Source organism: Hevea brasiliensis, chromosome 5 (assembly GCF_030052815.1).
Source record: "Hevea brasiliensis isolate MT/VB/25A 57/8 chromosome 5, ASM3005281v1, whole genome shotgun sequence".
In the NCBI taxonomy this organism is placed as follows: Eukaryota; Viridiplantae; Streptophyta; class Magnoliopsida; order Malpighiales; family Euphorbiaceae; genus Hevea; species Hevea brasiliensis.
This window is the reverse complement of record NC_079497.1, coordinates 69,078,043-69,150,131: the sequence shown is the minus strand read 5'-3', so window position 1 is coordinate 69,150,131 and position 72,089 is coordinate 69,078,043.

The window sequence follows — 72,089 nt, the reverse complement described above, 5'->3', positions numbered from 1 at the left end:
GGAATCACAGACTTCACCAAGTTAGTGGAAGCTGCAATAAAAGTTGAAAAAGTAAGAATAAGTGAGCAGACCAGAAGAGAGAGATAGCAAAAGAGGAGCCCGGGTCAGTCTAGTTCATTTCCTGCACCTGGGAAGAAGTTCAAAGGTCCACCTGCACTGAGTTCAGGTCAACCACAAAGTCAGGGTCAGACCCAAGGGCCCAGGCCACAGTTCACCCCTAAGAGAGGTCAGTCCACACCATCAGTGGGCAGCTCTCCAGGGACGGGGTTCAGGGGACCAGCCCCAGCATCTTCTGCATGTCCACGTTGTCTGAAGTCACATAAGGGGGAGTGTTGGAGAGTGACTGGTACCTGCTTAAGGTGTGGATCGGCAGAGCATCAGTTGAGGAACTGTCAACGCAGAACTACTACAGCTACTCCAACACAAGTAGAAAGACTTACTCCTACACCACAAAGGGGTAGGAAATCTGGAAAATCAGAGGCAGTGGGACCATCACAGAGGCCTGCATTTGAGCCAGCAGAGAGGCCTAAGGGCAGACCACCTACCAGAGCCTATGCCATTAGAGCTCAGGAGGCGCAAGATGCCTCGGATGTCATCAAGGGTACGTTCTCCCTCTACAATACATATGTACATGCATTGGTGGATCCAGGATCCACTCATTCATATATCTGCATCAACCTACCTATAGAAAGGGGGATACTAGTAGGGGAGAGTGACCAAGACATTCTAGTCACTAATCCATTGGGCGACAGTGTAGTGGTGAACAAAGTGTACAAGGGTTGCCCGTTAACGATTCAGGGGTATGAATTCTTGGTAGACCTGATTGAGTTACCTTTCCATGAGTTTGATGTGATTTTAGGAATGGACTGGTTGTCATGTCATCAGGCAATGGTTTATCATAAACTGAAGAGGATTTCTTTGAAAACTCCTAAGGGTAATGAGATCACAGATGTGGGGGAAAGGACAAATTTCTTGTCCAATATCATCTCAGCCACAGTTATAAGAAAACTGATGAGAAAAGGCTGTGAAGCCTACCTAGCACATGTGGTGGATACTAGGCAGGCTAAGCCAGATCTGTATGACATACCCACAGTAAAAGACTTCCCAGATGTGTTCCCTGAAGAATTGCCTAGCTTACCACCAAAAAGGGAAGTCGAATTTGCTATTGAGATACTGCCGGGTACAACACCAATCTCTATTGCTCCTTATAGGGTGGCACCCAGAGAATTGAAAGAACTGAAAATCCAGTTACAGGAGTTACTAGATAAGGGGTTCATACGCCCCAGTGTGTCACCATGGGGAGCTCCAGTACTGTTTGTGAAAAAGAAGGAAGGGACTTTGAGGTTGTGCAATGATTACCGGCAGTTAAATAAAGTGACTGTGAAGAATAAATATCCGTTGCCTAAAATTGATGATCTGTTTGATCAGTTGAAGGGAGCATGAGTATTTTCCAAAATTGATCTCAGATCAGGGTATCATTAGTTGAGGGTGAAGGATGCAAATGTGCCAAAGACTGCATTCAGGACCTGGTATGGGCATGATGAGTTTCTGGTGATGCCCTTTGGCCTAACAAATGTACCAGCAGCATTCATGGACCTTATGAATCGTATCTTTCATCCATACCTAGATCAGTTCATAGTGGTCTTTATTGATGATATTTTGGTGTATTCCAAGACCAATGAAAAACATGATGAGCATTTGAGGATTGTTCTACAAACCTTGAGAGAAAAGAAGCTGTATGCTAAGTTGTCCAAGTGTGACTTTTGGTTGAATGAGATTGCATTCCTTGGACACATAGTGTCAGCTGATGGGATTAGGATGGATCCTAAGAAAATAGAAGCGGTGATGGAATGGAAGCCTCCCAGAAATACAACTAAGGTCAAAAGTTTCTTGGGGCTAGCTGGGTATTAAAGAAGATTTATGAAGGGATTTTCGTTAATAGTTGCTCCGATGACCAAGTTGTTATGCAAGAATGTCAGATTTGACTGGAATGACAAGTGTCAGGCTAGTTTTGAGAAGTTGAAGGCTATGTTGATAGAGGCACCAATATTAACATAACCAGTATTAGGAAAGGACTTTGTGGTCTACAGTGATGCCTCTCATAATAGGTTAGGGTGTGTATTGATGCAAGAGGGGAAGGTGGTCGCTTATGCTTCCAGGCAGCTAAGGCCACATGAACAGAATTACCCTACCCATGATCTAGAACTTACAGCAATTATCTTCGCACTGAAGATATGGAGGCACTACTTGTATGGTGAAAAGTGCAATATTTACACAGACCACAAGAGTCTGAAATACTTGCCAACCCAGAGGAGCTCAACCTTAGACAGAGGCGATGGATTGAGTTCCTGAAGGACTATGATTGTGTAATTGACTACCATCTTGGGAAGGCAAATGTAGTTGCAGATGCTTTGAGCAGAAAATCCATCACAGCTTTGAGATCATTGAATGCCCGTCTATCCTTGGCTCGAGATGGAGCTATTTTGGTTGGGTTGCAAGTGAGGCCAAACCTACTACAGTAGATTTTAGATGGGCAAAAGGTAGATGAGAAATTAATGACTATTGTGAGTAAAATCTCAGAAGGGAAAGCAACTGACTATGAGATGAAAGCAGATGGGTGTATGTACTATAAAGGACGAGTATGTGTACCAGATGATGGGGAATTGAAAGCCAGTATTCGGAAAAGAAGCACACACCAGTGTTTATGCTATGCACCCAGGAAGTACAAAAATGTATCATGATCTGAAACTTCAGTATTGGTGGCCTGGTATGAAGAAGGACATAGTTGACTATATGACTAAATGCTTGACATGTCAGCAAGTCAAGGCAGAACATCAAGTTCCATCGGGTTTGCTATAGCCTATATGCATACCTGAATGGAAATGGGATCAGGTCACCATGGATTTTGTAAGTGGTCTACCTCTCACCCAGAAGAAGCATGATGCAGTATGGGTGATAGTAGATAGATTGATGAAGTCAGCACACTTTCTGCCAGTAAGGACTGACTACTCATTGGAGAAGTTAGCAGAATTGTATATCAGTGAGATAGTTAGACTGCATGGAATTCCACTTTCCATCATATCTAATCGAGACCCAAGGTTTACATCAAGATTTTAGAAGAAGTTGTGTAACACCCTCCCGGTAGCAACTCCGTACATTCTACTGTTCCGGTGACCAATGTCAGTCCGGACAGCTAGAACGTCCGGAAAAATATTTAAACTAAAGTGAGGAACCATAATTAACTCAAATATTAATAAGAAAAATTTAGTAAAAATTTTAGAAATAAAATACAACCAAGTTAAACGAGCCGGTGCCCTAGCGATGGGTAACCCAAAGGGAAGTTGCGGTTCTCGCAACTAGGAGCCCTAGACCAAGAGAAAATTCATAAAATAATTTTTGAGACTCCAGAGAAGGGTCATTGAGGTTCCTATGGCATTAGAATGCCAAGAAAATATTTAGAAAAATTTTTCAATCGGTACAGACAATTTTGACCTGTTAAGCCAAACGGAGGGTATTTTGGTCATTTCGCCTTCAGAGGTGATTTTTGGCCGACTTGTCCAATTGAGTAAATAATTATTATAACATAAAATATGAATTAAGGGTGATGAAAAATTAATGTAAAGCTATTAGAACAGAAAGGAAAAGGAAAATCCATAAAAAGGCTCATTTATGACATCATTATGATGTCATTTGAAGTCCCCACCAATTGTATTTAAACAACTATCTAATTAACAAATAAAAGAGACAAATAAAGACCAAAGAATTAAAAAAAAAAAGAAACAGCAGCCATCTTCTTCCTCCCATACCAGCCGAAACATGCCCTCGACCAACCTCCATTGAATTTTTAATCAAATTTCAATTTCCCTCTTTATTTCACTACTAAACCCTAAACACCTTTCATTAAAACTTGTCCATACCTCTTGAGGAAGTGTTTGGCAGCCAAGAAAAGTAAAGGAAGTGAAGTTCAAGCTTGGAAAAATATGCCCTACAAGAGGTTAGTGCACATATACAACTAAAGCTCTTTTTTTCTATGTTAGAGACTTGAAATAAGTAAGAATTTGTAACTAAAATGAATAAAAAAATATGTGTATGCATAAATTTCGGCAGCCCTAAGGAAGGAATGAGTTTGATTGTTTTAATGGACTTAGAATGAATTGGAGATTATGTTTAAGGTGTATATACACATATATAATGAATGAAAGTGTTTAACTAGGTGTATGGGTGAATTGAAATGGGAAATTAGGGTTTTGGGAGTGAAAAATTGGACTTGGCTTATGAAATGATTAATGGACATTCTAATGGTCAATTAGTGACCATTTGAGGCAAGTTAATCATAATTCGAAGTGAACTAAAGTGTTACAAACCCAATTGGTAGGCTACCTAGTGACAGTAGTAATGAGGCTGTGAGTCCAGCCTGTTTGGACTGCAATATCTTTGGCTGTGTAGGTCCAATTGGTGTTTGGCGAATTGCACATGAAACTAGACTTATAATAGCACAATTTTGCTGAAGAAACCATGTCCTAAAGACCAAAGCAAGTGGACCAAAAATTGGCCCCAATCCGGATACCCTGCAAACAGGTTCTGCAGAATGACCAAATGAACAGTACCATAACTCACTGTAGATATGGTAAATTGAAATGAAATTTTTACAGAAACAAGATGAGATATAGACAAACAACTTTCATGAAGAAACCTACCCCAAATTATGGCCATAACCCATCGAACAAGGCAGTGGCAGTCACTGTTCAGGGTACTGTAGATTTGGTAAATTCTGCAGAATTGGAAATCCGGCCAGCTGTGGTTTTTGGACCATATCTGGAGCTACAAAACTCCAAATGGAGTGATTCAAAAAAAGAAATTCAACTAGACAAAATAAGGAACAACTTTCATGTTTACCATTTCCTCAAATTCCCACTGTAGCAGTGCCCAATGGAACAGTAAAATTGGGCTACAAAAACTGAAAATTTTGCTTCCCTTGGTTTAAGCTTAGAAATGGTATTAATGCTTAATGCCAACAAGTTTTGAATGTAAAATGTGGTATGTTGGGAGTGCCAAAACCAATGTACCTATTTTTCTATCAAAAAGTCAACATTTTTGTTGACCAATGAGGTGAATAGTGACACCAAAACTTGAAATTCAAAATTTGAAGAATTCAAAAGTATCAAATGCCCTAGTATACCTAACAAGATTGGTTTGTATAGTTTGGCATGCCAATAGGGTTTAGTTAGCAGTACTGCACATGGCATTATGCCATTCTGTGATTTTATAACTTTTAGCCATTTTGACATTGTGTTGAGACTTGGCCTCGTGCCTAATATTATTCTGACTTGTTAGCTGTTACATTGCACACCGGAGATGCATATGTGACCGATGGTGTGGCGAGGTACTAGATACCCAGTGCGGTACCCGTTTATCGATCCGATCGTCTAGTGTAGGTTGCTTGGGCAACCAAATGAATGAAAATGGACAAAGTTAAAAGAAATAAATGAGTATGACAGATACAAAACAAATAAGACATATACATTAAATACATATTTACTTTCTGCTATTTTCTTTTATTTTATTATTGCACCACTAAGCATCATTGCTTAGCGCGTTGCTTTTGCCACGAGTAGGTTCTGGAGATACTGATCGTGAGCCCAGTAGATCGCAGATTGGGTGAGTCCATCCTGCAGCTCTGCACAGTGTCCGTGTCACCTCACCACCTACAGTGCATTGGTAGGACACTAGGCTTCATTTTGGTATTTTGTAATTGATCTTTATTTTCCTTTGTGTAAATGAAACTTATGTAATGTATTTTGATTTTCATGTAAATAATGAAAATTGTGTTTGTGAATGGAAAAGAGAATGTTTATCTGTGATTATACATGATATCACACGAGATGAATGATTGAGAAATGAAATTGAAAAATGTTGAGATTCTGATATTGGAGTTTGAGAGTGATGAGATGTGAATATTGGAAGTGTTTTTCATAGGTTCCGAAGAACTGTTTTCTCTATTTTTAGCCGGTACTCCGCCGGATTTTTTATAAAATTTTCAGAACCTCAAATAAATTATAATTTCAATAAATGACTTAAATAAATAATATTTCACAAGTTATATTCAAAACCATGATAAAAATTTATTAAGGTAAAATAGAGTGTCTTGATTACACCGTGTGACATTGCTTACTCGGATATACTGTACACGGGTATGGGGTGTCACATTTAGTGGTATCAGAGCACGGTTTAGGCGTTTCTGGGCCTAGATTGAGTCCATACCATGCATTGCATTTGTAAGAGTCGAGGTGACACTAATGGATATCTGTTTGTTTTTCTTATTTTGAATAGGATATGGACCCTACATCTCAGAGGGCAGTTGAGGAGGAAGTGGAGAGTCATGCTCCACCTGCAGCAGCTGAGACTGGGGGTATGGGAGAGCCTGCTCCACCTGCTTAGCCTCCACAGGCCATGTTTCAGCAAATGGCCGAATTCTTCAGATAAATGGCTAGAGTAATGCCAGCTCCACCACCACCACCACCTCCACAACCAAAATCACACCTGGAAAAATTGAGAAAATTTGGAGCAGTGGACTTATTCGGCAAGAGAGAAGATGATTCTGTTGCAGCCGAAAATTGGTTGAACAGAACAGGCAGAGTTCTAAAACAACTCCACTGCACCCCAGAGCAAAACTTAGAAGCTGCCATATCTCTATTGCAAGATGATGCATATGAGTGGTGGGATAAGGTGTCGATGAAGTCTGACGGAAGCTATAACTTACGACTTCTTCCTCTCCGAATTTAAGAAGAAATATGTGGGTACTGTATACCTAGAAGAGAGAAGAAGGGAATTCATTTACCTGAGACAGAGACAGCTGTCAGTGGCCGAATATGAGAAGGAATTTGTCCGATTGAGCCGCTATGGAAGGGAGATAGTCCCTAATGAAGTTGAAAGGTGCAAGAGATTTGAAGAGGGACTAAATGACAACATAAAGATCCAGCTCACTGCCCTGGGAATCACAGAATTTACCAAGTTAGTGGAAGCTGCAATAAAGGTTGAAAAAGTAAGAATCAGTGAGCAGACCAGAAGAGAGAGACAGCAGAAGAGGGGCCCGGGTCAGTCTAGTTCATCTCCAGCATTTGGGAAGAAGTTTAAGGGTCCACCTGCACAGAGTTCAGGTCAACCACAAGGTCAGGGTCAGTCTCAGGGGCCCAGGCCACAGTTTACCCCTAGGAAAGGTCAGTCCACACCATCAGTGGGCAGCTCTCCAGGGATGGGGTTCAGGGGACCAGCCCCAACATCTTCTGCATGTCCACACTATTTGAAATGGCATAAGGGGGAGTGTTGGAGAGTGACTGGTGCCTGCTTAAGGTGTGGGTCGACAGAGCATCAGCTGAGGAACTGTCCATGCAGAACTACTACAGCTGCTCCAACACAAGCAGACAAACCTACTCCTGCACCACAGAAGGGTAGAAAATCTGGCAAATCTGAGGCTGTGGGACCATCACAGAGGCCTGCGTCTGAGCTAGCAGAGAGGCCTGACAGCAGACCACCCGCAAGAGCTTATGCCATTAGAGCTCAGGAGGAGCAAGATGCCCCAGACGTCATCAGGGGTACGTTCTCCCTCTACAATACATCTGTGCATGCATTAGTGGATCTAGGATCCACTCATTCATACATCTGCATCAACCTACCCGTAGAAAGGGGGATACTAGTAGGGGAGAGTGACCAAGACATTCTGGTCACTAATCCATTGGGCCACAGTGTAGTGGTGAATAAAGTATACAAGGATTGCCCGTTAAGGATTCAGGGGTATGAATTTTTGGCAGACCTGATTGAGTTGCCCTTCCATGAGTTTGACGTGATTTTGGGAATGGACTGGTTGTCACGTCATCAGGCAATAGTTGATTGCAAATTGAAGAGAATTTCTCTGAAAACTTTTGAGGGTAATGAGATCACAGTTGTGAGGGAAAGGACAGATTTATTGTCCAATGTCATCTCAGCCACAGTTGCAAGGAAACTAATGAAAAAAGGCTGTGAAGCCTACCTAGACATGTGGTGGATACTAGGCAGGCTAAGCCAAACCTGAGTGATATACCCACAGTAAGAGACTTCCCAGAAGTATTTCCTGAAGAGTTGCCTGGTTTACCACCAGAAAGGGAAGTTGAATTTGCTATTGAGACACTGTCAGGTACAGCACCCATTTCCATTGCTCCTTATAGGATGGCACCCACTGAATTGAGGGAGTTGAAAATTCAGTTGCAAGAGTTGCTTGATAAGGGGTTCATATGCCCCAGTGTGTCACCATGGGGAGCTCCAGTGCTGTTTGTGAAAAAGAAGGATGGGACTTTGAGGCTATGCATCGATTACCGGCAATTGAATAAAGTGACTTTGAAGAACAAATATCCGTTGCCTAGAATTGATGATCTATTTGATCAGTTGAAGGGAGCAGGATTATTTTCTAAGATTGATCTCAGATCAGGGTATCATCAGTTGAGGGTGAAGGATGTAGATGTGCCCAAGACTGCATTCAGGACCCGATATGGGCATTATGAATTTCTAGTGATGCCCTTTGGCCTAACAAATGCACCAGCGGCATTTATGGACCTTATGAACCGTATCTTCCATCCATACCTAGATCGGTTCGTAGTGGTCTTTATTGATGATATTCTGGTGTATTCCAAGACCAGGGAAGAACATGATGAGCATTTGAGGATTATTTTGCAAACCCTAAGAGAAAAGAAGCTGTATGCTAAGTTGTCAAAGTGTGACTTCTGGTTGAATGAGATTGCATTCCTTGGACACATAGTGTCAACTGATGGGATTAGGGTGGATCCCAAGAAAATAGAAGCAGTGATGGAATGGAAGCCTCCCAGAAACACAACTGAGGTCAGAAGCTTCTTGGGGCTAGCTGGGTATTACAGAAGATTTGTGAAGGGATTTTCCTTAATAGCTGCTCCAATGACCAAGTTGTTACACAAGAATGTCAGATTTGACTGGAATTGTTAGTAGTATGCCCTAGAGCATATCATTTAGTATGTATCTTGTACATATTTTAATAATAAAAGGCATTTCCACTTTTCCGTTTACATAATATATTTATGTGTAATAGAAAAGGTCCATTGATATTTTGTTAGAAATATTATTCTTAAGTTGTTAAGAATATGAGTGACAATATTTCTAGCACAAAGTATCATAAATAGGTTCACAATCAAGGATACTTCATAATAAGGACATGACTTATCCAGAAAGATTGTATTCATGTTTGTTCCCAAGTTATTTATATGAGATATAAATAAGATGGAATGGTGAGTCTCATGCCATATAACAAACATGATAGGCACTTATACATGATAAGTAGGCAGAACCAGTGACACTTATGACAAGCACATGGAGTTTACTCTTGTCAATGTTTTGTCATAAATCATATCAGTGCATATAATCTTTAGACCTGAGATAGCACAGTTATCTTGTATATAGGTAGTTTGAGTTTGATACTGCTTTCATACTTGTACTATGTATGGGTATATGGGCATGTGTTGGCTCCTACTAGTTATATATGGAGGTAGGTGTTGATCAAGATGGAATCTGTTCCTCTAAGTAAATAGAGTTAAAATCCTATGTTCATTTAATTGTTCTTGATGTTTCAAGTTCTGGCCGGAGACAGATAGATTTATTGAGAAAAGAGTTTACGATGAGAAAAATCTTTTAATCAAGAACTGGAATTAAAAGAGAACATAATATTCATAGCAAATGGAGTTTGACATAAACCATGACTCGGCTTGAGTTGGGATTTTGTAACAGAGAGATTCTAGTGCATGGTAACATATGATTATAGGTTCATTTAAGGTAAACCTTATTACTAATTGGGTGGCCATGGTATGCTATGCTAGGTGTTAACCATGGTCTATGTGGTTCATAAAATGATTTAGAGAAATCATTTATGGTAAGAAAGAGTTCTGATGATATTAAGAGTTGATATCATGTCTCATTGCCAATTAGTGATGAGCCTAGTAAGTCACACACATACACAAGTTATCACCTAATTAGATATGATTTAATTAATTAATTAAAGAGTTTAATTGATTAATTAAATAGATTTGGTTTGCAATTAAATTGCAAAGTCCCTAGCATGACTTGAAACCAAATCTAGATTATTGGATGTGTAGTATAAATTAAATTTATATTTAAAGTGTTTAAATATGAATTTAATTGATGAGAAATTAATTAATAGAGATTAATTAATTAATTTATATTTGATATAAATTAATTAGAAGAAGAAAATAATTATTTTGGGTTAAGAACTCAAAATTAAGACACAGGGGGAATAACAAGTATCAGACCAGTTTTGAGAAGTTGAAAGCTATGTTGACAGAGGCACCAGTGTTAACACAGCCAGTGTCAGGAAAGGACTTCGTGGTCTACAGTGATGCCTCTCATAATGGGTTAGGGTGTGTATTGATGCAAGAGGGAAAGGTGGTCGCTTATGCTTCTAGGCAGCTAAGGCCATATGAACAGAACTACCCTACCCATGATCTAGAGCTTGCAGCAATTATCTTCGCACTGAAGATATGGAGGCATTACTTGTATGGTGAAAAGTGCTACATTTACACAGACCACAAGAGTCTGAAATACTTGCCAACTTAGAAGGAGCTCAACCTTAGACAGAGGCGATGGATTGAGTTCCTGAAAGACTATGATTGTGTAATTGACTATCATCCTGGGAAGGCAAATGTAGTTGCTGATGCTTTGAGCAGAAAATCCATGACAGCTTTGAGATCATTGAATGCCCGTTTAACTTTAATTCGAGATGGAGCTATTTTGGCTGAGTTGCAAGTGAGGCCAAACCTTCTACAGCAAATTTTAGATGGGTAGAAGGTAGATGAGAAGCTAATGGCTATTATGAGCAAAATCTCAGAGGGAAAAGCAACTGACTATGAGGTGAAAGCCGATGGGTGTCTGTATTACAAAAGAAGACTGTGTGTACCAGATGATGGGGAATTGAAGGCCAGTATTCTAAAAGATGCACACACCAGTGTATATGCTATGCACCCAGGAAGTACAAAGATGTATCATGATCTGAAGCTTCAGTGTTGGTGGCCTGGTATGAAGAAAGACATAGCTGACTACATGACTAAATGCTTGACATGTCAGCAAGTCAAGGCAGAACATCAAGTTCCATCGGGTTTGTTCTGACCTATCGCATACCTGAATGGAAATGGGATCGGGTCACCATGGATTTTGTAAGTGGTCTACCTCTCACCCAGAAGAAATATGATGCAGTATGGGTGATAGTTGATAGATTGACAAAGTCAGCACACTTTACGCGATTAGACCGACTACTAAGCGGAGAAGTTAGCGTAATTGTATATCGGTGAGATAGTTAGGCGCATGGAATTCCACTTTCCATCATATCTGATCGAGACCCAAGGTTTACATCGAGATTTTGGAAGAAGTTGCATGAGTCCTTGGGTACACAACTCCACTTCAGCACAGCTTTCCATCCTCAAACGGATGGGCAATCCGAAAGAATAATCCAGGTAAACAATTGAAACCAATGGAATTGATACAAATATTGAATTAAAATGATAATAATAACATGAAATATATGTCAGGTCCTTGAGGATATGCTGAAGAGTTGTGTCATTGAGTTTGACAGAAGTTGGGATAGATACCTCCCACTGGCAGAATTTGCATACAATAATAGCTAACAAGCTAGCATCCAAATGGCCCCGTATGAAGCATTATATGGGAGGAAATGTAGAACTCCAGTGTGCTGGACTGAATTGGGCGAAGACAAACTGGTGGGGCCAAACCTGGTGAAACAGACTGAGGAGAAAGTGAAACTAATCAAAGCTAACTTGAAGGTTGCCTCAGACAGACAGAAATCTTATGCCGACCTGAAGAGAAAAGAAATAGAATATGCGGTTGGCGACAAAGTGTTCCTCAAGGTGTCACCGTGGAAGAATGTATTGACGTTTGGAAGAAAAGGTAAGTTAAGCCCTAGGTTCATTGGCCCATATGAAGTCATTGAACGTGTGGGTCCAGTGGCCTATAGGCTAGCTTTACCACCAGAGCTGGATAAGATCCACAATGTGTTCCATGTGTCCATGCTCAAAAGATACCGCTCAGATCCTTCACATGTCATCTCCAGGGAAGAAATTGAAATACAGCCAGATTTGACATATGAAGAAGAACCTCTACGGATCCTGGCTCGGGAAGTAAAAGAATTGATGAACAAGCAGATTCCACTGGTGAAAGTGCTTTGGAGGCACCACAACACCGAGGAGGCAACTTGGGAAAGTGAAGAGACGATGAGGCAACAGTTCCTTCAACTGTTTGCATCAGGTAAATTTCGAGGACGGAATTTAAATTAGAGGGGAAGAGTTGTAACACCCTCCCGGTAGCAACTCCGTACATTCTACTGTTCCGGTGACCAGTGTCGGTCCGGATAGCTAGAACGTCTGGAAAAATATTTAAACTAAAGTGAGGAACCATAATTAACTCAAATATTAATAAGAAAAATTTAGTAAAAATTTTAGAAATAAAATACAACCAAGTTAAACGAGCCGGTGCCCTAGCAATGGGTAACCCAGAGGAAAGTTGCGGTTCTCGCAACTAGGAGCCCTAGACCCGAGAGGAAATTCATAAAATAATTTTTGGGACTCCAAAGAAGGGTCATTGAGGTTCCTATGGCATTAGAATGCTAAGAAAATATTTAGAAAAATTTTTCAATCTGTACAGACAATTTTGACCCGTTAAGCCAAACGGAGGGCATTTTGGTCATTTCGCCTTCAGAGGTGATTTTTAGCCGACTTGTCCAGTTGAGTAAATAATTATTATAACATAAAATATGAATTAAGGGTGATGAAAAATTAATGTAAAGCTATTAGAACAGAAAGGAAAAGGAAAATCCATAAAAAGGCTCATTTTTGACATCATTATGATGTCATTTGAAGTCCCCACCAATTGTATTTAAACAATTATCTAATTAACTAATAAAAGAGACAAATAAAGACCAAAGAATTAAAAAAAAAAAAAACAGCAGCCATCTTCTTCCTCCCATACCAGCCGAAACATGCCCTAGACCAACCTCCATTGATTTTTTAATCAAAGCTCAATTTCCCTCTTTATTTCACTACTAAACCCTAAACACCTTTCATTAAAACCTGTCCATACCTCTTGGGAAAGTGTTTAGCAGCCAAGAAAAGTAAAGGAAGTGAAGTTCAAGCTTGGAAAAATTTGCCCTACAAGAGGTTAGTGCACATATACACCTAAAGCTCTTTATTTCTATGTTTGAGACTTGAAATAAGTAAGAATTTGTAACTAAAATGAATAAAAACTATGTGTATGCATGCCATGAATTTTGGCAGCCCTAAGGAAGGAATGAGTTTGATTGTTTTAATGGACTTAGAATGAATTGGAGATTATGTTTAAGGTGTATATACACATATATAATGAATGAAAGTGTTTAACTAGGTGTATGGGTGAATTGAAATGGGATATTAGGGTTTTGGGAGTGAAAAATTGGACTTGGCTTATGAAATGATTAATGGACATTCTAATGGTCAATTAGTGACCATTTGAGGCAAGTTAATCATAATTTGAAGTGAACTAAAGTGTTACAAACCCAATTGGTAGGCTGCCTAGTGACAGCAGCAATGAGGCTGTGAGTCTAGCCTGTTTGGACTGCCATATCTTTGGCTGTGTAGGTCCAATTGGTGTTTGGCCAATTGGACATAAAACTAGACTTATAATGGCACAATTTTTCTGAAGAAACCATGTCCAAAAGAACAAAGCAAGTGGACCAAAAATTGGCCCCAATCCGGATACCCTCCAAACAGGTTCTGCAGAATGACAACTGTTCATTTGACCATAACTCACTGTAGATATGGTCAATTGACCTGAAATATTTACAGAAACAAGATGAGATATAGACCAACAACTTTCATGGAGAAACCTACCCCAAATTATGGCCAGAACCCATCCAACAATGCAGTGGCAATCACTGTTCATGGTACTGTAGATTTGGTAAATTCTGCAGAATTGGAAATCCGGCAAGCTGTGGTTTTTGGACCATATCTAGAGCTACAAAACTCCAAATGAAGTGATTCAAAAAACGAAATTCAACTAGACAAAATAAGGAGCAACTTTTATGTTTACCATTTCCTCAAATTCCCACTGTAACAGTGCCCAATGGAACAGTAAAATTGGGCTACAAAAACTGAAAATTTTGCTTCCCTTGGTTTAAGCTTAGAAATGGTATTAATGCTTAATGCCAACAAGTTTTGAATGTAAAATGTGGTATGTGTTAGTAGTATGCCCTAGAGCATATCATTTAGTATGTATCTTGTACATAATTTTATTAATAAAAGGCATTTCCACTTTTCCGTTTACATAATATATTTATATGTAATAGAAAAGGTCCATTGATATTTTGTTAGAAATATTATTCTTAAGTTGTTAAGAATATGAGTGACAATATTTCTAGCACAAAGTATCATAAATAGGTTCACAATCGAGGATACTTCATAATAAGGACATGACTTATCCAGAAAGATTGTATTCATGTTTGTTCCCAAGTTATTTATATGAGATATAAATAAGATGGAATGGTGAGTCTCATGCCATATAACAAACATGATAGGCACTTATAAATGATAAGTAGGCCGAACCAGTGACACTTATGACAAGCACATGGAGTTTGCTCTTGTCAATGTTTTGTCATAAATCATATCAGTGCATATAATCTTTAGACCTGAGATAGCACAGTTATCTTGTATATAGGTAGTTTGAGTTTGATACTGCTTTCATACTTGTACTGTGTATGGGTATATGGGCATGTGTTGGCTCCTACTAGTTATATATGGAGGTAGGTGTTGATCAAGATGGAATCTGTTCCTCTAAGTAAATAGAGATAAAATCCTATGTTCATTTAATTGTTCTTGATGTTTCAAGTTCCTGGCCAGGACAGATAGATTTATTCAGAAAAGAGTTTCTGATGAGAAAATCTTTTTAATCAAGAACTGGAATTAAAAGAGAATATAATATTCATAGCAAATGGAGTTTGACATAAACCATGACTCCAGCTTGAGTTGGGATTTTGTAATAGAGAGATTCTAGTGCATGGTAACATATGATTATAGGTTCATTTAAGGTAAATCTTATTACTAATTGGGTGGCCATGGCATGCTATGCTAGGTGTTAACCATGGTCTATGAGGTTCATAAAATGATTTAAAGAAATCATTTATGGTAAGAAAGAGTTCTGATGATATTAAGAGTTGATATCATGTCTCATTGCCAATTAGTGATGAGCCTAGTAAGTCACACACATACACAAGTTATCACCAATTTAAATATGAATTAATTAATTAATTAAAGAGTTTAATTGATTAATTAAATAGGTTTGGTTTGCAATTAAATTGCAAAGTCCTCAAAGATGACTTGAAACCAAATCTAGATTATTGGATGTGTAGTATAAATTAAATTTATATTTAAAGTGTTTAAATATGAATTTAATTGATGAGAAATTAATTAATAGAGATTAATTAATTAATTTATATTTGATATAAATTAATTAGAAGAAGAAAATAATTATTTTGGGTTAAGAACTCAAAATTAAGACACGAGGCATTTTGGTCATTTCATTGTGACACGTGGCACCATGAGATGGTGACACATGGGATTACACATAAGCTTGCCAAATGTTTTTTTAATCATGTAAGATGATTAAAATCAAGATTAAATATAGGTTTGACACTTGGCACAATGTGATTGGGTCACTTAAACCTAGAGCTAATCAAAAGGTGACATGTGGCTAGGGTTTAATGTGTTAACCTAGCTATTTAAGTGTGGTTATGAAAAGAAAAAATAACCAGCAGCCTCTCCTCTCATTTGTCACGCCACTTTGAGGCTCTCCAGCTATTCTTCTTCATCTCTCATCAATTCAAAGAGATTAGCCATCAATCTCTTGAATTAAGAACACTAGAAATTATTTCTAGTGTCCTGTTTACATCTCTAATCTCTTAAAAGGCAGAACTTGAATTTCTAATCAATAGAAAAAGCTTTAGAGGCTGTTCAAGGGCTACCATAGGTGTTCTTGGTGTGGACAAGCTAGAGGGACAACATTTGGTGTCCTGAAGACGAATCTCAAAGGCGCAGACACGCTGCAGTACATCAAGAGGTTAGTGTAATCGTTCTTCATTTAATCTAGGGTTCTAAAATTAATCTGATTAATTTTAAAATCTTAAATGGCAAATACAGATCCAAAAACATATTAAAAGAGTTTTAATATGTTGTTTATCATTGAAATCAAATAGATAAAAATAAATCTTGCATGGTGCATGTAACCCTAGGTGAAATTTTTTGAATTCAATGGTATAATCTTGTGTTTTTCACGCTTCCATTCCTTCAGTATGTTGGGAGTGCCAAAACCAATGTACCTATTTTCTATCAAAAAGTCAACATTTTTGTTGACCAATGAGGTGAATAGTGACACCAAAACTTGAAATTCAAAATTTGAAGAATTCAAAAGTATCAAATGCCCTAGTATACCTAACAAGATTGGTTTGGATAGTTTGGCATGCCAATAGGGTTCAGTTAGCAGTACTGCACATGGCATTATGCCATTCTGTGATTTTATGACTTTTAGCCATTTTCACATTGTGTTGAGACTTGGCCTCGTGCCTAATATTATTTACAGCTTGTTAGCTGTTCTGTTGCACACCGGGAGATGCATATGTGACCGATGGTGTGACGGCCCGAGGTACTAGATACCCAGTGCCAGTTTACCCGTTTATCCAGTCCAGTCGTCTAGTGTAGGTTACTTGGGCAACCAAATGAATGAAAATGGACAAAGTTAAAAGAAATAAATGAGTATGACAGATACAAAACAAATAAGACATATACATTAAATACATATTTACTTTCTGCTATTTTCTTTTATTTTATTATTGCACCACTAAGCATCATTGCTTAGCGCGTTGCTTTTGCCACGCGTAGGTTCTGGAGATACTGATCGTGAGCCCAGTAGACCACAGACTGGGTGAGTCCATCCCGCTGACTCAAGATGTCCGTGTCACCTCACCACCTACAGTGCATTGGTAGGACACTAGGCTTCATTTTGGTATTTTGTAATTGATCTTTATTTTCCTTTGTGTAAATGAAACTTATGTAATGTATTTTGATTTTCATGTAAATAATGAAAATTGTGTTTGTGAATGGAAAAGAGAATGTTTATCTGTGATTATACATGATATCACATGAGATGAATGATTGAGAAATGAAATTGAAAAATGTTGAGATTCTGATATTGGAGTTTGAGAGTGATGAGATATGAATATTGGAAGTGTTTTTCACAGGTTCCGAAGAACTATTTTCTCCATTTTTAGCCAGTACTCCGCCGGATTTTCTATAAAATTTTTGGAACCTCAAATAAATTATAATTTCAATAAATAACTTAAATAAATAACTTAAATAAATAATATTTCACAAGTTATATTCAAAACCATGATAAAAATTAATTAAGGTAAAATAGAGTGTGCCGGTACACCGTGTGACATTGCTTACTCGGATATACTATACACGGGTATGGGGTGTCACAAGTTGCATAAGTCCTTGGGTACACAACTTCACTTCAGCATAGCTTTTCATCCTCAGACGGATGGGTAATCAGAAAGAGTAATCCAGGTAAACAATTAAAACCAATTGAACTAATACACATATTGAACTGAAATGGTAATAATAATGTGAAATATATGTCAGGTCCTTGAGGATATGCTGAGGAGTTGTGTCATTGAATTTGAGGGAAGTTGGGATAGATACCTCCCACTGGCAAAATTTGCATACAACAATAGCTACCAAGCTAGCATCCAAATGGCCCCGTATGAAGTACTGTATGGGAGGAAATGTAGAACTCCATTGTGCTGAACTGAATTGGGCGAAGATAAATTGGTAGGGCCAGACCTAGTGAAACGGACGGAGGAGAAGGTAAAACTAATCAAAGCCAATCTGAAGGTTGCCTCATACAGACAAAAATCTTATGCCGACCTAAAGAGAGAAAAATAGAATATGCGGTTAGTGACAAAATGTTCCTCAAGATGTCACCATGGAAGTAGGTACTAAGGTTTGGAAGAAAAGTTAAGTTAAGCCCTAGGTTCATTGGTCCATATGAAGTCATTGAACGTGTGGGTCTAGTGGCCTACAGGCTAGCTTTACCACCAGAGCTGGATAAGATCCACAATGTGTTCCACGTATCTATGCTAAGAAGATACCACTCAGATCCTTCACATTTCATCTCCATGGAAGAAATTGAAGTACAACCGGATTTGACATATGAAGAAGAACCCATATGGATCCTGGCTCGAGAAGTGAAAGAGTTGAAAAATAAGCAGATTCCACTGGTGAAAGTGCTTTGGAGGCAGCACAACACCGAGGAGGCAACTTGGGATAGTGAAGAGACGATGATACAACAGTTCCCTCAACTATTTGCATCAGGTAAAATTCGAGGACGAAATTTAAATTAGAGGGAAGAGTTCCTGTAGCAACTCCGTACATTCTACTATTTTGGTAACCAGTGTCAGTCCGGACAGTTAAAACGTCTAGAAAAATATTTAAACTAATGTGAGGAACCATAATTAACTCAAATATTAATAAGAAAAATTTAGAAAAAAATTTTAGAAATAAAATACAACCAAGTTAAATGAGCCGGTGCCCAAGCCATGGGTAACCTAGTAGGAAGTTGCGGTTCTCACAACTAGGAGCATTAGGCCTGGGGGAAAATTCATAAAATAATTTTTGGGACTCCAAAGAAGGGTCATTGAGATTTCTATAGCATTAGAATACCAAGAAAATGCTTAGAAAAATTTTTCAATCGGTACAGACAATTTTAGTCTGTTAAGCCAAATGGAGGGCATTTTGGTCATTTCGTCTTCAGAGATGATTTTTGGCCAACTTGTCTAGTTAAGTAAATAATTATTATGACATAATATGTGAATAAATATTGCTAAAAATTAAATTAAAATTTAGTAGACAAGAAAAGGAAAGAAAATTAAAGGAATTATAATTATGACATCATTATGATGTCATTAAAAATCCTCCCACCCAATCAAACTTTGACACATGGCATTAACTTATTTAAAATGACATAATGGGCAGAAAAAAAGAAAGAAAAATCAGTTGCTTCTTCAACCTTTGGGCAGCCAAAAAACTTGGAGAGAGAGAGAGAGGAAGGAAAACTCCATTAAAGCTTTTCCAAGCTTTGGTTCACCCATCAAACTACCTCAAAACCCTAGCCTCCCTTCACAAGAACTCATCCTAGCACCTAGAGCAAGCTTTGGACAGCAAAAAGAAGGGAAGAAAGTGATGTTTTGAAGCCTTGGAAAGTGCCTAAGTCAAGGTTAGTGCCAATTTATTCTAAAAATTTTGTGTATGGCGGCCATTGAACATGATGTTGGTGTTGTAAACTATGGATTGTATGTGTACGAAAATTTTAGTTTTTGGAGTTAGGGTTTGAGGCATAAAACTTAAATTTTGTTCATGTGTTGGTGAATGAAAGTTTAAATGGTCAATTAGTGACCATTTGGCTGTGTATGATGAGGAAATGAAGAGAGTTGTGGCTTGGTATTTGAGTTTGGTAAGCTACCTTGGCTGACCTGCAGGACTGACCATGAATCCAACAGGTTTGGGCAGCCATAAATGGAGTTGTATAGGTTCAATTGGTACAAAGCCAATTGGGCATGAAACTAGACACATAATGGCACAACTTTGGTGAAGAAACCCTGGCCAGAAAACCAAACCAAGTTGTCTTAAAAATTGCCCTAATCCTAGTGACTTGCATTCTGCCTGGGCAAAATGACCAAATAAACAGTGTTTATTCATTTGGTGATAACTCTTTGTAGAAAGGTCCAATTAACCTAAAATTTTACCAGTAGAAACATGAGACATAGACCTACAACTTTCATGAAGAACACAAATCCAAATTCTGATCATAACCTAGTCAAATTGCCAACCAAACTTAGGTTACCAAATCTGGCAGAACCAGTTTTGCCCAGAATTTTAGATTCTGTCCAATCCGGCCAGTTATGGTGTTTAGGCCATAACTTGGGCTACAAAACTCCAAATGGAGTAATTCAAAAAAGGAAATGTAACTAGAAAAAATAAGGAACAACTTTCATGAAGACAACTTTACCAAATTTTTACTGTACAAATGACCAATGGAATAGTAAACATAAGGCTTGAAATCTGAAAATTGTGAATAATTAACACTAAGCTTAGAAATGGTATTGGCAACCAATACCAACAACTTTAGAATGCAAAATGTGATATGTTGAGAGTATTAGAATTAATGTACCTATTGTCTATGCAAAAGTCAACATTTTAGTTGACCAATGAATGAATAGTAACACCTAAACTTAAATTTCAGGAATTGTAAAGTTTAAAAGTGTAACATGCCCTAGTACACCTAGCAAGATTGGTTTGGATAGGTTGGCATACCAATAGGGTTCTGTTAGCAGTATTGCACATGGCATTATGCCATTATGTGATTTTATGGCTTTTAGCCATTCTGACAATGTGTTGAGACTTGGCCTTGTGCCTAATGTTATTACAGCTTAGTAGCTGTTCTGTTGCACACCGAGAGACACATATGTGACCGATGGTGTGACGGGCTGAGGTACTTGATGCCCAGTGCCAGTTTATCCATTTATCCGTTTATCCAGTCATGTCGTCTAGTATAGGTTACTTGGGCAACCAAAAATGAAAGTGGATAAATTTAATGAAATAATGAATATAACAAGAACAAAATAAGTAAGACTACAAATACTCATCGAAAATTTGTTTGAAATGAGACATCAATACATTCACTGCATATTTATTTTCTGTTATTTCTTTTTATTTTATTGTTGGCACCACTAAGCATTATTGCTTAGCACGTTGCTTTTGCCACGCGTAGGTTCTGGAGAGACCGACCGAGAGCCCAGTAGACCACAGACTGGGTGAGACCTTCTGCAGCTCTGCATAGTGTCTGTGTCACCTCACCGACGTCAGTGCATTGGTAGGACACTAGGTTTCATTTTGGGTATTTTGTAATTAACTTTTATTTTCTCATATGTAATTGAAACTTATGTAATGTATTTTGGTATTAATTTAAATAGTGGAAATTGTGTTTATGAATGAAAAAGTGAATATTTATTTATGACTTTTACATGATTATCATATGAGATGAATGATTGAGAAATGGAAATGTTGTTAAAAAAAATATTGAGATTTTGTTGATGAAATAGAATTTGGGATTGATCAAAAATATTGGAAGTATTTTTCACAGGTTCTGAAGAACTGTTTTCTCCATTTTTAGCAGGTACTCTGCCAGATTTTCTATAAAATTTGCGAAACCTCAAATAAATTTATGATTTCAATAAATGACTGAAATGAATTATATTTCACAAATTGTACTCCATAACTATGAAAGAAAAAATAAATTAGGAAGAATAAAAATGATTGAATTAAAATAGGGTGTTCCGGTACACTATGTGGCATATCTTGCTCGGCTACACTGTAGAGGGGTAAGGGGTGTCACAGTACTAGTTTTACCGGTAAAAATTACTGCACAAACGGCCAAACAAATGGCCACTTTCTTTCATCAAATGGCTAATAGTCTGTCCGCTCAAGCTCAAGCACAAACCCAACCCCCACAAGGGCAGTGTGAAATAGAGAAGAGGGAGAAACCTATGGGTCAGAGCTTGAACAGTAATTTGGGGAAGAGAAAAGAATTTGAGGAACCCCGAGCTCAGGGATATGACAGAGGCAGATCATCAGGGCAGAGAACACCATGATCTAGTCGTCGAGCAAACAGAAGTTCCTATTTTGCCCGTTTCTGCCATGTTTGTAGTAAGTTACATGGAGGTATTTGTTGTAAGGCCTCTGGAGCCTGCTACAATTATGGAAAGCTTGGACACTTTGTTAGAGATTATACTAGAGCACCTCGATCTGCTCTTCGGAGTTCACAGACAGTCAGTCAGAGTCGAGATAGAAATAGAGTTGGTACTTCTCACTACCATAACACAGTGAATCAACCCGAATATAGTAGCACACCAGTCAGAGCATCCACTATGCACCAAGGGGAAAGAACAGAAACTTCGGATGTAGTTGTTGGTAAGTTCTTAATTTTTCAAAGAAACAATTAGTTATTATTTTATCCCAGCACTACTTAGTTATGTGCTAGTGTTAGAATTATATGTTCTGTTGCTATTCCTTTATATGGGAATGAATTTTGATGTATTAATGACTAGTCCTTTAGGATAAAAACTATAATAACAAGTATGATTAACATTAATTTTCGAAGAATTGTTAGCTAAAAGTATTTTCTAACACACCATAAATTATAAAGCTAATTGGCGAGCCTACTTAATGTAAGGCAAGAGGACCTAAAAGTAAGTTACAGTAATAGAATTGCTCTAGAGGAGGGCAAAGATGTTACTGTTAGTAATTGTTAAGGAATATTGTAATCAGAATCAGTTTAGGATATTAGGGGATTCGAGAAAGATAAGATGTTAGAAAACCTAGTCCATGAGGTTATAACGTAGTGACTATGTAATGTTCTCGATGTTTGTATTGTAAGCTGCAGAATACAATACCGATACGAAATTATTGTGTAGAGCTACGTGCTTCCTCGTGGTACAATAAAATAAGAATATTTGTAGGTAATCTATAAATTGATATAGTTACGCCTGAATTGAGTGCTATTACTAGAAATCAATGTGAAAATTTTAGTCAGAACTTTAAAACTTCAGAACTAGCCTGTCGAAAGACTACACTTGTAAGGTAGATGGAGTCAGTAACTCGGTTACAATAATGTGAACTACCTGTACCACAATAATTGCTATAAGTTTAGAGATATCAGTATGACTTATCATCCTCAGACGGATGGACAGTCGAAACAAGTAATTCAGGTAAATTCTAAAACTCATTGAGTTTCTATAAATAATGAAATGAAATGATAATAATAACCTGTAAAATGTAATAAGCCCTCGAGAATATACTAAGAACCTGTAAGGGAATGGATAACTATGGATTTTGTGATGAGACTTCCGAGGACACAGAATAGTCATGATGCAGTATGGGTCATAGTTGATAAACTAACCAAGTCTGCTCACTTTTTGCTAGTCCGGATGGACTATAGTTGGAGAGATTGGCCAGATTGTACATAAATGAGATTGTAAAACTGCAAGGAGTGCCAGTATCGATTGTATCAGACAGAGATCCTAGGTTCACTACTAGATTCTGAGGTAATCTTCAGAGAGCCCTAGGAACAAGATTGAACTTCAGCACGGCATTCCACCCACAGACAGATGGCCAGTCAGAGAGGGTAATTTAGATATTGGATGGTATGCTACGGGCTTGTACGATTGAGTTTGAAGGTAGTTGGGATATACACTTGCCTTTGATTGAGCTGCTTATAACAATAGCTACCAATCAAGCATTGGGATGCCTCCATATGAAGCTTTATATGGCAGAAAGTGCAGAATTCCCCTATGTTGGGATGAAGTAGGTGAAAGGAAGATGATTGGGCTAGAAATTGTTCAGCAGACAGAGGAAAAGATCAGATTGATCACAGATCGACTCAAGGCTGCATCAGACCATTAGAAGTCCTATATTGATCTGAAAAAGGAGGGATATTGAATATGCAGTGGGTGATAAGGTATTCCTTAAAGTTTCTCCTTAGAAGAGGATAATGAGATTTGGTAGAAAGGGGAAACTGAGTCCTCGCTTTTTCAGACCATATGAGGTTCTGGAAAGAGTGGGTCCTTTGGCATATCAGTTAGCATTACCTCTAGAGATAGAAATGATACACAGTGTCTTCCATGTGTCCATATTAAGGAGGTACAGATATGACCCATCTCATATTCTATCAGTTGAAGAGATTGAGGTAAATCCAGACCTTTCATATGACAAAGAACCTATAGAAATTCTAGCATATGAGGTGAAGCAGTGAAGGAATAAACAGATACACCTGGTTAAAGTGCTGTGGAACCATCATTCAGGCCAGGAAGCTACTTGGGAACATGAAGAGGACATGAGGAGACAACACCCACAGGTATTCAGAAACTGATATCAGGTAAAATTTCGAGATAAAATTTATTTTTAAGGGGGGGAGAATTGTAACACCCCTATGTTCGGTAGTGCGTTCTACTGTTCCGGTGACCAGTGTTGTCCGAACAACTAGGATACCTAGAACTACATTTAGATATGGATGAGGAGACATAAAATAATGAAATACAAGAAAAGAAAATACAAGAAAAGCAAAGGAAAAATAATAGCAATGAAATATAACCAAGTTAAACGAGCCGAGAACCATACCGATGGGTGACCACACAGGGAAGTTGCGGCATGGACCGTCGACTAGCCCTGGACCACGGGAAAATATTTTTAAGACTTAAATAAACATCTGTTGAAGTATAAATTTCATTAGAAATATCAAAGAAAAATTAATTAATTAGTACAAAGAAAAATGAGAAATCGAGAAAACGATAAAACTCGGTGTTACCGAAAAATCGGGAATGCAACCTGAATAGGGGCATTGTGGTCATTTGACACCCCGAGTTGTCTTTTGACCTAAAGGTCCATTAAAAATAAATGATATTAAACTTTGAAAATACCATGAAAAATTAAAATGAGATACATTATGTAAATAGTGAAAGTGTGGTGGCCAAATTGCAAAAAATTGGAAAGTTTAACATTAAAATAGATTTTTAATCAATTAGTGCTCCACTAACATCACTTAAGCGGACCTTTAATCAACCTTTGGACAGAAAATTCTGTCATCCTCAATCTTTGGAAGAGTGGCCGAAATGAACTCCATGGGAGACTCCATGGCCAAACTCACATCCACACCTGTGCATCCATGATTCAAGCTTCCTTTCACCATAAATCCTTCATTAAACCTTGCATACTCAGCTTGGGGAAAACATTGGTAGCAAAAAGAAGAAGTTTGGGTGAGGTTTTGAAGAACTTCAAAAGTGGTAAGTGAGTGTTTTCAATTCTTGTTTCATTAAAAGTGTAACCAAGGTTGTGGGTAGTTGATTTATGGAAGAATTTTTGAAGTTTGATGTTTTAATGGAGATGTACATTTTGGCAGCCATGGAAATTCAGTATATGTAGCTTGTTTTTACTTGTTTATGGTTGTTTAAGATGCTGTTATTGATGGCAGCATGGATATGTGTATAATGGTTTGGAATTGGGTATGTAAATGGGGTATGTTCATGTGGTTAAATGATGTAAATGGACTTTGGAAAATTTTGTATTATAGTGTGCATATTGAGAATTGTTACAAGCTGTCCAAAATGACCAAAAATGTGTTGTTAAAGGTGTTAATGGTAAGGTACAAACCAGAATTGGCATGAAGGAAGTAATTGGGTAAGTGTTGAATATGTAATTGGTAAGTGATGAGAAGTGTGTAGTAGCGCTGTGTGTGTTTTGGCTTAGAACCTTAAGTGTGTGACTCCAATTGGTATGAGACCAATTGGAGGTGAAACTAGGCACAAAATGTGCCAACTTTCATTGAGGAAGCTTACATAAATTCTGCCTAGATGGTGACTTGAAAAATGACCAAATCTGGATTAGTGACTTGAAAGCCTGAAAATTAACCATTTGGGCAGTAGTTAGTGTTTTGACCATAACTCACTCAAAACAAGTCCAAATGACCTGAAATATTTACCATGAATAGGTTAGACATAGATCTACAATTCTTATGAAGACACCAAAGCCCAGAAATGGCCAAAACCAAGCCAAATAGCTTGCACAAGTTCAAGTACCAAAACTAGCCGAACCAAAAGTGACCTAAAAATGACCTAAAGTTAGCATTTTGATGCATTCTGTCCAGCATTGGTAAATTGACCATAACTTGGTCTACACAACTCAGAATGACCTGAAATTTTGCCCCGCGTGCAATAAGACATAGAGCTACAAGTTTGTAGTTTGGACCAAAACCCGAAAACCGAGGGAACTAGGTCGTCCGGCTAGGTCAAAATAGTACACTGAAATCCTATAAATTGCAATAAAATGCAATACACTTGGAAATGAAATTGGTAACATATACCAACACTAAAGGGCTATAAAATGTGACATATTGGTAACATTAGAATTGACTCACTTAGAGTGCATCAAGGGTCAACATTATAGGTTGACTAATGAAATGAATTGAAGGGAATAGTACCAAGAAAATTTAAATAGTGGATTTTATGATTGGAAACAAATTCATTGAGTTCTGAAACACTTTAAATTGTGTGTTTCAGTTGATAAGGATATTGAGAAGCATAAAAAACATTGACTCGACGCCTAGGAGCGACTCAAAAAAGGTTTGTGCATAATTAGTTTTTAACTGATTTTGTTCTGAATATTTCATAAGATTAAATGGCATATTTTTCTTATGTATTATGTTTAACAAGCATTAGATTTAATTGAATGATTATTGAAATTGTTATAGTATGTATGAATTTGGCTTTCTGAAATGATATTTCCACAAGTATTAAGCATTGTTATGGATTGAATAAATTATGTTTTGGAAAATTGTGATAGAACATGTTTTGAATTGTGATGGGCAATTTGCATGCAAAAATGCAAATTTATGATTTGAATTGTGATGAGCATAAAAATTATTGGATATTGGAATTGACTTTGAATCGAATTGTATTGTGATTTATACTCACTAAAAGGATTGTGATATTGTTTTATATCTCACTATAGAAGCTTGACTAGGTTATTACCCGTCTCTCTCATTTGTTGAGAAGACAATGGAGTTAGTTGTGTTTTGATTATAATGGTACGTGCACAGACTTAGATTCTCCTCTTATTAGAGGTTAGATCTAAGTTATTTATGTTATGGCCCTTTCGGAAGTTTCATTATTGTGATGTGTACTGTGTACGATGATTTGACCTCCCCGACCATAGGGAGTTAGAATCAGCCCGAAGATGGCCCTTTCGGATTAGTCTTGCATAGTCAGTGAGATAAAGAATGGTTTTTGAATAGTAAAGAATTGTGATTTCAATTATGATTTATGTATAATTGATTTTGTTGGAATTACCTTAAATGGTTAGTTATGATTTGATAAATTGAATTTCGTGATCAAAGTCATTTTATACAAATGATTTATATTATTGGCAATAAATATTTTGATTTTTGGAATTTGATGAGTATCCAGATTTCCAAATTATTTGCTGTAATTTTTGTTAAGGTATATTATACTATGTTTTAAATTATGGTAGTTGTAACACCGAAATTACAGTTCTGGTAGCAATTTCGTACATTCTACTGTTCCGGTGATCGGTGTCGATTCGGACAGCTAGAATGTCTGGAAAAATATTTAAACTAAAGTGAGGAACTATAATTAACTAAAATATTAATAAGAAAAATTTTAAAAAAAATTTTAGAAATAAAATACAACCAAGTTAAATGAGCCGGTGCCCTAGCGATGGGTAACCCAGTGGGAAGTTGCGGTTCTGGCAACTAGGAGCCCTAGACTCGGGAGAAAATTCATAAAATAATTTTTGAGACTCCAGAGAAGAGTCATTGAGGGTTCTATGGCATTAGAATGCCAAGAAAAGGTTTAGAAAATTTTTTCGATCAGTACAGACAATTTTAGTCTATTAAGCCAAACGAAGGGTATTTTGGTCATTTTGTCTTCAGAGATGATTTTTGACTGACTTGTCCAGTTAAGTAAATAATTATTATGATCTAAAATATGAATAAATATTGCTAAAAATTGAATTGGAAATGAGTAGAAAAGAAAAGAAAAGAAAAATGAAAGAAATTAGGAATTATGACATCATATGATGTCATTAAACACTCTCCACCCAATCACTATTTGACAAGCAAATTAAAAGGAATTAAAATGACATAAAATGAGATAAAGAATGGAACAATTCCAGCAGCCCCTTCTTCCTATTCCCGCACCAAAGAGAAAAAAAAAGGAAGACCACCATTAAAGCTCCAAATGAGCTTGATTCCCTAGCCAACTACACCATAAAACCTCACCCTCTCTTCATAAAAAATTTCCCTTACCACTAGAGCTAAATTTGAGCAGCCATTAGAAGAGGAGAAAGTGAAGGAAAGTGAAGGGTAAAAATTCATCCAAGAGGTTAGTGCTAATTTTCTTGCTTCCATTCTTTTCTAAGCATGAATTTAAGTTGAGTTAAGTTGAAAATTTAATGAAAAATGAATTAAAGATGCATGAACTTGCCTCATGAAATTTTGGCAGCCTTAGGGTACCTAGGGTTTCAACAATTTGATTGCATAATAGTTATGTATGGCTGCCATTAAACATGATTTTGGTGTTTGAATTCATGGATTGTATGTATATAGAGAATTGAAATTGATGGAGTTAGGGTAAGGGTTTGAGTATAAAATGAAGACTTTGAACATGTAATGATGAAAGTGAGTTTTAATGGTCAATTAGCGACCATTTGGTTATTGGTAAACAAGAAATGAAGTATGTTTAGTGATGGGATTTAGGTTTAGTGTGGCTGCCCTAGGTGACCTGCAGAATTGGACATGAGTCCAGCAGGTTTGGGCAGCCATAACATGAATTGTAGAGGTTCAATTGGTGTTTGGACAATTGGACATGAAACTAGACACATAATGTCACAACTTTGGTGAAGAAACCATGCCCATAAGACCAAACCAAGTGGACCAAAAGCTTGCCCCAATCCGGTCACCTGCAGTCTGTTTCTGCATAATGGCTAAATGAATAGTGATTGTTCATTTGGCCATAACTCAGTGTAGAATGATCCAATTGACCTGAATATTTACCCACAACAAGCTGAGATATAGACCAACAACTTTCATGAAGAAACCTAACCCAAATTATGACCAGAACCTATCCAACAAGTGAGTTGAAGTCACTGTTCACTGCACTGTAGATATGGTCAGTCCAGAAAAATTTTAATCCGGCCAGTTATGGTTTTTGGACCATAACTTGAGCTACAAAACTCCAAATGGAGTAATTAAAAAAAGGAAATTCAACCAGACAAAATAAGGAATAACTTTCATGTTGATCATTTTTCCAAATTCCCGCTGCAACAGCAACTAATAGAACAGTAAAACCAAAGCTTGAAAACTGAAAATTCTATCCAATTCACATTAAACTTAGAGATGGTATTAGCAACCAATACCAACAAGTTTAAAATGCAAAATGTGGTATGTTGATGATATTTAAACTAATTTACCTATTACCAATGCAAAATTCAACATTTTGGTTGACCAATGAAATGAATAATAATTCATAAAAATTCAATTTCAAAGAATTACATAAATAAAAAGTGTTAAATGCTCTAGTAGGCCTAATGTGATTGGTTTGGATAGGTTGGCATGCCAATAGGGTTCTATTAGCAGTACTACATATGGCTTCATGCCATTATGTATTTCATGGCTTCCCATGCCATTCTGTGACATAATAGCTTTTGGCTATGATATTGAGTTGTTATACTCGGGTTTAATCCCCAATAATTATCACAGCTTATTAGCTGTTCTGTTGCACACCGGTAGACACAATGTGACCGATGGTGTGATGGTCCGAGGTACTTAATACCTAGTACCAGTTTACCTGTTTATCCAGTCCAGTCAACTAGTATAGGTTACTCGGGCAGTATTAATAAATCTTACCAAACTTCAATTGAATAATATTGCAATAAACATTTGAGACTTAGTTCACCCAAAAATGTAAATATACATTATGTACACATGTTTTTTATTTTGTTTTATTTTATTTTATTTTATTTTATTTTATATTGTCACCACTAAGCAGAATTGCTTAGCGCGTCGTTTTTGCCACGTGCAGGTACTGGAGACATAGCTGGGGAGTCCAGCAGGCCTCATACAAGGTGAACCTTCATATCTGCACTCAGAGTTCAGAGTCACCTCACATTGCAGTGCATTTGGTAGGACATTAGGCCACTTTTGATATTTTGATATTTTGATATTTTGTATTTTGTAACATTCTGTAATGTATATTATAAATTCATGTAATTATGCTTTTGATGTAAGTATCTATGGAATATGTTCAGTAATAAATTGAGCATTTTTTTCATTGGGTTGATTATGTTTTGAATTGAATTGAATTTTTGAGATACTGAAGTGAATTGAGAAATTGTTGAGAATATATTGGAGGTTGATTGAGAATAATATGATGATATTATTGGAATTGTTTTTAACAAGTTCAGAAGAACTATTTTTCCAATTTATAGCCGGCACTCTGCCGTATTTTCTATAAAATTTGCGAAAAAATTTAGATTTATCAAAAATTATAAATAAATGAATTAAAAAGGATTAATTGAAATTGAAACATGAATAGGTGTTTCGACACACTGAGTGGCATAACTTGCTCGGCTACACTGTAGACGGGTAAGGGGTGTCACAGTTGTGCACCACTGAGTTTACCACTCAGTGGTAGCTTTGTATGCTGTCGCAGGTGAAAAGAGCATAGAGCAATTGAGTAAGCTTCTTTGAAGACACATTCAGATCAGCTCCAGGTTTACCCATTTACACAGGTTTTGATGTATGCATGTAATAATATGTATGTAAATTATTTGAGCAGTTGTATAAAAACTCATGTAAAATATTTTGGTATGTAATTAAATGTAAATTATTGTAAATGTAAATTTGAGGTTTCATTTACCTGAATAGTTTTGTAATATTAATTTTTGAGTCTTGTAATCAATGAAATGTTTCTTTTTATGATGAGGTTGGTTTGAAAATGAAATGATTGATTATTGAGATTGAATTGTGAGATGAAATGAAGTTTCTTGGAGTTGTATTTGAGAAAACATATTGGGAGTGTTTTTCCTTTTTAGGTTTGAAGAACTGTTTTCTCAAAACATAGCCGGCACTTTGCCGAAATTTTGAAAAAAAATTTGTAACAGCAGATTTTAATCGACGATTTAAATTTCACGAAAATTGTTTTAAAATCCCTTGTACCATATCTAATGGGTTATCAGTAGGCGAAGTACGGTAATTTATTAGGTGTACTATGGGATCATGTTACATCTTACAGGGGAGTAGGGTGTGACATGTTTTGTGGTATCATAGCAATGATTTTAAAGTAAATTTTGAACTTTGAATTTGAAATCTTTTTGTCGGTAACTATAACTGCTCAAATGTTTGATACATATAGTACATTTACATCATAAATATGAACTAATAGAGAGGAATCTCCTTGTGTTGGTTGTATAGAAATAGAAAATCCTGTGAAAAGATATGGAAGAGAAGAATGAGACAATAAGACAGTTTGTGATAGTAGAAGTACAAGTTGAGGCCCCAGCTCCGCAAAGTGTCGAAGGCCCAACTATACCAGTTTTACCGGCACAAATTACTGCACAAACGGCCAAACAAATGGCCACTTTCTTTCATCAAATGGCTAATACTCTGTTAGCTCAAGCTCAAGCACAAACCCAACCCCCACAAGGGCAGTGTGAAATAGAGAAGAGGGAGAAACCTATGGGTCAAAGCTCGAACAATAATTTGGGGAAGAGAAAAGAATTTGAGGAACCCCGAGCTTAGGGATATGACAGAGGTGGATCATCAGGGCAGAGAACACCAAGATCTAGTCGTCGAACAACCAGAAGTTCCTATTCTGCCCATTTCTGCCATGTTTGTGGTAAGTTACATGGAGGTATTTGTCATAAGGCCTCTGGAGCCTGCTACAATTGTGGAAAGCTTGGACACTTTGTTAGAGATTATACTAGAGCACCTCGATCTGATCTTCGGAGTTCACAAACAGTCAGCCAGATTCGAGATAGAAATAGAGTTGGTACTCCTCACCACCATAACACAGTGAATCAACCCGAATATAGTAGTGCACTAGTCAGAGCGTCCGCTATGCACCAAGGGGAAAGAACAAAAACTTCGGATGTAAATATTGGTAAGTTCTTAATTTTTGAAAGAACTAATTAGTTATTATTTTATCCCAGCACTACTTAGTTGTGTACTAGTGTTAGAATTATATGTTCTGTTGCTATTCCTGTACATGGGAATGAATTTTGATGTATTAGTGACTAGTCCTTTAGGATAAAAACTATAATAACAAGTATGATTGACATTAATGTTGGAAGAATTGTTAGTTAAAAGTATTTTCTAACACACCATAAATTATAAAGCTAATTGGCGAGCCTACTTAATGTAAGGCAAGAGGACCTAAAAGTAAGTTACAGTAATAGAATTGCTCTAGAGGAGGGCAAAGATGTTACTGTTAGTAATTGTTAAGGGATATTGTAATCAGAATCGGTTTAGGATATTAGTGGAATCGAGAAAGATAAGATGTTAGAAAACCTAGTCCATGAGGTTATAACGTAGTGACTATGTAATGTTCTCGATGTTTGTATTGTAAGCTGCAGATTATAGTACCGATATGAAATTATTGTGTAGAGCTACGTGCTTCCTCGTGGTACAATAAAATAAGAATATTTGTAAGTAATCTATAAATTGATAGAGTTAGGCCTGAATTGAGTGCTATTACTGGAAATAAATGTGAAAATTTTAGTCAAAAATTTAAAACTTCAGAACTAGCCTGTCGAAAGACTACACTTGTAAAGTATATGGAGTCAGTAACTCGGTTACAATAATGTGAACTACCTGTACCACAATAATTGCTATAAGTTTAGAGATATCAGTACGACTTATCATCCTCAGACGGATGGACAGTCGAAAGAAGTAATTCAGGTAAATTTTAAAACTCATTGAGTTTCTGTAAATAATGAAATGAAATGATAATAATAACCTGTAAAATGTAATAAGCCCTCGAGAATATACTGAGAACTTGTGTCTTTGAATCCGAGGGGAGATGGGACAGATACCTCCCACTAACAAAATTTGTATACAATAACAAGTTTCAAGCTAGCATACAAATGACACCCTATGAAACATTGTAAGGGAATGGATAACTATGGATTTTGTGATGAGACTTCCGAGGACACAAAATAGTCATGATGCAGTATGGGTCATAGTTGATAGACTAACCAAGTCTGCTCACTTTTTGCCAGTCCGTATGGACTATAGTTGGAGAGATTGGCCAGATTGTACATAAATGAGATTGTAAAACTGCATAGAGTGCCAGTATCGATTGTATCAGACAGAGATCCTAGGTTCACTATGATATTCTGGGGTAGTCTTCAGAGAGCCCTAGGAACAAGATTAAACTTCAGCATGGCATTCCACCCATAGACAGATGGCCAGTCTGAGAGGGTAATTCAGATATTGGAGGATATGCTACGGGATTGTATGATTGAGTTTGAAGGTAGTTGGGATATACACTTGCCTTTGATTGAGCTGCTTATAACAATAGTTACCAATCAAGCATTGGGATGCCTCCATATGAAGCTTTATATGGCAGAAAGTGCAGAATTCCCCTATTTTGGGATGAAGTAGGTGAAAGGAAGATGACTGGGCTAGAAATTATTCAACAGACAGAGGAAAAGATCAGATTGGTCAAAGATCGACTCAAGGCTGCATCAGACCGCCAGAAGTCCTATATTGATCTAAAAAAGGAGAGATTTTGAATATGCAGTAGGTGATAAGGTATTCCTTAAAGTTTCTCCTTGGAAGAGGATTATGAGATTTGGCAGAAAGGGGAAACTGAGTCCTCGCTTTATCGGACCATATGAGGTTCTGGAGAGAGTGGGTCCTTTGGCATATTGGTTGGCATTACCTCCAGAGCTAGAAAGGATACCCATCTAATTTGACCCATCTCATATTCTATCAGTTGAAGAGATTGAGGTAAATCTAGACCTTTCATATGACAAAGAACCCATAGAAATTCTGGCATATGAGGTGAAGCAGCAGAGAAATAAACAGATACACCTGGTTAAAGTGCTGTGGAACCATCATTCAGGCTAGGAAGCTACTTTGGAACGTGAAGAGGACATGAGGAGACAACACCCACAGTTGTTCAGAAACTAATGCCAGGTAAAATTTCGAGATGAAATTTATTTTAAGGGGGGGAGAATTGTAACACCCCTATGTTCGGTAGTGCATTCTACTGTTCTGTTGACCAGTGTTGTCCGAACAACTGGGATACCTAGAACTACACTTAGATATGGGTGAGGAGACATAAAATAATGAAATACAAGAAAAGAAAATATAAGAAAAACAAAGGAAAAATAATAGCAATGAAATATAACCAAGTTAAACGAGCCGAGAACCATACCGATGGGTGACCGCACCGGGAAGTTACGGCGTGGACTGTCGACTAGCCCTGGACCACGAGAAAATATTTTTAAGACTTAAATAAACATCTATTGAAGTATAGTTGTCATTAGAAATATCAAAGAAAAATTAATTAATTAGTACAAAGAAAAACGAGAAATCGAGAAAACGATAAAACTCGGTGTTATCGAAAAATTGGGAATGCAACCCGAATAGGGGCATTGTGGTCATTTAACTCCCCGAGTTGTCTTTTGACCTAAATTTCCATTAAAAATAAATGATATTAAACTTTGAAAATACCATGAAAAATTAAAATGAGATACATTATGTAAATAGTGAAAGTGTGGTGGCCAAATTGTAAAAATTGGAAAGTTTAACATTAAAATAGATTTTTAATCAATTAGTGCTCTACTAACATCACTTAAGTGGACCTTTAATCAACCTTTGGACAGAAAATTCTGTCATCTTCAATCTTTGGAAGAGTGGCCGAAATGAACTCCATGGGAGACTCCATGGCCAAACTCACATCCACACCCATGCATCCATGATTCAAGCTTCCTTTCACCATAAATCCTTCATTAAACCTTGCATACTCAGCTTGGGGAAAACATTGGCAGCAAAAAGAAGAAGTTTGGGTGAGTTTTTGAAGAACTTCAAAAGTGGTAAGTGAGTGTTTTCAATTCTTGTTTCATTAAAAGTGTAACCAAGGTTGTGGGTAGTTGATTTATGGAAGAATTTTTTAAGTTTGATGTTTTAATGGAGATGTACATTTTGGCAGCCATGGAAACTCAGTATATGTAGCTTGTTTTTACTTTTTTATGGTTGTTTAAGATGTTGTTATTGATGGCAGCATGGATATGTGTATAATGGTTTGGAATTGGGTATGTAAATGGGGTATGTTCATGTAGTTAAATGATGTAAATGGACTTTGGAAAATTCTGTATTATAGTGTGCATATTGAGAATGGTTACAATCTATCCAAAATGACCAAAAAAGTGTTGTTAAAGGTGTTAATGGTAAGGTACAAACCAGAATTGGCATGAAGGAAGTAATTTGGTAAGTGATGAATATGTAATTGGTAAGTAATGAGAAGTGTGTAGTAGGGCAGTGTGTGTTTTGGCTTAGAACCTTAAGTGTGTGACTCCAATTGGTATGAGACTAATTGGAGGTGAAACTAGGCACAAAATGTGCCAACTTTCATTGAGGAAGCTTACATAAATTCTGCCTAGATGGTGACTTGAAAAATGACCAAATCCGGATTAGTGACTTGAAAGCCTGAAAATTGACCATTTGGGCAGTAGTTAGTGTTTTGACCATAACTCACTCAAAACAGGTCCAAATGACCTGAAATTTTAACCATGAATAGTTTAGACATAAATCCAATCACATTGATCTTTTGTTGTCCATGATCATCCACCATGGATATTACCATTTAACAATTAAATAAAATATACATACTAAAATTAAATTGAATATCTCATATTCAACTAAAAAATTCAGGTTTGAATCTCATTCAAACAAATTTAAAAATTCATATTTGAATCTCATTCAATTTAAACAAATTTAAAAATTCAGATTTGAATCTCATTCAAACAAATTAAATTTAGAAACTCTTTCCAAATTTAATACCTTGAAAACTATTTTCAAAATTTAATTGTGTGATCAAAATTCTTAATTAAGCAATTTAATTAAGCATGGGCCTAAAGACATATAACAATTATATATTGAAGCCCGACAACCATGCGCACCAAGAGGGAAGCCCAACAACCATGCACACCGTAAGGTACACAACCATGCTGCCATCTCTTAGTGAATCTAAATAGCTTTAGATTAATCATAATTTGATCAAAATCACACAATTAAATCTCAATATTCAATCTAAATGGCAAATATAGTGACTCTGATACCAATTGAAGGAGCGGAAGCATGTTGATTAGTTCATTAGAGCATTGAATTTTAAAATTTTTCTTCCAAGGTTACATGCATCATGTCACATCTCTTATGTGCCTAATTAATTTCAATGCTCAATTGCATATTAAAACACTTTTAATATGTATTAGGATCTATGTTTACCATTCAAGATTGTGAATTAATAAATTAATTCATTTAAACCCCAGTTTAAAAGAGGAGTTAGAGCACTAACCTCTTTAATGCACTATGAATGTAATTGGCACCTTTAGGAAGCACCTACGACCCCAAGTATTGTCTCTCTAGCTTGTCCACACCAAGATTACCAATAGGCAGCCCATAATTTGCTTCTCAAGCCTTGGCCAACCAATTATAAATTGGGCTTTTGCCTTTAGAGAGGTAGTATGTATGTGTAGGACACTAGAAACAATTTCTAGCAATTTTAATTCAAAGGATTTTTGGGCAATTCTCTTTGAATTGATGAGACAAGATGAAAAGAAGAGGGAGAGAGGTGTACCACCACACTTGAGAGAAAATAAGAGTTTATTATGTTTCATCTTTTCTTTTCCCTTTTATATAATTAGGTCACTAAGTCACTTAAACCCTATACCACATGTCACCACCTCATTACATCTTATTTTTAATTGACTCAATCACATTAAGCCAAGTGTCAAAGCTAGACTTAATCTTGACTTTGATCATCTTACATGATAGGAAGGCAAATGGTAAGCTTATATGATGCCATGTGTCACCATCTCATGGAGCCACATGTCACCATGTGAAATGACCAAATTACCCTTATGTTGTAATTTTGAGTTCTCAACCCAAAATCATTATTTCTCCTCTTCAAATCAATTTATATCAAATATAAATTAATTAATTAATCTCTATTAATTAATTTCTCACAATTAAATTCATATTTAAACACTTTAACTATAAATTTAACTTATGTTATACATCCAATAACCCAGATTTGATTTCAAGTCATGCTGGGGACTTTGCAATCTTATTACAAACCAAACCTAATTAATTAATTAATTAATTAAACTCTTTAATTAATCAATTAAATCACATTTTACTTGGTGATTATCTTGTGTATGTGTGTGACTCACTAGGCTCATCACTAATTGGCAATGAGATATGATATTAACTCTTAATATCATCAGAACTCTTTCCTACCATAAATGATTTCTCTAAATCATTTTAGGCATCTCATAGACCATGGTTGACAGCTGGCATAGTGTGCCATGGCCACCCAATCAATAACAAGTAATACCTTAAATGAACCTTTAATCATATGTTACCATGCACTAGAATCTCTCTGTTACAAATTCCCAATTCAAGCTGGAGTCATGGTTTATGTGAAACTCCATTTGCTATGAATATTATGTTCTCTTTTAATTCCAGTTCTTGATTAATTAGATTTTCTTGTCAGAAACTCTTTTCTGACTAAATCTGACTGTCCTGACCAAGAACTTGAAACATTAAGAACAATTAAATGAACATAGGATTTTATCCATATTTACTTAGGGTAACAGATTCCATCTTGATCAATACCTATCTCCAAATATAACTAATAGGAGCCAACACATGCCCATATACCCATACACAGTACAAGTATGAAAGCAGTATCAAATTCAAACCACCTATATACAAGATAACTGTATTATCTCAGGTTTAAAGATTATGTGCATGATATGATATATGACAATGCATTGACAAGAGTAAACTCCATGTGCTTGTCATATGCGTCAGTGGTTCAGTCTACTTATCATGTATAAGTGCCTATCATGTTTGTTATATGGCACGAGACTCACCATTCCTATGACACCCCTTACCTGTCTATAGTGTAGTTGAGCAAGATATGCCACACAGTGTGCTGAATCACCAAATCATATTTCCATTACAATTTACCCTTTTTAATTCATTTATTTATAATTTTGATTAATCTAAATTTTTTGTGAATTTTATAAAAAATTCGGCAGAGTGCCGGCTGTAAATTGAAAAAACAGTTCTTCTGAATCTATTAAAAACACTTCCAATATAATCATAATGTCAATCTTAGTCAAACACCAACATATTTTCAACAATTTCTCAAATGACTTCAATATCTCACAATTCAATTCATTTCATATCATACTCAACTCAATAAGAAATACTCAAATTTATTACTGAACATGATTTATAGATGTTTACATCAAAACATAATTACATGAGTTTATAACATACATGACAAAATAAAGGTCTGATTACAAAAGTTTATAAAATACAAACTACCAAAAGTGACCTAATGTCCTACCAATGCACTGTAAATGTGAGGTGACTCTGGACTATGCGTGCATATCTAAAAGTTCACCCGGTCTGAGGTCTGCTGGACTCCCGAGCTATGTCTCCAGTACCTACGCGTGGCAAAAGCGACGCGGTAAGCAATTCTGCTTAGTGGTGACAATATAAAATAGAATAACTAAAATAACATAAATACGCATAATATATGTTTACATTTTAGGTAGACTTAATTTGTAGCATTTATTGTAGTATTATTCAATTAACATTTGGTAAGATTTATTTTCATTGCCCGAGTAACCCATACTAGTCGACTAGACTGGATAAACAAGTAAAGTGGCACTGGGTACTAAGTACCTCAGACTATCACACCATCAGTCACATTGTGTCTCCCGATGTGCAGCAGAATAGCTAATAAGCCATAATAATCATTAGGGATAAAATTCAAGTATAATAACTCAATTAACATAGCCAAAGACTATTATATAACAGAATGGCACGTGAGGCCATAAAACACAGAATGGCATGAAACCATATGCAGTACTGCTAACAGAACTCCATTGGCATGCCAACCTATCCAAACTAATCTTTCTAGGTGTACTAGGGCATGTTACACTCTTAAATTATACAATTCTTGAAATTCAAGTTTAGGTGTTACTATTCATTTCATTAGTCAACAAAAATGTTGACTTTTGCATGGATAATAGGTACATTGGTTATAATATTCCAACATACCACATTTTGCATTCTAAAATTGTTGGTATTGGTTGCTAATACCATTTCCAAGCTTAATGTTAATTGTTCAAAATTTTCAGATTTCAAGTGTTGTGTTTACTGTTCCATTAGTCATTTTTACAGTGGAAATTTGGAAAAGTTGTCAACATGAAAGTTGTTCCTTATTGTGTCTAGTTAAATTTCTTTTTTTGAATCACTCCATTTGGAGTTTTGTAGCTCAAGTTATGGCCTAATTACCATGACTTGCCGGATTGCTAACTTCCCAGATTTTCTGGACTGACCAAATCTCCAGTGTTTTGTGTAGTGACTGCAGGTCACCTTTTGAACATGTTATGGTAAAAATTTGGGTTAGGTTTCTTCATGCAAGTTATAGATATATGTCTCATCTATTTTCTGGTAAAATTTCAGGTCAATTGGACCTTTATACACTGAGTTATGACCAAATGAATAAATACTGTTTATTTGGTCATTTTGCCCAGGTAGAATGCAGGTCACTTGGATTAGGGCAATCTTTAGATCAACTTGGTTTCGTTTTATGGGCATAGTTTCTTCACCAAAGTTTTTCCATTATGTGTCTATTTTCATGTCCAATTGGCCTTGCACCAATTGAACCTCTACAACTCTAGTTATTGCTATCCAAACCTACTGGACTCATGCCTAGTCCTACAGGTCACCAAGGGCAACCACACTAACCTCAATTCCAACTAAACAAACCACTTCATTTCTTATTCACACACAGCCCAATGGTCAGTAATTGACCATTAAAACTTTCTTTCACCAAATACATGAACAAAGTATCAATTTGGTCCAAACCCTAGCTCCACCATTCTAGATTGTTGCATTACTTAAACTTCACCTTCCTAATCAATATATTAGTGTTAAGGGTAGCCACAATATCATTTTAATTCTAAGAAATCTTCAAAACTCAACCAAGTTCAAGGCTGCTGGAATGTTAAGCAAGACATACACATGATGTTTACTCAATTTTCTTGTAAATTTGCATCAAATGCCACTCCTTTAACATGAGTTGAAAGATAAAAATCAAGTTTAGTCACTAACCTCTAATGGAGTGAATTTCAACCTTGCAAGAGTTCTTCTTTTACACTTCTTTTTGCTCTCAAAAGATTAACCAAGATGAAAGAGTAAGTTTTTGTGTTGGGAACTTAGGCTTTAGTTGGGTAAAAACCAAAGAAATCAAGCTTTAGTAAGCTTGACCATGGTGGAACTATGGTGCGGCAAAGAAGGAAAGAGGGAGAGCAGATGGTTGTTTCTAGATTTTGACTTTATTTTTCCTCTTTTTTATGTATTATGAATGTATTTATCGATTTTTGATTGGCCAAAAATTTTTATTACCTCATGCTTACATAATGCTTACGTAATAAAGCTAATTTACTTCCATTTTCCTTTCTTTCTTTTCCTATTCATTTTTAAATAATTTTTCATCAATATCTGTTCATATTTTATGTCATATAATTTATTTACATAAATGGACAAGTTGGTCAAAAATCATCTCTGAAGACGAAATGACCAAAATGCCCTCCGTTTGGCTTAACCAGCTAAAATTGTGGGTACCGATTGATTAAATTTTCCTTGTGTTTTCTTAACATTTTATTGTCATTGGAACCCCAATAATCCTTCCCTGAGGTCCCAAAAATTATTTCATGAAGTTTTCCTCGGGTCTAGGGTTGTTAACTGCCTTCGCCGTCACTTCCCCTTCGGGTTACTCATCACTGGGGTTTCGGCTCGTTTAACCTTAGTGCATTTCATTCCTAAAAATTTTCCTTAATTTTTATGAGCATTATTTGGTTTCTTTATAACTCCCCACGCTAGTCTAATTATAATTTCAAACATTCTAGCTGCCCGGACCGACATTGGTTGCCGGAACAGTAGACTGTACGGATTAGCTAAAGTGAGGATGTTACAACTCTTCCCCTCTAATAAAAATTTTGTCCTCAAAATTTACCTGATGTAAACAGTTGAGGGAACTATTGCCTCATTGTCTCTTCACTTTCCCAAGTTGCCTCCTCAGTATTATGGTGCCTCTAAAGTACTTTCACCAATGGGATTTGTTTATTTATCAGTTCCTTCACTTCCCGTGCTAGGATCCGTATGGGTTCTTCCGCATATGTCAAGTTCGGTTGGATTTCAATCTCTTCTATAGAGATGACATGTGAAGGGTTTGAGTGATATCTTTTTAACATAGAAACATAGAATACATTATGAATCTTATCCAGTTCTGGTGGTAAAGCTAGCCGATAGGCCACTGGTCCCACACGTTCAATGACTTCATATGGGCCAATGAACCTAGGGCTTAACTTACCCTTTCTTCCAAACCTCAGTACTTTCTTCCACAGTGAGACTTTGAGAAACACTTTGTCGCCAACTGCATACTCTATCTCTTTTCTCTTCAATTCGGCATAAGATTTTTGTCTATCTGAGGCAACCTTCAAATTTGCTTTGATTATTTTCACTTTCTCCTCAGTTTGTTTCACCAGGTCTGGTCCCACTAGCTTATATTCGCCCAATTCAGTCCAACATACTGGGGTTCTACACTTCCTCCCATACAGTGCTTCATACGGGGCCATTTGAATGCTGCTTTGGTAGCTATTATTATATGCAAATTCTGCCAGTGGGAGGTATCTATCCCAACTTCCCTCAAACTCAATAACACAACTCCTCAGCATATCCTCCAGGATCTATCACATAATTCACATTGTTACTATCATTTCAATTTATTAATTATGAAAATTCAATTAGCTTTTAGGTTTACTTGGATTACTCATTCCGATTATCCATTCGTCTGAGGATGAAAAGCCATGCTAAAGCGGAGTTGTGTGCCCAAGGCTTCTTGCAACTTTTTCCAGAATCTCAATATAAACCTTGGGTCTCGATTAGATATGATGGAAAGTGGGATTCCATGCAGTCTAACTATCTCACTGATATACAATTTTGCTAGCTTATCCAGTGAGTAGTCAGTCCTAACTGGCAGAAAATGTGTTGACTTCATTAATCTATCCACTATCACCCATACTGCATCATGCTTCTTTTGGGTGAGAGGTAGACCACTAACAAAATCCATAGTGACCTGGTCCCATTTCCATTCAGGTATGCTTATAGGCTGTAGCAATCCTGATGGAACTTGATGTTTTGCTTTAACTTGCTGACATGTCAAACACTTAGTCACATAGTCAGCTATATCCCTCTTCATACCAGGCCACCAATAATGAGGCTTCAAATCATTATACATTTTTGTGCTTCTCGGGTGCAGAGCATAAACACTAGTGTGTCCTTCTTTCAGAATACTAGTCTTCAGTTCCCCATCATCTGGCACACACACTCTTCCTCTGTAGTACAGACACCCATTTGCTTTCACCTCATAATCAGTTTCCTTTCCTTCTGGAATTTTACCCACAATAGCCATTAATTTTTCATCTGCCTTCTGCCCATCTAGTATCTGCTGTAGCAGGTATGGCCTCACTTGTAACTCAGCCAAAATAGCTCCATCTTGAGCTAAGGACAGACGGGCATTTAGTGATCTTAAAGCTGTGATGGATTTCCTACTCAAGGCATTAGTGACTACATTTGCCTTCCCAGGATGATAATCTATCACACAATCATAGTCCTTTTGAAACTCAATCCATCGCCTCTATCTAAGATTGAGCTCCTTCTGGGTTGGCAAGTATTTCAGACTTTTGTGGTCTGTATAGATGTCACATTTTTCACCATACAAATAATGCCTCCATATCTTCAATACGAAGATAATTGTTGCTAACTCCAGATCATGAGTAGGGTAGTTTTGTTCATGTGGCCTTAACTGCCTGGAAGCATAGGTGACCACTTTCCTCTCTTGCATCAATACACACCCTAACCCATTATGCGAGGCATCACTGTAGACCACAAAGTCCTTTCCCGACACTGGTTGTGTTAACACTAGTGCTTCTGTTAACAAAGCCTTCAACTTCTCAAAACTGGCTTGGCACTTATCATTCCAGCCAAATTTCATATTCTTATGTAACAACTTGGTCATTGGAGTAGCTATAAGAGAAAACCCCTTCACAAATCTTCTGTAATACCTAGCTAGCCCCAAGAAACTTCTGACCTCAATTGTATTTTTGCGAGGCTTCCATTCCATCACTGCTTCTATCTTTTTGGGATCCACTATAATCCCCTTTGCTGATACTATGTGTCCAAGGAGATTTTGCTCATCCAACAGTCACATTTGGACAGTTTAGCATACAGCTTCTTTTCTCGCAAGGTTTGTAGAACAATCCTCAATTGTTCATCATGTTCTTCCCTGGTCTTGGAATACACTAGAATATCATCAATAAGGACCACTACAAACTGATCTAAATATGGATGGAAGATACGGTTCATAAGGTCCATAAATGCTGCTGGTGCATTTGTTAACTCGAACGACATCACTAGAAATTCATAATGCCCATACCGGGTTCTGAATGCAGTTTTTGACACATCTGCATCCTTTACCCTTAACTGATGATACCCTGATCTGAGATCAATTTTGGAAAATACATCGGCTCCCTTTAACTGATCAAACAGATCATCAACTCTGGGCAATGGGTATTTATTATTCACAGTTACTTTATTCAACTGCCGGTAATCAATACACAATCTCAAGGTTCCATCCTTCTTCTTCATAAACAGCACCGAAGCTCCCCATGGTGACACATCAAGGTATGAACCCCTTATCGTAACTCCAGAATCGAATTTTCAACTCCCTCAATTCAGTGGGTGCCATCCTATAAGGAGTAATAGAAATTGGTGTTGTACCCGGCATTACCTTAATAGCAAACTCGACTTCCCTTTCTGGTGGTAAACCAAGCAATTCTTCAGGAAACACATCTGGGAGGTCTCTTATTATGGGTATATTACACAGGTTCGACTTAGCCTGCCTAGTATCAATCACGTGTGCTAGGTAAGCTTCATAGCCTTTTCTCATCAATCTTCTTGCAACTGTAGCTGAGATAACATTGGACAAGAAATCTGTCCTTTCACCCATAATAGTAATCTCATTACCCTTAGAAGTTTTTAGAGAAATCCTCTTCAGTTTGCAATCAACTATTGCCTGATGACGTGACAACTAGTCCATTCCCAAAATCACGTCAAACTCGTAGAAGGGCAATTCAATTAGGTCTGCCAAGAATTCATACCCTTGAATCCTCAACGGGCAACCTTTATACACCTTATTCACTACCACACTGTGGCCTAGTGGATTTGTGACCAGAATATCTTGATCACTCTCCTCTACTGAAACTCCCCTCTCTACGGGTAGTTTGATGCAGATGTATGAATGAGTGGATCCTGGACCACCAATGCAGATGTGTTGTAGAGGGAGAACGTACCCCTGATGACGTCCGGGGCATCTTGTTCCTCCTGGGCTCTCATGGCATAGGCTCTAGCAGGTACTCTGGCCTCTAGCCTCTCAGCTGACTCAGATGCAGGCCTCAGTGATGGACCAGCTACCTCAGATTTACCAGGCTTCCTACCCTTTTGAAATGCAGGGGCAGGCCTATCAGCTTGTGTTGGGGCAACTGTAGTAGTCCTCTTCGGACAATTTTTGATCTGTTGTTCTGTAGATCCACAATGTAAGCATGCACCAGTCACTCACCAATAATCACCCTTATGCCACTTCTGGCAGTATGGACAGGTAGGAGATGCTGGGGCTAGTCCCCTGAACACCGTCCCTAGAGAGCTGCCCACTGATGGTGTGGACTGGCCTCTCCTAAGTGTGAACTGTGGTCTGGGCCCCTGGGACTGACCCTGACCTTGTGGCTGTCCCGAACCCTGAGTAGGAGGACCCTTACTCTTCTTACTGGGAGTAGAAAATGAACTGGACTGACCTGGACCCCTCTTCTACTGTCTTTCCCTTCTATTTTGTTCGTTTATTCAGACTCTTTCTACTTTTGGTGCAGCATCTACTAATTTGGCAAAATCCGTGATCTCCAATGTTGTTATCATGACTTTGATATTGTCATTGAGCCCTTCTTCAAATCTTCTGCACCTCTCTGCCTCTATAGGGACTATCTCCCTCCCATACTGGCTCACTTTGATGAATTCTAGCTCATACTCTACCACTGATAATTGCCTCTGTCTCAGATTAATAAATTCTCTTCTTCTCTCTTTTAAATACACTTTACTAACATAATTCTTCCTGATATCCTGTTGCACCTCACTGGTTACTGTGTCCCACCACTGGTATGCATCATCTCGAAGTAGGGACACAACACCCTCCAGGTTCTGCTCGGGGGTGTAACGAAGTTGTTTCAACACTCTGATTGTTCTATCCAACCAATTTTCCGCTGTCATGGGATCATCCTCCTTCTTCCCAAAGAAATCCATAGCCCCACGTTTTCGCAGTTTCTCCAGATGGGACATCTGTGGTGTTGGTGGAGGTTATGGCTGTGGTTGTGGTGGTAGAATTGCCCCCATCATTTGTCGGTAAAACTTGATCATTTGCTAAAATAATGCAAACTGAGGTTGGGCAAGTACCTCAGCTGCTGGTGGAGCAGATTCTCCCCTGCCCCCAGATTCACCCCTTGGTGGAGCATGACTCTCCACCTCTTCATCAACTGCTATTTGAGAAGCAGGATCCATATCCTGATCAAAATAACAAAACAAATAGATCTGCATCCGTGTCACCTCAATACTTACAAATGCAATGCAATGGTATGCACTCTATCTAGGCCCAAAAACACCTAAACCAATGCTCTGATACCACTAAATGTGACACCCCTTACCTGTCTATAGTGTAGCTGAGCAAGATATGCCACACAGTGTGCTGAAGCACCAAATCATATTTCCATTACAATTTACCCTTTTTAATTCATTTATTTATAATTTTGATTAATCTGAATTTTTTGCGAATTTTATAGAAAATTTGGTAGAGTGCTGGCTGTAAATTGGAAAAACAGTTCTTCTGAATCTCTGTAAAACACTTCCAATATAATCATAATGTCAATCTCAGTCAAACACTAACATATTTTCAATAATTTCTCAAATGACTTCAATATCTCACAATTCAATTAATTTCATATCATACTCAACTCAATAAGAAATACTCAAATTTATTACTAAACATGATTTATAGATGTTTACATCAAAACATAATTACATGAGTTTATAATATACATAACAAAATAAAGGTCTGATTACAAAAGTTTATAAAATACAAACTACCAAAAGTGACCTAATGTCCTACCAATGCACTGCAAATGTGAGGTGACTCTAGACTCTGTGTGCAGATCTGAAAGTTCACCCGGTCTGAGGTTTGCTGGACTCCCTAGCTATGTCTCCAGTACCTGCGCGTGGCAAAAGCGACGCGCTAAGCAATTTTGCTTAGTAGTGACAATATAAAATAAAATAACTAAAATAACATAAATACGCATAATATATGTTTACATTGTAGATAGACTTAATTTCTGACATTTATTGCAGTATTATTCGATTAACATTTGGTAAGATTTATTTTCATTGCCCGAGTAATCCATACTAGTCGACTGGACTGGATAAACAGGTAAACTTGTACTGGGTACTAAGTACCTCAGACTATCACACCATCGGTCACATTGTGTCTCCCGCTGTGCAACAGAACAACTAATAAGCCGTAATAATCATCAGGGATAAAATTCAAGTATAATAACTCAATCAACATAGCCAAAGGCTATGTTATAATAGAATGGCACATGAGGCCATAAAACACAGAATGGCATGTAGTCATGTGCAGTACTGCTAACAGAACCCTATTGGCATGCCAACCTATCCAAACCAATCTTGCTAGGTGTACTGGGACATGTTACACTCTTAAATTATACAATTCTTAAAATTCAAGTTTAGGTATTACTATTCATTTCATTAGTCAACAAAAATATTGACTTTTGCATGGATAATAGGTACATTGGTTATAATATTCCCAACGTACCACATTTTGCATTCTAAAATTGTTGGTATTGGTTGCCAATACCATTTCCAAGCTTAATGTTAATTGTTCAAAATTTTCAGATTTCAAGTTTTGTGTTTACTGTTCTATTAGTCATTTTTGCAGTGGGAATTTGGCAAAGTTGTTAACATGGAAGTTGTTCCTTATTGTGTCTAGTTACATTTCTTTCTTTGAATCACTCTATTTGGAGTTTTGTAACTCAAGTTATGGCCTAATTACCATGACTGATCGGATTGCCAACTTCCCAGATTTTCTGGACTGACCAAATCTATAGTGTTTTGTACAGTGACTTCAGGCCACCTTTTGAACATGTTATGTTCACAATTTGAGTTAGGTTTCTTCATGAAAGTTGTAGATATATCTCTCAGCTATTTGTTGGTAAAATTTCAGGTCAATTAGACTTTTCTACACTGAGTTATGACTAAATGAATAAATACTGTTCATTTAGTCATTTTACCCAGGCAGAATGCAGGTCACCTGGATTAGGGCAATCTTTAGGTCAACTTAGTTTAGTTTTCTGGGCATAGTTTCTTCACCAAAGTTGTGCCATTATGTGTCTAGTTTCATATCCAATTGGCCTTGCACTAATTGAACCTCTACAACTCCAGTTATTGCTGTCCAAACTTGCTGGACTCATGCTTAGTCCTATAGGTCACCAAGGACAGCCACACTAACCTCAATTCCCACTAAACAAACCACTTCATTTCTTATTCACACACAGCCCAATGGTCAGTAATTGACCATTAAAACTTTCTTTCACCAAATATATGAACAAAGTCTCAATTTGGGTCCAAACCCTAGCTCCACCATTCTAGATTGTTGCATTACTTGCACTTCACCTTCCTAATCAATATATTAGTGTTAAGGGCAGCCACAATATCATTTTAATTCTAAGAAATCTTCAAAAATCAACCAAGTTCAAGGCTACTGGAATTTCAAGCAAGACATACACATGATGTCTGCTCAATTTTTTTTTGTAAATTTGCATCAAATACCACTTCTTCAACATGAATTGAAAGATAAAAATCAAGTTTAGTCACTAACCTCTAATGGAGTGAATTTCAACCTTGCAAGAGTTCTTCTTTTACACTTCTTTTTGCTTTGAAAAGATTAACCAAGATGAAAGAGTAAGTTTTTGTGTTGGGAACTTAGGCTTTAGTTGGGTAAAAACCAAAGAAATCAAGCTTTAGTAAGCTTGACCATGGTGGAACTATGGTGCGGCAAAGAAGGAAAGAGGGAGAGCAAATGGTTGTTTCCAGATTTTGACTTTCTTTTTCCTCTTTTTTTATGTATTATGAATGTATTTATCGATAGTTGATTGGCCAAAAATTTTTATTACCTCATGCTTACATAATGCTTATGTAATAAAGCTAATTTACTTCCATTTTCCTTTCTTTCTTTTCCTATTCATTTTTGAATAATTTTTCATCAATATTTGTTCATATTTTATGTCATATAATTTATTTGCATAAATGGACAAGTTGGTCAAAAATCATATCTGAAGAGGAAATGACCAAAATGCCCTCCGTTTGGCTTAACGAGCTAAAATTGTGGGTACGAATTGATTAAATTTTCCTTGTGTTTTCTTAACATTTTATTGTAATTGGAACCCCAATAATCCTTCTCTGAGGTCCCAAAAATTATTTCATGAAGTTTTCCCCGGGTCTAAGGTTGTTAACAGCCTTCACCGTCACTTCCCCTTCGGGTTACTCATCACTGGGGTTTCGGCTCGTTTAACCTTAGTGCATTTCATTCCTAAAAGTATTCCTTTATTTTTGTGAGCATTATTTAGTTTCTTTATAACTCTCCACTCTAGTCTAATTATAATTTCAAACATTATAGCTGCCCAGACTCTAGTCTAATTATAGTAGACTGTACGGACTAGCTAAAGTGAGGATGTTGCAATTCCATCTTATTTATATCTCATATAAATACATGGGGAACAAATATGATTACAATCTTTCTAGATAAGTCATGTCCTATGTGAATTATCCTCAATTGTGAACCAATTTATGAAACTTTGTGCTAGAAATACTGTCACTCATATTCTTATCAACTTAAGAATAAAATTTCTAACAAAATATCAATGGACCTTTTATTTTGCACATAAATATATTATGTAAACGGAAAAGTGAAATTGCCTTTTATTAATAAAATATATACAAGATACATACTAAATGATATGCTGTAGGGCATACTACTAACAATTCATCCCTTCCATCATCCACATCCTGAATAACTACTTAGATATCTCATATCTAGTATTCTTGCTATGCTTACCATACAACTCTTGTAGGTGATCTAGGATTTTAGATGCAGATTGCATTTTCTCATGTTGGCTTTGTAACTCATTAGTCATAGAAGCCAACATATAACACTTGACTCGCATGCTATGCTCCTTCCACCAATCTAAAGTATCATGTTCCTCTTATGTGGCCCCTTTTGGTAAAAGACTAGGAACTTTGAAATCTAGAACATATCCTATACGCACCAAATTCAAGACAATATTTAGATTTCTTAAAATTAGGCTTAGTTAGCTTATTGTTATCAGTATGCCTGCTAAAACATTGGATGGTTGTGTTGTCATTTTATCAGATTAAATTGCAGAAAATAACAAGATTCTAATTAGTATATTGTACCATGTGACTAACCAAAATAATTATGGTCTTTTAATCAAATTGGTCCGGCTACTAATTTGGAGAATCCTACACTTCCAAAGTAAGAAATGGAAATTCTAGTTAAGATGAATTTCTAATGGGTGGTTGTATTCTTATAAATTATTAATTATCCTCATGTACATATATTCTTAGATTTATAACAATTCATAATTGAGTAACTCTTTACTCATCACATCTCATGTGAGGTTTAATCAATTATTTGGCTCCTAATGCTCAAAACCTCAAGTACATTCATTCTTGGTTTATCTTGCATTAGTTAAGTTAAGCCCACTAAGTCATTAAGCATGTAAATTTGAACCTTAATGACCTCAGGTATATTCATTCTTGATCACTAAAGTATTTACATACTTACAACATCTCATGTTTAATAATTATTTTAAGAAAATCTCTTAAAACAAATATATCATTCCTATGTAACCATAGCCAACAATGTAAATGTTTAAAATTTTTTAAATAATTGCCTCAGTGGAGAGCCATTATGGAATTTCTAAAATTATACCATTACTAACTTAATCATTTGATTAGAAGATTTCTTGGTCAACTTAATTACTATATGATCTCATTTTGTACATTAACCATTTTTCATGCATATCTCATAAACATTAATGAATATACATATCTCATACATACATACATTCATCAACTGTAATGTAAAAGGTATGATCATAGACTATTATATGGGAATCCAATCCTAGCCACAAGGATTAGATTCAAGGGCATCCTAGGTTATTATTCATCTATTTGAAGCTTCGCTTGACAATCTTCAACTCTTGAAGTCTTGTGCTCCCACTAATCTCCATCAATGATTTAAGCTCCTTTTCTTCTTGTAATCTCCACCAAAGCCAATTACATAATGTATCATTGGCATACCAAGGTGAAAAATGCAAAAGAATTGAGCATGCAAGCCCAAATAAATAAATTTACAACCTATGACTAATCATAATACCTTTATGATACATCCCTTTGTAAATAATAAAATGATTATTACAATCCCATAAAATAAAACAAGAAATCAATCACATTGTTCACCTAAGTCCATGTAACACCCTCATATTAGGCAATTCCGTGCATTCTACTATTTCGATGACTAATGTCTGTTCGGACAGCTACAATGTCGAGAACCATAATTAAATTACAAAGAGAATTCACAAATTAAATTAATAAAGATTAAAAGAGGTTGGATAGAAATAAGAGAAATGAAGCACAAATTGGTTAAATGAGCCTAGGTCCCAGTGATGAGTGACCTACACGGAAGTGGAGTCCTAAATCAAGGATTAATTTAGACATTATTGGGAAATTGAAAAACAAAGAAATAAAAAAGGAATAAGCACCAATAAGCGAATCAAAAATTAAGAACCTATCGGGTATTATTGAAAAAGATGAACTATAACCCGATGAGGGGCATTTTGGTCAATTCACTCCTAGAGTTGACTTTTGACCTAAATATCAATTAAAATGAGTGATATTAAAATAATGAAAAAGAATTAAAAATATGAAAGTGTGTAGGAAAATTTAAAGAGGACACATATGAAATTAAGTGAAATGTTAAAATTATAATAATTATAATTAAAATTAAATTAATATATAAAGAGATTTTTTAATATAAGAGACAAAAACCATAAATTAAAGTCTATCTTCTCATTCCTCTTTCTCCATATGGCCAGCCAACTCCTCCCACACTTCTCCCTCCATTTTTGTCTTGAATCAAGTTTTTACCCTTGGATTTCTTCCATAAATCTCATAGTCTATCCTTAGAAAACTTGAAAGTGGACCTTGGTTTGAAGATTTGAAGTGAAGAAATTAAGACATATTGAAGGAATTGGAAGATACAAATTTGTCAAAGAAGGTAAGTGGTCTTCTAAGCTTGAATTTCCTTTATATTCATTGAATTAAGTTTAGCTATGGAGAAATAAATTGAGAAACCATGAAAATCATGCTTGAATATTGGAAGGGAAATTTGGCCAGCTTGGGGGATTTAGGGTTTGATGTTTTTTGATTGAATTGAACATGCCTTCTAACTTAATTGGAGGTTATAAATGATTTACATGTTGAGATTGCATGAAATTTGTATGGATTGAGAAGTTGTGGAACTAGGGTTTTGGAGAAATTAAGGTTTTGGTTAATGTTGAATTATGGTCATTTAGTGTGAATTGAATGAGAATTGAGGTTGGTTGGTGAAAGAAATTAATGGAATAGGAGTGTGGTCATTATGCTGGAATCTGGATAGCTTGTGTTTAGTGCACTTAAATGCTTATAAGTTGAGCTACATGACTCCAATTGGGGTGAAACCAATTAGAAATGAAACCTAAGACATAATGATCCAACTTTCATGTAGAGAGTCTGCCCAGAAAATGACCATGGGGAACCTTACTTAGAGTGTAACACCCCTTATCCGTCTATAGTGTAGGCAAGCAAGGCATGCCACACAGCGTGTCAGAGCATCTTAACTTATGCCATTATATTCTTGGTTATCACATTTAATTTTATTTAAATTCAGATTGATTTATTTTACCGGAGAAACTGACGGAGTTTTCTCTTATTTATTAATATTTGACGTATTACACTATTTACCTATTTAAAACAATTTCATGTACTCATCAACATTCTCAAGTTCATTTAAAATCTCAATCAATATTACTCAATTTCAAGCCATCAAATTCATTCAGATGTTCATCCATTCATAGTCAATTTATACATGAAATTCTCAAATTTCATTAATTTACATCACTATAAAATTTATTACAAAAAGTTATAATTTATATCATGTACAATTGTAATTCCATAAATTCATAATTTACATTACAAAATTTAATAAATATTCACAATACACTAAAAATAACTAACATGGCCTAGTGGGCCCTACCAAATGCACTGCACGAATGAGGTGATACTGTCTGACACTGGTGCAGATCCAAAATCTCAAACTCCTAGTTCGATATCCACTGGGCTTTCTCCTTATCTCCAGAATCTACCAATGGAAAATGCAACGCGCTAAGCATTTCTGCTTAGTGGTGTAATAATATAATGAAAATATAATATATAAATAAAAGAAATAATTTCCAAATTGTAATACTTATAAGGAAAATATATACTAAATAAGTTTTGGATTGGTTGAAGGCTAATTAAAATTTATAGTATCAACTCTTCCTAGCATTTTATAGGTTGATCCTATACTGATCTTAAACATCATTTTAAGTTTTATTGAACTTTGGGAATATTTATTTTATTGCAATCTTTCTTTTCCTTCTTTGTCTTATTACTCAATTCCTATATTTTGTTTCAATAAATTTTTAATCTTATTAATATTTTTCACTACCCAAGTAACCTATAACAGACTGATTGGACTGAATAAATGGGTAAACTGGCACTAGGTATCAAGTACCTCGGGCCATTACACTATTGGTCACAAAGTGTCTCGAGGTGTGCAACAGAACAGCTAATGAGCCGTAATAATCATTGGGCATAAGGCCAAGTATATCAAGCATAGCAGAATGGCCATAGGCCATAATATCATAGAATGACACAAAATGCCATAAATCACAGAATATCGAACTAGCTACATGCCATCATATCACAGAATGGCCATAAGAGCCATAAATAATAGAATGACATAATGCCATATGCAGTACTGCTAACAGAACTCTATTGGCATGCCAGCCTATCCAAACCAATCACACTAGGCCTACTAAGGCATATTACAAATTTAAATGTGAAGTTCTTTGCAATTAAAGTTCAATAGTTACTATTCACCTCACTAGTCAACCAAAATGTTGACTTTGTCATAGGCAATAGGTATGTTGGTTCTAATAACACCAACATACCACATTTTGCATTCCACAAATGTTGGCATTTGTTGCCAAATCCATTTCAAAGCTGATTACATGTTATTTCAATTTTTCAGATTTCATGCCTTGGGTTTACTAATCCATTGGTCATTGCTACAGTAATAATTTGGCTAAACTCTCTTCAACAAGGTTGTTCCTTATTGTGTCTTCTCTAATTTCCTTTTTTGAATCACTCCATTTGGAGTTTTCTAGCTAAAGTTATGCTTAAAAGACCATTCTGGACTCAATGGTTACTTATGCAAGTTTCCAGATTTTGTATGCTGTCTTGACCTAGCTAAATGACCTAATTTCCTTAATTTTTGGGTTTTGGTCAAAATACCAATATTGTAGGTCTATGTCTTACTAAAATTTTGGCACTGATTTCATATCATTTAGAGTTTTTTGGACCAAGTTATGGTTTCTTTACCAAAACTGATCAGTTTTGCCTTTGTCTAGCAATTATGGCTCTGAACAGCTTTGGTGTCTCTATTTATGCAAGCAATTTGACTTGGTTAATGATATTTCTAGGCTTTGGTGTCTTCATAAGAGTTGTAGTCCTATGTCTAAGCTTTCCAATGGTATAAAATTCAGGTCATTTGGACTTGTATACTGTGAGATATGACTAAATGAATGAACACTATTCATTTGGTCAAAATTCTGGGTTTACATTTTGGCAATCCAGATTAGGCGAAATTTTAAGTCACTTTTTAGGTAGAATTGTGGCATGACTTCTTCATGGAAATTTGAGTGTTTTGGGTCAATTTTCACCTCCAATTGGTCTCATACCAATTGGGGTCACACAAGGTTAATTATGGCTCAAAATGTATACTGACCTCAATAAAACTCAACCTGCACAAACATTGCACTTCTAATTTTCATTCTCCAACTCCCAAACTACAATTTTGGCATTCAAGGCACTTCTAATATCACCAATTCATTTCAATACAATCAATTTCTAGCAACACCAATCAAATCTCCAATAATCAATTCAAAATCCTAATTAAAATGGACAGAGTCAACAATACACATTCCATTAAAATTTCTAGTACACCAAGTTTCAACTATCAATATATAATTCACTTCCACCTATCCATCAACACCATAAATCAACATTTACATACATGAAATTATCAATCTCCTAAGGACCTCAAGGCTGCCCAATTAGACAATTTCCCAAAGTCTTCAATAATTGTTCAAACCTTAATTTAATTTGTCAACTTCAAACATATACATGCTATTAAACTCTAATACATATATTTACTTTAATTAACATGCCTAATCATCATTTTCATGTAGAATTAACCAAACTCCCATAGTCTTCCATGGCTGCCGAAATTGAGGCCCAACAATTACTCATCAAATTCTTCAAATTTCTCAACATATCAACTCATTACAACCTTAATTCAAAGTCTAATTAAGAAAGGAAGGGAAAATCGACACTAACCTTTAACCAAGAATTTCCAAACCTTGTGAAACTTCAAAATTTTCACTTCCTTTTACTGTCTATATCCTTCCCAAAGTGTGGAGAGCAACTTTTGTGTAGAGGACTTGTCATTTCATGTGGAAAATGGAGAGTTTAAGAGCTTGCATAAAGAGTTTCAATGTAGGCATTTTGGGAGAATCTCAATTCGGCAATTTGGAGAGGAGGATGAAGATGAAGTGAACTGGTTGTTATCTTGTCTTTATGTGCCTTATATACCTTCACTAAATTTATTTAAATCATTATAATAATTTAAAGTTTCCACATTTGCAATAATTACCTCATATTTCCTTTAATTATATTACATATATAATTTCTTATTTTCATGGCATTTTCAAAATTTTAATATCACTTATTTTAATGGACATTTAGGTCAAAAGTTAACTCTAGGTATCAAATAACCAAAATGCCCCTCTTCGGGTTATAGTCTTATATTTTTGGTAATATCGATTTAATTCCTGATCTACCGGTTCCTTAAATTTTTGTTTTTATCTGTACCGTTTCACTAAATTTTCTTTAGCATTTTTAATGTCATTTGTACTTCAATAAACCTTTAATTAGGTCTCAAAAATTAATTCCTTGGATTTCCTGCGGTCTCGGGGTTGTCAACTATTTATGCAGTGACTTCTCAGTGCGGTTACCCATCGCTACGGTTCCGGCTCGCTTAACCTAATTGCACTTTATCTTTTTTTTTTTCTCTTAATTTTTCTTGTATTTTCTTATCATTTATTCCATCATTTTATGTCTCCTCACTAATTCTAGACATCCTGACTGTCCAGACCGACATTAGTCACCGGAACAGTTGAATGTATAGACTAGCTGAAGTGAGAGTGTTACAACTCTTCCCCTCTAAATAAAAATTTTGTCCTTGAAATTTTCCTAATGTACGTAGTTGAAGATCTACTACCTCCTTGCTTCTTCATTTCCTTGTGTTGCCTTTTTATTGTCTGGACCTGGCTCCTCTCAAGCCTCCATAGTATATAGCTTCCTCTAAGGGCAATCCTTCAGAAAATGGTCCATGGCCTCACATCTATAACAAACTCCAGTCAATCCCCTACATTCACCTTTATGCTACTTTTTGCAATAGCCACATTTTCTTGGGGTAGAACTTCCTACTACTAGCTCTGGTGTACTCACTACTGGTGTCTCTGGTTGACCTCTTATGGATATGTGTCTGGGCGTTTGTCTCCTACTTTGATCAAAAGTCTGACTTAACTGTTCTCTAGACCTCTTGTTACTAGACTGACCAAAATCTCTTTTCTGTTGATTGCCACTCTTATTCTATTTCTCTTCATAGACACAAGTAATATATTTCTTTCTTAACTCTATCAGAAAGAATTCCTAAGTTACCTTAGCTGGTGGCACTACCTTGGTCATAGCATCCCACCAACGATAGGTAGCTTCTTGTAGCAGTGAAACTGTAGACTCTAAACTCAGTTCTTGTGTGCAATGTAATTGTTGTAGGACTCTTTCAGTCCTTTCTAACCAATACTCCACAGTTGAAGAATTATCTTCCTTTCTACCATTGAAATCTGCAACTCTATAATTTCTAATTTTTCCCACAGCTGACTTTTGCTGTGGTTGGGGCTACGGAACTGCCCCCGTAATCTGTCTAAAGTACTCGGTCATCTACTCCCATAAAACTTGTTGGGGTCGTGCAAGTCCCTCTAACACTAGCACAGCAGAACCTCTCTTGTCTCCAACATCACTCACAGCCAGGTGATGATTTTCTACTTCTTCTTCTACTGCCTTCCGAGACTCAGGGTTTATACCTTAACCTTTAACCAAAGAACATAGATCTGCATTATTGTCACCTCGACTCTTATGAATGCAATGCATGTTATGCATGTAACACCCCTACATTCGGTAGTGCGTCCTATTGTTCCAGTGACTAGAATTGTCTGGACAGCTAGGATGCCTAGAACTACACTTAGATATGGATGAGGAGACATAAAATAATGAAATACAAGAAAAGAAAATACAAGAAAAATAAAGGAAAAATAATAGCAATGAAATGTAACCAAGTTAAACGAGCAGAGAACCCTAGCGATGGGTGACCGCACCGGGAAGTTGCGGCATGGACCGTTGACTAGTCCTGAACAGTGGGGAACCCTGGAAAATATTTTTAAGACATAATTAAAGACCTATTGAAGCATAAATATCATTATAAATATCAAAGAAAAATTAATTAATTAGTACAAAGAAAAGTGAGAAATCGAGAAAACGACAAAATTCAGTGTTACCGAAAAATCAAGAATGCAACCCGAACAAGGGCATTGTGGTCATTTGACACCCCGAGTTGTCTTTTGACCTAAATGTCCATTAAAAATATATGATATTACACTCGGAAAATGTCATGAAAAATTTAATTGGTGGTACCTAATTCAATTAGCAAAAGATAGGAGCTTAATGTGAGAATTTGGAAATTTAAGAATAAACAAACATTAAATCTCCACTTAATGGACCTCTAACGCCTAAAGTGGACCATTAACCTTCATTTTGGACAGCAGAAACTCACCTTCTTCAACATTGCAAAAACTAGCCGAAAATGGAAGAAAGGAATTCCTCCATGGCCGAATTCATGCAAGCTTCCATTTCCCATGATCCAAGCCATTTTCCACTTGATTCCTTCACTAAAATTGTTCTACACCACTTGGGCAGTAGATAGGCAGCAAGAAAATCAAGTGTTGGGGAAGTTTTGAAGAGGTTTAAAAGTGGTAAGTATATATTTTTTATTATTGTTTCATTAAACCTTGTGAGGATGTTATGGGTAGTTGAATTGTGGAAGGATTTTTGAAGTTTGATGAGCTAAGGGAGAGGTATATTTTTGGCAGCCATGGAACTTCAATAAGGGCAGTTTATCCTTGTATGTAAATGGTATATTAAAGTGTTTATGTGTGTAGGAATAAATTGGATAATGTATACTAAATGTGTGTGTGATTGTACACTTGATTTTGGAAGCTTGGAAACTAATGGAAGGAAATGTACAATTCGGCAAACTTGAAGTGTGAACCAAAATGTGTTGTTTCATGGTTTGGTTTATGGAATTATATTGCTGAATTATGGTGCTTGTTATGACAGCATGTATATGTGTATAAAGGTTTGAGTATGGACATCTAAATGAGCTTGTCATGTGGTTAAATTGTTTGTAAATTGGACTTAGAAAATTCTAGACTATAATGTACATATTGAGTGTGGTTATAAGCTACAAAAATGACCAAGAATGAGTTGCTAAATGTGTTTATGTTATGGTAAAAAACAGAAATGGCATGAAGGAAGTGACTTGGTAAGTGTTGAATGTGTCCTTTGGTATGTGATGAAAAGTATGTTGTAGGGCAGTGTATCTTTTGGCTTAGAACCTTAAGAGTGTGGCTCCAATTGGTATGAGACCAATTGGAGGTGAAACTAGGCACAAAATGTGCCAACTTTCATGAAGGAAGCTTACAGAAATTCTGCTTGGAAGGTAACTTGAAAAATGACCAAATCCGAATTAGTGCATTTAAGGCCTGAAAATTGACCATTTGGGCATCAGTTGATGTTTTGGCCATAACTTAATCAAAACAGGTCCAATTGACTTGAAATTTTTACCATGACTAGTTAAGACATATATCTACAATTCTTATGAAGAAACCAAAGCCTAGAAATGGTCAGAACCAATCCAAATAGCTTGCACAATTTGAGGTCCAAAAACTGGCCGAACAAAAAGTGACCATTTTGATACATTCTGTCCAGCATTGGTAGATTGACCATAACTTGGTCTACATAACTCAGAATGAACTGAAATTTTGCCCCGCGTGCAATAAGACATAGACCTACAAGTTTGTAGTTCTGACCAAAACCCGAAAACCGAGGGAACTAGGTCAACTGGCTAGGTGAAATTAGTATACCAGAATCCAACAAATTGCAATAAAACACAATATACATGGAAATGAATTTGGTAACATGTACCAATACTAAAAGGCTACAAATGTGACATATTGGTAACATTAAAACCTAATTCACCTAGACTGCATCGAGGTCAACATCTTAGGTTGACTAAGGAAATAATAGTATTCAATAAATTAATTATTAAGCAATATCATTAGAGACAGTTTAAATGAGTACTGAAACACTTCAAATTGTGTGTTTCAGTTAGCAAAGACTCAAGGAAGGGGAAAGAAATTTTGAGTCAGAGCCAAGAGATAGTTATCAGAGGTTTGTGCACAACTAGTTTTTAACTGATTTTGTTCTGAATATTTCATATGATTAAATGACATATTTTTCTTTTGTATTATGTTTAACAAGCATTGGATTTAATTCAATGATTATTGAAATTGTTATAGTATGTATGAATTTAGTTTTGTGAAATGGTATTTCCATAAGTATTAAGCATTGTTGTCAATTGAATAAATTATGTTTTAGAAATTTGTGATAGAACATGTTTTGAATTATGATGGGCAATTTGCATGGAAAAATGCAAATTTATGATTTGAATTGTGATGAGCATAAAAATTATTGGATATTAGAATTGACTTTAAATCGAATTGTATTGTGATTTATGCTCACTAAAGGGATTTTGATATTGTTTTATATCTCACTATAGATGCTTGACTAGGTTATTACCCGTCTCTCTCATTTGTTGAGAAGACAATGGAGTTAGTTGTGTTTTGATTACCATGGTACGTGCACAGGCTTAGATTCTCCTCTTATTAGAGGTTAGATCTAAGTATTTTATGTTATGGCCCTTGCAGAAGATTCATTATTGTGATGTGTACTATGCACGATGATTCGACCTCTCCGACCATAGGGAGTTAGAATCTAATTCGACCTCCCCGACCAAAGGGAGTTAGAATCACCCCGAAGATGGCCCTTTCAGATTAGTCTTGCATAGTTAGTGAGATATATAATGGTTTTTGAGATATAAAATGTTTTTGAATAGTAAAGAATTGTGATTTCAATTATTATTTATGTATAATTGATTTTGTTGGAATTACCTTAAATGGTTAGTTATGATTTGATAAATTGAATTTCGTGATCAAAGTCATTTTATACAAATGATTTACATTATTGGCAATGAATATTTTGAGTTTTGGAATTTGATGAGTATTCAGATTTCCAAATTATTTGCTGTAAATTTTGTCAATGTATATTGTACTATGTTTTAAATTATAGTTGTGCACCACTGAGTTCACCACTCATTTATAGCTTTGTATGTTGTCGCAGGTGAAAAGAGCATAGAGCAATTGAGTAAGCCTCTTTGAAGAGACATTCAGATAAGTTCCAGGTATACCCATGTACGGGTTTTGATGTATGTATGTAATAATATGTATATAAATTATTTGAGCAGTTGTATAAAAACTCTTGTAAAATATTTTGGTCTGTAATTGAATGTAAATTATTATAAATGTAAATTTGAGATTTCATTTACTTGAATAGTTTTATAATATAAAATTTTGAGTCTTGTAATCAATGAAATGTTTCTTCATGATGAGATTAGTTTGAAAATGAATTAATTGTTTATTGAGATTTGAATTGTGAATTGAAATGAAGTTATTGGAGTTGTATTTGAGAAAACATATTGGGAGCATTTTCTTTTGCAGGATTGAAGAACTATTTTCTCAAAATACAGTCAGCACTTGCCAAAATTTTGAAAATTTTTTTAAAAATCTAGATTTTAAGTGATGATTTAAATTTCATAAAAATTGTTTTACCTTGTAGTATATTTAATGTGTTATCGGTAGGCGAAGTACAGTAATTCATTAGGTGTACTACGGGATCATGTTACATCTTACGGAGGAGTAGGGTGTGACATGTTTTGTGGTATCAGAGCAATGGTTTTAAGTAAATTTTGAACTGTGAATTTGAAATCATATTGTCGGCAACTACAACTACTCAAATGTTTGATACATATAGTACATTTACATCATAAATATGAACTAATAGAGAGAAATCTCCTTTTGTTAGTTGTACAGGAATAGAAAATCTTGTGAAAAGATATGGAAGAGAAGAATGAGATAATAGAACAGTCCGTGATAGCAGAAGTACAAGTTAAGGCCCCAGCTCCTCAGAGTGTTGAAGGCTCGACTGTACCAGTTTTACCGGTACAAATTACTGCACAAATGGCCCAGCAAATGGCCACTTTCTTTCAACAAATGGCTGATACTTGGTCAGCTCAATCTCAAGCACAAACCCAACCCCAACAAGGGCAACATGAAATGGAGAAGAGAGAGAAACATATGGGTCAGAGCTCTAATAGTAATTTGGGGGAGAGAAAAGAATTTGAGGAACCCCAAGCTCAGAGATATGACAGAAGCGGATCATCAGGGCAGAGAACACCAAGATCTAGTCGTCAAACAACCAGAAGTTCCTATTCTACCCGTTTCTGCCATGTTTATGGTAAGCTACATGGAGGTATTTGTCGTAAGGCCTCTGGAGCCTGCTACAATTGTGGAAAGCTTGGACACTTTGTTAGAGATTGTACTAGAGCACCTCGATCTGCTCTCCGGAGTTCACAGAGCATCAGTCAGAGTCGAGATAGACATAGAGTTGGTACTCCTCACCACTATAACACAATGAATCAACACGAATATAGTAGCGCACCAGTTAGAGCGTCCATTATGCGCCAAGGAGAAAGAGCAGAAACTTCGGATGTAGTTGCTGGTAAGTTCTTAATTTTTGAAAGAAACAATTAGTTATTATTTAATCCCAGCACTACTTAGTTGTATGTTAGTGTTAGAACTATATGTTCTATTGCTATTCCTTTACATGGGAATGAATTTTAATGTACTAGTGACTAGTCTTTTAGGATAAAAACTATAATAACAAGTATGATTGACATTAATTTTGGAAGAATTGTTAGCTAAAAGTATTTTCTAAAATACCATAAATTATAAAGCTAATTAGTGAGCCTACTTAATGTAAGGCAAGAGGACCTAAAAGTAAGTTACAGTAATAGAATTGCTTTAGATGAGGGCAAAGATGTTACTGTTAGTAATTGTCAAAGGATATTGTAATCAGAATCGGTTTAGGATATTAGTGGATTCGAGAAAGATAAGATGTTAGAAAACCTAGTCCATGAGGTTATAACGTAGTGACTATGTAATGTTCTCGACATTTGTATTGTAAGCTACAGATTACAATACCGACATGGGATTATTGTGTAGAGCTACGTGCTTCCTCGTGGTATAATAAACTAAGAATATTTGTAAGTAATCTATAATTTGATACAGTTATGCCCGAATAGAGTACTATTACGGGAAATAAATGTGAAAATTCTAGTCAGAAATTTCAAACTTTAGAACTAGCCTATCGAAAGACTACACTTGTAAGGTAGCTAGAGTCAGTGACTCAGTTCAATTAATGTGAACTAACTGTACCACAGTAATTGCTATAAACTTAGAGATATCAGTACGACTTATCATCCTCAGACGGATGGACAGTCGAAATAAGTGATTCAGGTAAATTTTGAAACTCATTGAGTTTCTATAAATAATGAAATGAAATGATAATAATAACCTGTAAAATGTAATAAGCCCTCGAGAATATACTGAGAACTTGTGTCCTTGAATCCGAGGGAAGATGGGACAGATACCTTCCACTAACAGAATTTGTATACAATAATAAGTGTCAAGCTAGCATACAGACGGCACCCTATGAAATACTGTAAGGGAACGAATAACTATGGATTTTGTGATGAGACTTCCGAAGACACAGAATAGTCATGATGCAGTATAGGTTATAGTTGATAAACTAACCAAGTCTGCTCACTTTTTGCCAGTCCGGATGGACTATAGTTGGAGAGATTGGCCAGATTGTACATAAATAAGATTGTAAAACTGCATGGAGTGCCAGTATCGATTGTATCAGACAGAGATCCTAGGTTCACTTCTAAATTCTGGGGTAGTCTTCAGAGAGCCCTAGGAACTAGATTAACTTCAGCATGGCATTCCACCCACAGATAGATGGCCAGTCTGAGAGGGTAATTCAGATATTGGAGGATATGCTACGGGATTATGTGATTGAGTTTGAAGGTAGCTGGGATATACACTTGCCTTGGATTGAGTTTGCTTATAACAACAGCTACCAATCAAGCATTGGGATGCCTCCATATGAAGCTTTGAATGGCAAGAAGTGCAGAACTCCCCTATGTTGGGATGAAGTAGGTGAAAGGAAGATGATTGGGCTAGAAATTGTTTAGCAGACAGAGGAAAAGATCAGATTGATCAGAGATCGACTCAAGGCTGCATTAGATCGTCAGAAGTCCTATGTTGATCTGAAGAGAAGAGATATTGAATATGCAGTGGGTGATAAGGTATTCCTCAAAGTTTCTCCTTAGAAGAGGATTATGAGATTTGGCAGAAAGGGGAAACTGAGTCCTCATTTCATCGGACCATATGAGGTTCTGGAGAGAGTGGGTCCTTTGGCATATCGATTGGCATTACCTCCGGAGTTAGAAAGGATACATATTGTCTTTCATGTGTCCATGTTAAGGTGGTACAGATCTGACCCATCTCATGTACTATCAGTTGAAGAGATCGAGGTAAATCCAAACCTCTCATATGAGGAAGAACCCATAGAAATTCTGGCATATGAGGTGAAGCAGCTGAGGAATAAACAGATACACCTGCTTAAAGTGCTGTGAAACCATCATTTAGGCCAGGAAGCTACTTGGGAACGTGAAGAGGGCATGAGGAGACAGCACCCACAGCTGTTTAGAGACTAATTCCAGGTAAAATTTTGAGACGAAATTTATTTTCAGGGGGGGAGAATTGTAACACCCCTATGTTCAGTAGTGCGTTCTATTGTTCCAGTGACCAGTGTTGTCCGGATAGCTAGGATGCCTGGAACTACACTTAGATATGGATGAGGATGCATAAAATAATGAAATATAAGAAAGGAAAACAAAAGAAAAACAAAGGAAAAATAATAGCAATGAAATGTAACCAAGTTAAACGAGCAGAGAACCCTAGTGATGGGTGATCGCACCGGGAAGTTGCGGCGTGGACCGTTGACTAGCCCTGGATCGCGGGAAACCCTTGAAAATATTTTTAATACATAATCAAAGACCTATTGAAGCATAAATATCATTAGAAATATCAAAGAAAAATTAATTAATTAGTACAAAGAAAAGTGAGAAATCGAGAAAATGACAAAATTTGGTGTTACCGAAAAATCGGGAATGAAACCCGAACAGGGGCATTGTGGTCATTTGACACCTCGAGTTGTCTTTTGACCTAAATTTCCATTTAAAATACATGATATTACACTTGGAAAATGTCATGAAAAATTTAATTGGTGGTACCTAATTCAATTAGCAAAAGATAGGAGCTTAATATGAGAATTTGGAAATTTAAGAATAAACAAACATTAAATCTCTACTTAGTGGTCCACTAACACCTAAAGTAGACCATTAACCTTCATTTTGGATAGTAGAAACTCACCTTCTTCAACATTGCAAAAACCAGCCGAAAATGGAAGAAAGGAATTCCTCTATGGCCGAATTCAAGCAAGCTTCCATTTCCCATGATCCAAGCCATTTTTCCACTTGATTCCTTCACTAAAATTGTTCTACGCTACTTGGGCAATAGATAGGCAGCAAGAAAATCAAGTTTTGGTGAAGTTTTGAAGAGGTTCAAAAGTGATAAGTATATATTTTTTATTATTGTTTCATTAAACCTTGTGAGGATGTTATGGGTAGTTAAATTGTGGAAGGATTTTGAAGTTTGATGAGTTAAGGGAGAGGTATATTTTTGGTAGCCATGGAACTTCAATAAGGGCAGTTTATCCTTGCATGTAAATGGTAGATTAAAGTGTTGATGAAGTTTTTATGTGTGTAGGAATAAATTGGATAATGTATACTAAATGTGTGTGTGATTGTACACTTGATTTTGGAAGCTTGGAAACTAATGGAAGGAAATGTACAATTCAGCAAACTTGAAGTGTGAACCAAAATGTGTTGTTTTATGGTTTGGTTTATGGAATTATTTTGTTGAATTATGGTGCTTGTTATGGTAGCACGTATATGTGTATAAAGGTTTGAGTATGGACATGTAAATGAGCTTGTCATGTGGTTAAATTATTTGTAAATTGGACTTAGAAAATTTTGGACTATAATGTGCATATTGAGTGTGGTTATAAGCTGCCAAAATGACCAAGAATGAGTTGCTAAATGTGTTTATGTTATGGTACAAAATAGAAATGGCGTGAAGGAAGTGACTTGGTAAGTGTTGAATGTTTCCTTTGGTATGTGATGAAAAGTATATTGCAGGGCAGTGTATGTTTTGGCTTAGAACTTTAAGAGTATGGCTCTAATTGGTATGAGACCAATTGGAGGTGAAACTAGGCACAAAATGTGCCAACTTTCATGAAGGAAGCTTACCAAAATTCTACTTGGAAGGAAACTTGAAAAATGACCAAATCCGGATTAGTGCATTTAAGGCCTGAAAATTGACCATTTGGGCAGCAGTTGATGTTTCAGCCATAACTCACTCAAAACAGGTCCAATTGACCTGAACTTTTTACCATGAATAGTTAAGACATATATCTACAATTCTTATGAAGACACCAAAGCCCAGAAATGGCCAAAACCAAGCCAAATAGCCTGCACAAGTTCAGGTCAAAAAACTGGCCGAACCAAAAGTGACCTAAAAATGACCTAAAGTGACCATTTTAATACATTCTGTCCAGCATTGGTAGATTGACCATTACTTGGTCTACATAACTCAGAATGATCTGAAATTTTGCCCCGCGTGCAATAAGACATAGACCTAAAAGTTTGTAGTTCTGACAAAAACCCGAAAACCGAGGGAACTAGATCGACTGGCTAGGTGAAATTAGTATACTAGAATTCGACAAGTTGCAATAAAACGCAATATACATGGAAATGAATTTGGTAACATGTACCAATACTAAAAGGCTACAAATGTGACATATTGGTAACATTAAAACCTAATTCACCTAGACTGCATCGAGGGTCAACATCTTAGGTTGACTAAGGAAATAATAGTATTCAATAAATTAATTATTAAGCATTATCATTAGAGACAGTTTAAATGAGTACTGAAACACTTCAAATTGTGTGTTTCAGTTAGCAAAGACTCAAGGAAGGGGAAAGAAACACTGAGTCAGAGCCAAGAGACAGTTATCAGAGGTTTGTGCACAACTAGTTTTTAACTGATTTTATTCTGAATATTTCATATGATTAAATGACATATTTTTCTTATGTATTATTTTTAACAAGCATTGGATTTAATTCAATGATTATTGAAATTGTTATAGTATGTATGAATTTAGCTTTGTGAAATGGTATTTCCACAAGTATTAAGCATTGTTGTCAAATGAATAAATTATGTTTTGGAAAATTGTGATAGAACATGTTTTGAATTGTGATGGGCAATTTGCATGGAAAAATGCAAATTCATGATTTGAATTGTGATGAGCATAAAAATTATTAGATATTAGAGTTGACTTTGAATCGAATTGTATTGTGATTTATGCTCACTAAAAGGATTGTGATATTGTTTTATATCTCACTATAGATGCTTGACTAGGTTATTACCCGTGTCTCTCATTTGTTGAGAAGACAATGGAGTTAGTTGTGTTTTGATTACCATGGTACGTGCACAGGCTTAGATTCTCCTCTAATTAGAGGTTAGATCTAAGTTTTTTTGTGTTATGGCCCTTGCAGAAGATTCATTATTGTGATGTGTACTATGCACGATGATTCGACCTCCCGGACCATAAGGAGTTAGAATCACCCCGAAGATGGCCCTTTCGGATTAGTCTTGCATAGTTAGTGAGATACAGAATGATTTTTGAGATACATTATGGTTTTTGAGATACAAAATGTTTTTGAATGGTAAAGAATTGTGATTTCAATTATGATTTATGTATAATTGATTTTTTTGGAATTACCTTAAATGGTTAGTTATGATTTGATAAATTGAATTTCGTGATCAAAGTCATTTTATACAAATGATTTACATTATTGGCTATGAATATTTTGAGTTTTAGAATTTGATGAGTATTCAGATTTCCAAATTATTTGCTGTAAATTTTGTCAATGTATATTATACTATGTTTTAAATTATAGTTGTGCACCACTGAGTTCACCACTCAGCGACAGCTTTGTATGCTGTCGCAGGTGAAAAGAGCATAGAGCAATTGAGTAAGCTTCTTTGAAGAGACATTCAGATCAGCTCTAGGTATACCCATGTACACGGGTTTTGATGTATGTATGTAATAATATGTATGTAAATTATTTGAGCAGTTGTATAAAAACTCTTGTAAAATATTTTGGTATGTAATTAAATGTAAATTTGAGATTTCATTTACTTGAATAGTTTTGTAATATAAATTTGAGTCTTGTAATCAATGAAATGTTTCTTTATGATGAGATTAGTTAGAAAATGAATTGATTGTTTATTGAGATTTGAATTGTGAATTGAATAAAGTTATTGGAGTTGTATTTGAGAAAACATATTGGGAGTATTTTCTTTTGCAGGATTGAAGAACTGTTTTCTCATAATACAGCCGGCACCTTGCCGAAATTTTGAAAAAATTTTTATAACACCAGATTTTAAGTGATGATTTAAATTTCACAAAAATTGTTTTAAATCCCCTGTAGTATATCTAATGTGTTATCGGTAGGTGAAGTACGGTAATTCATTAGGTGTACTACGGGATCATGTTACATCTTACGGAGGAGTAGGGTGTGACAATGCACACAATCTTATTCTATCTATTGATGCCTAGGAATGCCTAAACCGTGCTCTGATACCACTAAATGTAACACCCCTTACCTGTCTACAGTGTAGGCGAGTAAGGCATGCCACACAGTGTGTCGGAGCATCTTAACTTATCCCATTATATTCTTGGTTGTCACATTTAATTTCATTTAAATTCAAATTGATTTATTTTACCGGAGAAACTGACGGAGTTTTTCCTAATTTATTAATATTTGACGTATTATACTATTCATCTGTTTAAAACAATTTCATGTGCTCATCAACACTCTCAAGTTCAATTTAAAATCTCAATCAACATTACTCAATTTCAAGCCATCAAATTCATTCAGATGTTCATCCATTCATAGTTAATTTATACATGAAATTCTCAAATTTTATTAATTTACATCACTATACAATTTATTACAAAAAGTTATGATTTACATCATGTACAATTGTAATTTCATAAATTCACAATTTACATTATAAAATTTAATAAATATTCACAATACACTAAAAATAACTAACATGGCCTAGTGGGCCCTACCAAATGCACTACACGGATGAGGTGATACTGTCTGACACTGATGCAAATCCAAAATCTCAAACTCCCAGTTCGATACCCACTAGGCTTTCTCCTTATCTCTAGAACCTACGCGATGGAAAATCCAATGCACTACTCATTTCTGCTTAGTGGTGCAATAATATAATAAAAATATAATATACAAATAAAAGTAATAATTTCCAAATTGTAATACTTATAAGGAAAATGTATACTAAATAAGTTATGGATTAGTTAAAGGCTAATTAAAATTTATAGTATCAACTCTTCCTAGCATTTTCTAGGTTGATCCTATACTAATCTTAAACATCATTTTAACTTTTATTGAACTTTGGGAATATTTATTTTATTGTAATCTTTCTTTTCCTTCTTTGTCTTATTACTCAATTCTTATACTTTGTTTCAATATATTTTTTATCTCATTAATACTTTTCACTGCCCAAGTAACCTATAACCAACTGACTGGATTGGATAAACGAGTAAACTTACACTGGGTATCAAGTACCTCGAGCCATCACACCATCGGTCACAAAGTGTCTCCTGGTAGTGGATGTAACAACCCAGTTGGTACTTGATGCTCTACCTTCACTTGCTAACAAATTAGGCATTTGGAAACAAACTCTGCCACATCTCTCTTCATACCCATCCACCAGTAATGCTCCTTTAGCCCTCTATACATTTTTGTACCACCAGGGTGCATGGCAAAAAGAGACTCATGTGCTTCCTTCAAAATGATCTATCTCAAATCAACATCATTAGGAACACACATTCTGCCTTGGTGTAGCAATAAACCATCATCTCTTATTGAGAACTCTGGTTTCTTGCCCTGCTGGACTTCTTCCAACAACCTCTGATACTTCTGATCATTCTGAGTAACCATTCTGATCTGATCAATCAACACTGGCTGTACATGCCATGCAACTGTTGTCTGCCCCTCATCATTAATCTCTAAGCTGGCATGTAATGATCTCAACTCATGTACCATAGACAAAGGAGTAACCCGTAGACTTGCCATAGTCTTGCGACTTAAAGCGTCAGCCACAGCATTAGCTTTTCCTGGCTGATAGTTTATCAGACAATCATAGTCTTTTATCAACTCTAACCATCTCCTCTGTCTCAAATTCAACTCCTTCTGAGTGCCCAAATACTTCAAACTCTTATGATCTGCGTAGATGTAGCACTTCTCCCCATACAAATAGTGTCTCTAGATCTTAAGAGCAAATACTATAGCTGCAAGCTTCAAGTCATGTGTCGGATAGTTCCTCTCATGCGGTTTTAGCTGGCGTGATGCATAAGTAATAACATTCTGGTCTTGCATTAGTACACAGCCTAACCCATTGTGAGAAGCGTCGCTGTAAACTATATGTTCTTTACCCGGAGTAGGTAAAGTCAGGACTGGAGCCTCAGTCAAACATTTCTTCAATTCATCAAAACTCTATTGGCATTTATCCGTCCACTGAAATTTCACATCTTTCCTAAGCAGCGTGGTCAATGGAGATGCCAACATGGAGAATCCTTTCACAAATCGATGGTAGTATCCAATTAAACCCAGAAAACTGCGAATCTCTGTGATATTTTTGGGTGGCCTCCAATTAAGGACAACTTCTATTTTGCTAGGATCTACCTTAATGAAGGAACGGAAGCGTGAAAAACACAAAATTATACCATTGAATTCAAAAATTTTCACCTAGGGTCACATGCACCATGCAAGATTTATTTTTATCTATTTGATTTCAATAATAAACAACATATTAAAACTCTTTTAATATGTTTTTGGATCTGTATTTGCCATTTAAGATTTTAAAATTAATCAGATTAATTTTAGAACCCTAGATTAAATCAAGAACGATTACACTAACCTCTTGATGTGCTGCAGCGTGTCTGCGCCTTTGAAATTCGTCTTGAGGACACGGATGTTGTCCCTCTCTAGCTTGTCCACACCAAGAACACCTATGGCAGCCCTTGAACAGCTTCTAAAGCCTTTTCTATTAATTAGAAATTCAAGTTCTGCCTTTTAAGAGATTAGAGATGCAAACAGGACACTAGAAACAATTTCTAGTGTTCTTAATTCAAGAGATTGATGGCTAATCTCTTTGAATTGATGAGAGATGAAGAGAAATAGCTGGAGAGGCTCATAGTGGCGTGACATATGAGAGGAGAGGCTGCTGGTTATGTTTTCCATTTATAACCACACTTAAATAGCTAGGTTAACACATTAAACCCTAGCCACATGTCACCTTTTGATTAGCTCTAGGTTTAAGTGACCCAATCACATTGTGCCAAGTGTCAAACCTATATTTAATCTTGATTTTAATCATCTTACATGATTAAAAATATTTGGCAAGCTTATGTGTTAAGCCATGTGTCACCATCTCATGGTGCCACGTGTCACAATCGTGAAATGACCAAAATGCCCTCGTGTCTTAATTTTGAGTTCTTAACCCAAAATAATTATTTTCTTCTTCTAATTAATTTATATCAAATATAAATTAATTAATTAATCTCTATTAATTAATTTCTCATCAATTAAATTCATATTTAAACACTTTAAATATAAATTTAATTTATACTACACATCCAATAATCTAGATTTGGTTTCAAGTCATGCTAGGGACTTTGCAATTTTATTGCAAACCAAATCTATTTAATTAATCAATTAAACTCTTTAATTAATTAATTAAATCATATTTAAATAGGTGATAACTTGTGTATGTGTGTGACTTACTAGGCTCATCACTAATTGGCAATGAGACATGATATCAACTCTTAATATCATCAGAACTCTTTCTTACCATAAATGATTTCTCTAAATCATTTTATGAACCTCATAAACCATGGTTAACACCTAGCATAGCATGCCATGGCCACCCAATTAGTAATAAGATTTACCTTAAATGAACCTATAATCATATGTTACCATGCACTAAAATCTCTCTGTTACAAAATCCCAACTCAAGCTGGAGTCATGGTTTATGTCAAACTCCATTTGCTATGAATATTATGTTCTCTTTTAATTCCAGTTCTTGATTAAAAGATTTTTCTCATCAGAAACTCTTTTACGAATAAATCTATCTGTCTGGCCAGAACTTGAAACATCAAGAACAATTAAATGAACATAGGATTTTATCTCTATTTACTTAGAGAGCAGATTCCATCTTGATCAACACCTACCTCCATATATAACTAGCGAGAGCCAACACATGCCCATATACCCATACATAGTACAAGTATGAAAGCGATATCAAACTCAAACTACCTATATACAAGATAATCTGTGCTATCTCAGTCTAAAGATTATATGCCTTGATATGATTTATGACAAAACATTGACAAGAGTAAACTCCATGTGCTTGTCATAAGTGTCACCTGTTCGGCCTACTTATCATTTATAAGTGCCTATCATGTTTGTTATATGGCATGAGACTCACCATTCCATCTTATTTATATCTCATATAAATAACTTGGGAACAAACATGAATACAATCTTTACGGATAAGTCATGTCCTTATTATGAAGTATCCTCGATTGTGAACCTATTTATGATACTTTGTGCTAGAAATATTGTCACTCATATTCTTAACAACTTAAGAATAATATTTCTAACAAAATATCAATGGACCTTTTCTATTACACATAAATATATTATGTAAATGGAAAAGTGGAAATGCCTTTTATTATTAAAAATATGTACAAGATACATACTAAATGATATGCTCTAGGGCATACTACTAACAATCTCCCACTAGTACTAGAGCCATTCATTACAATATCTTAGACCTATCTTCTCAAGATGT